This window comes from Eucalyptus grandis, chromosome 6 (assembly GCF_016545825.1).
Source record: "Eucalyptus grandis isolate ANBG69807.140 chromosome 6, ASM1654582v1, whole genome shotgun sequence".
In the NCBI taxonomy this organism is placed as follows: domain Eukaryota; kingdom Viridiplantae; phylum Streptophyta; class Magnoliopsida; order Myrtales; family Myrtaceae; genus Eucalyptus; species Eucalyptus grandis.
In genome coordinates, this window is record NC_052617.1 from 3,016,942 (window position 1) to 3,073,194 (window position 56,253).

General features: G+C 40.0%; 7 protein-coding genes across 9 annotated transcripts; 2 read left to right on the forward strand and 5 right to left on the reverse strand.

Moving 5' to 3' along the window:
• Positions 1-3,414: 3,414 nt before the first annotated feature.
• On the reverse strand, positions 3,415-8,612 carry LOC104447841 (cytochrome P450 81Q32). The gene is made up of 3 exons (XM_010061571.3): positions 7,915-8,612; positions 7,324-7,775; positions 3,415-4,234 (listed from the first exon to the last, which is right to left on the reverse strand). The coding sequence occupies exons 1-3, from the start codon at positions 8,516-8,518 to the stop codon at positions 3,578-3,580; spliced, it is 1,713 nt and encodes a 570-aa protein (XP_010059873.1). The 5' UTR covers positions 8,519-8,612; the 3' UTR covers positions 3,415-3,577.
• Positions 8,613-13,498: 4,886 nt separating this feature from the next.
• LOC104447842 (cytochrome P450 81Q32) lies at positions 13,499-17,459 on the reverse strand. The gene is made up of 3 exons (XM_010061573.3): positions 16,838-17,459; positions 16,216-16,682; positions 13,499-14,269 (listed from the first exon to the last, which is right to left on the reverse strand). Exons 1-3 carry the CDS (start codon positions 17,439-17,441, stop codon positions 13,634-13,636), a joined length of 1,707 nt encoding a protein of 568 aa, XP_010059875.2. The 5' UTR covers positions 17,442-17,459; the 3' UTR covers positions 13,499-13,633.
• A 5,622-nt stretch (positions 17,460-23,081) lies between these two features.
• LOC104447843 (cytochrome P450 81Q32) lies at positions 23,082-27,381 on the reverse strand. Its single transcript, XM_010061575.3, has 3 exons — positions 26,791-27,381; positions 26,170-26,636; positions 23,082-23,864 (listed from the first exon to the last, which is right to left on the reverse strand). Exons 1-3 carry the CDS (start codon positions 27,314-27,316, stop codon positions 23,229-23,231), a joined length of 1,629 nt encoding a protein of 542 aa, XP_010059877.3. The 5' UTR covers positions 27,317-27,381; the 3' UTR covers positions 23,082-23,228.
• A 3,773-nt stretch (positions 27,382-31,154) lies between these two features.
• Positions 31,155-33,938, reverse strand: LOC104447839 (putative cyclin-A3-1). Its single transcript, XM_010061570.3, has 8 exons — positions 33,364-33,938; positions 32,973-33,205; positions 32,778-32,853; positions 32,594-32,670; positions 32,466-32,499; positions 32,199-32,351; positions 31,968-32,102; positions 31,155-31,871 (listed from the first exon to the last, which is right to left on the reverse strand). The coding sequence occupies exons 1-8, from the start codon at positions 33,739-33,741 to the stop codon at positions 31,800-31,802; spliced, it is 1,158 nt and encodes a 385-aa protein (XP_010059872.1). The 5' UTR covers positions 33,742-33,938; the 3' UTR covers positions 31,155-31,799.
• A 6,165-nt stretch (positions 33,939-40,103) lies between these two features.
• Positions 40,104-42,561, reverse strand: LOC104451122 (agamous-like MADS-box protein AGL104). Its single transcript, XM_010065860.2, has 8 exons — positions 42,377-42,561; positions 42,186-42,239; positions 41,592-41,619; positions 41,419-41,480; positions 41,188-41,287; positions 41,054-41,092; positions 40,566-40,705; positions 40,104-40,308 (listed from the first exon to the last, which is right to left on the reverse strand). The coding sequence occupies exons 1-8, from the start codon at positions 42,559-42,561 to the stop codon at positions 40,104-40,106; spliced, it is 813 nt and encodes a 270-aa protein (XP_010064162.2).
• Positions 42,562-48,007: 5,446 nt separating this feature from the next.
• Positions 48,008-50,568, forward strand: LOC104447838 (E3 ubiquitin-protein ligase APD2). 3 transcript variants are annotated; one of them, XM_010061567.3, is made up of 8 exons: positions 48,008-48,235; positions 48,327-48,553; positions 48,653-48,773; positions 48,870-48,947; positions 49,360-49,580; positions 49,663-49,732; positions 49,823-50,135; positions 50,215-50,568. In XM_010061567.3, the coding sequence occupies exons 1-8, from the start codon at positions 48,124-48,126 to the stop codon at positions 50,291-50,293; spliced, it is 1,221 nt and encodes a 406-aa protein (XP_010059869.1). In that variant the 5' UTR covers positions 48,008-48,123; the 3' UTR covers positions 50,294-50,568. The 3 variants fall into 3 exon arrangements, with proteins under 3 accessions (XP_010059869.1, XP_010059870.1, XP_010059871.1); XM_010061568.3 differs by having other exon boundaries at positions 48,677-48,773; XM_010061569.3 differs by having other exon boundaries at positions 48,098-48,239.
• Positions 50,569-51,291: 723 nt separating this feature from the next.
• On the forward strand, positions 51,292-53,555 carry LOC104447837 (cytochrome P450 81Q32). Its single transcript, XM_010061566.3, has 2 exons — positions 51,292-52,441; positions 52,828-53,555. Exons 1-2 carry the CDS (start codon positions 51,539-51,541, stop codon positions 53,455-53,457), a joined length of 1,533 nt encoding a protein of 510 aa, XP_010059868.1. The 5' UTR covers positions 51,292-51,538; the 3' UTR covers positions 53,458-53,555.
• Positions 53,556-56,253: the final 2,698 nt, after the last annotated feature.

A 56,253-nucleotide genomic window follows, 5' to 3' on the forward strand; every position in this document is an offset into this window, starting at 1 on the left:
GGCGCTAGGTCTGAATTTTAATAGAGAAGTTAGGCTTTAAATGAGGAAAGTTAACAGAAATGTCAACTCATCGAATACTTGACCGTGGAGAAATGAGGTAACCCAAAAAAAAAAAAAAAATCCCTCTAAAACTTTAGAGAAATGATTACGTGACAATCTTTAATCTGCGAATAATAGATTATTTTGAATCATAAAAAATCAAATAACAAATAACTATAAATTATTGTTGAGTCTACTCATTCAAGAATTTATGAGTCACAATAAACTGTTTTTCTCATAATAGTCTAAAAACTATTTACCCAAAATTTTAATTCACCTAATAAAAAGTCTAATTTATTAAATATTGGACCGCCTCAATTTTAAAAATTTAAAATTTAATCATGTGATAACGAAATTCATAATAACATTACAACTCGATTAGAAGTTGCAAGAGTCCTACTGCATTTTGCTCAATCAAATGTAAACATATAAATGCTTTTGTTTTGCAAAAACTAAATGATTTGAAAAATATTTTCCATAAAAAATTAATCACTTGAATCACTTAAAAAAAATGAATAACGAAAAATATTTGCATTATTCACAAAAATATTTAGACATAAATTATTATTAATAACGAAAATATTTATTATTGATGAATTTATTTCAAGCAATTCAAATAATTATTTTCAAAAAATATTTTCCAAATTAAATATATCTCAAGAAAAACGAAATTGTATAATCAATCATATTTATGTTTGATCAAAAAAAAATTAATCATATTATGCTAGGAGTTTGTTGTATGTTATAAATTCTTAAAGTGACCCCATAAAAAATTTATAATTATCTATTATTTGTTTTTTTGTTATCTAGAATAGACTGTTATTCTTATATTAAATTATACACTATCATCTTATCGTTTCTCTCTATGTTTCAACCACTAGTTGCCCAAAGGATAAGTTCACACCTATGAATGGCAACGAACAGTTCCGTCCTTCGCACTCCTTTCGGAATGTGAAGATTGATGGACCGAACATTGGCAACTCATCATATGAAAAGCAAAACGACAAGGTCGAAGGCCATGGTTCTCTTCGCCCTGTGGCCCTTTTGATTGTGGAAGAAACCAAATGGAAATTGACATGGCTTATCCTTACAAGCGATCGGATACCAATTTCGGCGGTACTCCAGCCTGGAAGCACACTTCTTTATCACCTCTGGATTGTAATCCTATAATCACAAGATCGTGCGGTCGTAATTAAGCTCGAAAATATCGCAACGTGTAATGATATTGTTTTATGAAGTCACGACATGTTGCGGGTCCGAGTTCCATGTCGTAACCCGTCGTCAATGCTGAAGGTGTAAGACCGGGCACTCAAGCCCTGCTGTTCGGCATGAGGTGCCCCAAAATCCCACTAAACTCAATCCTGGTTCTATCTTAGGGCCCGACACCTAAATTCTGGCGAATTTCGATGGAAAACCCACCCATCCCCCGTCCCCTGACAATATTCTAGCAAAAATTTTCTAGCCTAAAGCAATGTGTCATCATGTGGAAATTAGGGCACCTTTGATTTAAAACACGTCTTTATGCCGTCGAAATAAAGATATGGACTTTTTTAAATAGTCTTGATGTTATCCAGCTACAAATAGATAATTCGATTCCATGTCCAAAAGGAAAAACCTTAATTAGACTAGACCCAACCCTATGTCACTTATCTGGGAGATTGTACAATGATTAAATCAAATAGACCCAACCCTATGTCATTTATCCTGGAGATTGTACAATGATTAAATCAAACTTGAGGCTGGAAAATTGATAATGGACCTAATTAGGAATCCAATGACCACTAGTAGAAAAAATTGTCAAAAAATTATAAATATATATTACACTTTGACGATTCAATCTTAAATCTTTCAATTATGTATATTGAGTTTTAAATATTTTCACATTTTACCAATTGAATTCATTTGACCAAATATTAACCGAAAATCACTAATCTAGACACAAGTAGTGCCACGAAGGACAATCGATACTAATGTGGACCATATTATTATTTTTATTTTTTTTTTTCTTTTTCTTTCTTTCTACTAACAAGGGTTGGTTGGCAACCCTTGGGGGAAAAAGGAAATTAAAGATAAGAAAAAGAAGAAATTTATATAATTAATTATAAACATTGTCCCCGTCAGCGTTGTCTTGCCACATAGGACCATATGCGTCAACATCAGAGATTTCCAACTAAAATTTGCTATATGGACTCAACACAAAATGCGAAAAAATTTAGGACTCAATTCATAAAATTAAAATGTTTTGAATTAAATTGGATAAAGTACACTAGGTTTAAGATTTTTTAGACTATTTCCACACTACTAGCAGGCCTAAGTAACAAAGGCCCAAAGAGGCCCTTTTGGGCGGGCTTTTGCAAAGCCAATTAGTTATTAAACTTTGCCCAATCCGGTTCGGCCCGATAATTTTGTACATAGATTTTTTGTCACAACGGGCCTAGGCAACAAAATATGCCTGATTCACAAGCTTTTTTGAGCTCATTGATGTCATCTAATTGAAAGACAAAATATTTTGTTAATTAATTAATTAACAAGTGCAACAAGTGCATTTGTTAACAAACTCATCAGAAAAATGATAAAAATTTAGGCAAAAAAGTTTAATCTTTCAAAACCGGCTATAAGAGAAAGTGGCTATGAAGCGATCACGTGCATCCTTTGAGACAATGTACACGCCCAAATAAGTCAACCCATAACAGTGATCTGGTCACTCATGTCATCTCAACAAATGTCCATTCATACATTCGCTTGCCACCTAATTCATCATTGTTACCACATGTCATTACACACCATGTCATCATATATGCCATGTCATACTTTCTATTCACATCCATTTTTCAAAACATACACCAAACACAATTATGCTGAGGCGCGACTTGATGTGAACCTTTCACTTGATAATATCACCAAAAATTATAATCGCATCTCATATTTTTAGAAAACTAGTTGATAAATGCATGTTGAAACTAGATTGAAATACATAGATTATGCAGGGATGTTAACCGTTCCCTACATGTATCACAGAATTTGGACATAGCATTCCCTAATTAAGTTATTGTTTGATTAGATTGATCGTTTATGAACATGGACCAACCAAAGCAAGTTAAGTAGAGAAAGAACTTCTTAAAGTTGAAAGTTGTGCAAGAACATTAACAATCATGCATTCACGTATTTTGAACACAGCCCCTAATGGCTGTCTCTAGTGAGTTTTTTCAGGTAAAAAAGTCTAACTTCATTAATTGAAAAACTTACCTTCCAAAAATACCAAAAGTCGAAAGCAAGTCCCAATTTGCTTCGGGCTTTCAGCGTTGTCAAGATTAATTTTTTTCCAAAGTGGTTTTCACAATAATTTACCAAATATCACAATTTTTATCGAATGGATTTTAGAGCTCAAAACTCCTTGGAAAGCTAAATCGAATGTAGTCTTTAACTTATTTTCATAGGGCTAGTGTAAAATAAAAACATCCAGAAAGATTACTCCACTTCATATTGTTCCATGTTGCTTCCTAACCTTACGCGTACTGTAGGTTTTTGGTGTCTCTAGCTAGCATTTCTTCATCGTTTCTTCACGAATGTGATCATCTCCACTGGCCAGGAAGGGCGTGATGATTTCACGCGGCTTGCACAAGGCCTGCAAAGGCTCCGCCGGCGGTGCAGTGAGGCCGTTGCCCTCCGTCATGTCGATCTCCTCCAAGCCAACTCTCCGCCACTCGAAGCACTGGAGCAATGCTCCTAACGCTAACCCCACCACTCTCCTCCCAAGAGCAGCCCCAGGACATGCTCGCCTTCCCGCACCGAAGGGAATCATTTTGAACCCTTCATTACTCTCTTGGCCGCCGTCAAATCTCTCCGGCATGAAACTCTCGGCATCCTTCCATAGCTTGGGGTCCCGGTGAAGGCTCCACGCGTTTACCAGCAGCATCGTACCTCGCGGAACGTGGAAGTTACCGATGGTGGTGTCTTCCGAGGATTCATGTGGTAGAAGAAGAGGAGCTGATGGATACAACCTCATCGTCTCGCTAACGACGTTCTGAAGATAGCTGAGATTAGCGAGGTCGGATTCTTCAAGGAGGCGGTCATGTCCAACTTTGGATTCTATTTCGTCGCAAGCCCTTCGCATTGCTTCGGAGTGGTTGAGGAGAAGTATCATTGCCCATTCTATCGCGGTGGCCGTGGTGTCGCCTCCACCAACCAGCATTGCCTGCACAATTCACAGGATTAATTTACCTAAAGTGGGTCTTCATGTTATAGCAAAAGAGAACTGCTAGCTTTACTAAAAATACTTTCATCTGATACACTGACAGCAAAATAAAATCATTAAATATTCAAATACTCTAATAAGTATACACTTTTCAGTTTTGGCAAATGTTTTAATTAAGAGTTTAGAGTCTTATCTATCTATATAAAAAAAATATTTCACATTGATAAGACGTTATATAGATTCATAACAAAACTAGTTTACTGATATTAGTTATTAAATATAATCCTTTTTTTAAGTGCTACTTAAATTTTAACACGTCATTTAGTAAACGAGCTCCTTATACTGGTATTAGTACATTTGGCATTGTGCACGACAAAATACATCGAACCAAATGTCATGCGCCACTCAACTTAAATTCCTATCTTGGACTTAAACCACACATTTGAATGGCTAGTTTTAGTTCTCTATCCTTGATAAGATAAGAATGTAAGGACTGCTGGTAGCCCTTTCTTCTCTTCTGAGGTTTGATATATGTTGGATGTTGGGTGCGTTTAGGAAGTCTTTTGGAGAAAGTTTTTAGGAAAATGCAAAGACCTTTGAGTTAAAGGTATCTTTCAAAATGCAAAGTGTGTTTAGTGAATTGTAGTTTGAAAGCCCATTTGAAGTACCTTTGAGCAAAATGGTGTTTGGGGGAATTATTTTTGCAAAGGGCTTTGGTGATAAAAAAAAATTATCAAAAGAAAAATTTAAAAAAAAAAATTGACCGGCAAGGCAGGGGGCCGCCAGCGGCCTCAGGCAGCCCGGAAACGACCGGTGAGGGCCGCCTAGGGTCAGGCGACCTCTGGCTAGGGTCGCCTGGGGTCGGGCAATCCCTGGTGGCCCTTCACAGAGGTCACCCAACCCATCTGGGTCGACCGGAGGTCGAGCGACCTCACGGCGACCAGCGCAACCTAGATCTAGGTCACCAGAGGTCACACAACCCAGATTTGGGTCACCGGAGGTCGCGCAACCTCGCGACGACCAGTGCAATCCAGATCTAGTCACCAGAGGTCGCGCGACCTCACGGCGACCAGATCTAGGTCGCGCCTGAGGTCGCACGACCTCGCCACAACCAGATCTAGTCGTCGGAGGTCGCGCAACCTCGAAGCAACCAGATCTAGATTGCGCCGATCGCCGCAAGGTCGCACGACCTCTAACGACCCAGATCTAGGTCACGCAACCTCCGGCGACCCAGAGAGCGTGACCTAGAGCTGGGTCACAACGATGCGACTCGCATGCGGTCGCCAAGACTCGCGAGCGGTCACCGCGACCTCGCTGACCTCTACCGTGACCTCACCGGCCTCTCGAGCTCATCTCTAATTAGCGGTGTGGCTGGAGAAGGAAGACGATGAATAGTACCTTGGGCATTCCGAGAATGTTGAAAACCCAAGGCAACCTAGAACCTAGCTTTGGGCTTTTAGCCTTGCAAATGCTAGCTTCCCCCATAAGCCCCTTCAAAAGTAGTTCCCAAACACCTCCATTTTGGCCCAAAGGCCTTTATAGGCCCCCAAAGCCCTTTCCAAAGCAGTTCCCAAATGCACCCGTTGACCCTCTTGACTATGTAGCACAAGTGTTTGCCCCAAACGATATTTTTTTTTCCGCTGGGCGACCAATTGATGGAGGTTGCCATCACATTCTTAGGTTCTGCTTTTTTCAACAAAAAACCTTTTCAAAAAAACATATTTCTAGATTTTTCAGAATGCATTACACAGAAATAAATTAATTAAGAAAAACATTTTTCATGAAGAGAAAAAGGTCTTTCAAAGTAAAAAAGTATATATATATATATATATATTTCCCTTTTTCAAATAAGAGAAAACATTTTCCTCACTCACTCTTTCTTATCTCACACTCTAGTAGCCCCCACTTCTTTATTTTTTATTTTTTATTTTTTATTTTTTTTTTTTTTTTATTTTTTATTTTTGCTTTTCTTCTTTCTTGGTCAATTGCTAGCTACCAGCAAAGAAGAATGAGGGGGAAAGAAAAAAATAAAAGAAAAAAAAAAAAGAAAAAGAAAAAGAAAAAGTAGAAAGAAAATAACAAGTTTAAAATTTTGATTTAAAAAAAATAAATAAGAAAATAAGAAAATAAAATTTTATTAAAATAAGTGCATAGACGAAAATCAACTTAAATTTTCCACAACAAATGGCATTAAACATTTTCTAATTCATTTTTAAGTTTTAGCCGCGCACTAAAAGATATTATCATTATTCTCAAAAAAAGACTTCGTGGAAAATATTTTCTAGGACGCCATATTTTTCGCGAGATGAGCGAAATCTTAAAGGATAAGTTACGTCACATAATCATCTTGCGTAGTCAAATAATTTCATGTGATTATAATAAGATTATGAGAAAAGACTATTTGATCAAACAATATCATCTTCATGATAGTGACTTTCACCAATATTTTTATATGCACCGTCGACGCATCAGTCCCTCCCACTTGCACCTTTTTTTTTTTTTTGGTAAAGGTAAGAATACTCCCACTTGCACCTTCACCTTTTCCTTGCGTGGAAAATATCGGCACTAGCTCCCGAAATTCAACCAAGGTGGGCGCTACGCGATCGGCTTTCTTACGTGATCATCTTGGTCTTGCCCCACAAAAAGATTCTTTAACTGGTAAAATTTGTCTCGGGTGAAAGCGTTAATCGATTAGTCATTTCGAAGGAACGGACGTGGAAATGCGAAGATTTTTTTATTTTATTCTGAAGTTGTCTTCTAGCAATCGACCATGGAAAAATTGCATTTCCATAGCCCGCCTCGCGACAGATTTGGACAAGCGAGGAAATGCGAAGTTACACGCCACTTAATCAGAATCGTATTTCAACGGGTAAAGATCATGTCATAGTTTCGAATAGCAATTAACGATTTAAAATTTTATAAACAGTTTAGTATATTAGATTGTAGGAGGACACGAGATTTTGAGTTTGAATATACACTTTTCGATAAAATCTAACAATTTAAATTTTTAAAAGGTTGGTAAAAAAGGTTGCGCCGTCCCTAACTTGCTGGTAAATCAAATATGGTAAATAGAGAGAAACGGGGCTCACCTGAACGAGGCTTTTGACTGTTGTATTGGTGTAGAATTCCGGATCCTGCTCTTGGACGTCCAACATCCGATCGATGAAGGTCGTCCTCGATGATCTCGTCCCCTGGACCCCTTTTGAGGACACTGACGCCGCCACCGACGGCTTGTTCCTTTTCCCGCTGTGCTCGTCGACCAGCTGCTGGAAAAACACGTCCGCCTTCCTCATCACGCTCTTCATCTTCTTCTTCACCCCGTGAAAATCCGCCCACCACAACGCTGGGATGAAATCCCCGATGTACCCAGCCCTTCCGAAAAGCTGCGAGAACTCTCTCATGATCTCCCTGAACTCCCTCCCTTCCTCCGACACCTGGTCCGTCCCGAAGTAGCTCTTTCCGGCGATCATACGCATCATCACATTCAGGGTAAGATCTGACAACCTCCACCGCATATCCACCTCCAGCCATTCCCTATCTTCTGCGGGGGTAAAAAACAGATATAACTTCTCCTCGTGAGTTGTATAGACACAATCAAACTGCAAGATAACTTGTGCCTTTTTTAGAGGTAGATTCTCCATATGCGGCCGCCAGGTAAATTATGTCTAGGCAATACTTACTCCGGTCTCCGAGACAGCAGTGATCTCGAAACAGTTGCCTCACCAGGGAAAGAGCCTCTTCCTGCCGGACAGCGGAGTAATCAGCAAGGGGCCTCGCGGAGAACATCTCCACAGCTGTGAAACGGCGGAGGTTGCGCCAGTAGTCACCGTAAGGGCTTGAGCCCATGGTGCTGTAGTCGTAGGCGAGGAGCTTGCCCGGCAGCAAGTGGGGCCGGTTGGCGAAGGTGACATCCTTCCCAGTGAAACACTCCTCGACGGCCAGCGGCGAGGAGACAACTACGGTTTTGCGCGAGCCAAACCTGAGGAAGAAGACTGGGCCGTGCTGGAGCGAGAGATCATGTAGGGTTCGGTGGAGGGGCTCCTTGACCAGGTGGAGGTGGCCGATGATAGGGAGGGAAGGAGGGCTCGGTGGCAGGCGGTGGTTGGGATTCGTGCTTTTGTGGAGGAAGAATCTGTAGAGGAGGAAGAGGAGGGAGAGAGAGATCAGTGCTAGGTTCAGCCATTGATGAGGAGCTTCTTCCTCCATTTTCTCAGTGGAAAAGTGTCGATTGAACTGTCTGTTGAGTTGAAGTTCTTGTATACTACTAGGCGACGAGGAACGCATCAATTTAAAACCATTTAAAGAATAAATTATAGTTAAGGAAAAGTGCGCGACTGATGAGGCAAGATGATATGAACATGAAGGAGGGTCGTTTATCTTCCGTGATTTGCGCGGAGGTGCATGCGTTGGTTTTCCTCAATTTTTTATGAACTGTCCACTATAGACGACAAGCATGGAGCTATGTATTAACCATAAAGATACACTTCCAGAAAGCTGATTTACTCGTACGCGATGGTGAACGGCGGGGGCAGATTCGTCGTGAGCTACTTCCTTACGGCGGAGCTGGAGAGGGTGCCGGAAGGGTGCATCGATCAATATGTGGAGATGCATGGAGTGCAAGATTGCTTTATTAGGGTTAGCAATTTTTGATAGGACGTGATAATACAACTCAAACACGACATGAAATTAGCGAAGTCAAATTAAACTAATCAAGTTCCAATCAATTTCATGACAACCTTCAAGACATGACATTAGTCATCGCATCTTGTTTGTGTCAAACCTATTAGACATGAAATTTAACCCATATGCCTGTTTTCTTTAATAAGTTAGTGTCAATAAAATCTATATGTGAACTTCATGTAGACATGTTTACTCAAAAGACTATCATGTCCAGGGTATTCAATAGTTAAATATTACGATAAGGATATTTCATTAACTATGTTCATTCTATAAAATTTAATAGCATGATAAAGAAATTCAAAATAACATTACGACTCGAATAGAAGTTGCAAGAGTTCAAATGCATTTTCTCAATTAGATGTAAACATATGGTGCATTTGTTTCGCAAATCTTGATTGATTTGAAAATTATTTTCCAAAAAAAAAAAATGATCACTTGAATCACTTACAAAAATGAATGACGAAAAATATTATCATCATTCGCAACATAAATTGTCATTGATAATGAAAACATTTATTATGGATGAATTTATTTCGAGCAATTCAAATAATCATTTTCAAAAAATATTTTTTAAATTATTTTTTTCTTGAGAAAAAAGGAACTGTACAATCAATCATATTTATGTTTGACAAAAAAAAATCAATCATATTATGTTTGGAGTTTGTTGTGAATCACAATTTTTAAAGAAGTGACCCATAAAAATTTATGGGAAAATTTCAAATAAGGACCCAAAGTGTCATCATTTTCTCAAAATAAGATCTGAAGTGAAGTTTGTCTCAAATAAGAACTCAAAGTGCCATCATTTTCTCAAAAGAGGACCTAAAGTGAAGTTTGTCTCAAAGAATGACCCAAAGTAGTCATTTAGTTTCAAAGAAGGATCTCACTCGTCAGCCGGTGAATAGATGCATTTCTAATGTATATTCTGGTGGCCTGATTTTGGTATTTTCATCTTCTTCTTTTTTCATTTTCGGTTGCCCTGTTCATCATCTTTTTCATAACCTATTCACTTTTTCTTGCCCAAATCAAGAACACTAGACTTGAGGAAAGGCCGGCGAGCGAGGGCTTGACGCCCATCGCTGACAACAAGCGAGGGCCATCGAGCCCTCGCTGGCCATGGGGGAGGGGGGTCATCCAAATCAAGGCCCTACAAGAAGGTCCTTGAGGGCAAAAGGGGTAGCTGAAGAAGTCGTCGAACTGGGAGCAATGGTGGGAGGAAGGGATAAAGAAAGCGATGCGGGCGTCCTAGTCGTAGTTCTAGCAGAAGACGAGGTTATCGGTGGAGCAGTAAACGAAGGTGGGGGAGGTCGCCCCTCACGGCCATCAGCGAGGTCGCCCCTTGCCGTCCTTGGGCGAGGGCTCGCCCACCTCACCGGCCACCGATAAGGGCCGGCGAGGGCCTGCAAGCCCTCGCCCACAACCAAGCAAGGGCTCAACAACCCTCGCCAGCCGTAGCCAAGGCCACCCTCCCCAAATCTGGCTAGGGTTGGCCTGCAAGCCCTCACCCACTGCCGGCGAGGGCTTAGTGGCCCTTGCCTACTGCCGGCGATGGGCGTCCAACCCTCGCCGGGCCCTCACCAACAGCCAATGCTCGCCATCCCTTCCTAAGTCTGATGTTCTTTAGAAAAAGACGAACATGAGACGAAGAAGATGATGAATAGTGCCACCATTGACCTATAATAATATAATAATAATAATAATAATAATAATAATAATAACAATAATAAAGAACAAGACAATCGAAAATTTAAAAAAAAAAAAATTGACAAAAATACCCCTAACCAAGCTAGGAATATGCATCGGAGATGTATCTATTCACCGGCCGGCAAATGAGATCCTTCTTTAAGACTAAATAATCACTTTGGGTTCTTATTTGAGGCATGCACTCCACCGCGCCCTTTTGATAAAATGAAGGCGACTTTGGCCCTTATTTGAGATAAATTTCACTTCAGTCCTCTTTTGAGAAAATGATAGCACTTTGGGTTCTTATTTGAAATTTTTCCAAAATTTATAGTTATCTACTATTTGATTTTTTATTATTTAAAACAGATTATTATTCTTATAATAAATTATAAACTATCATCTAATCGTTTTTCTTTATATTTCAACCATCAGTTGTCCAAAGGATGAGTTCACACTTATGAACGGACACGAACAGTTCCGTCCTTCGCACACCTTTCAAAACGTGAAGATTGATGGGCCGAACATTGGCAATTCATCATACAAGAAGGCAAAAACGACAAGGTCGAAGATCATGGTGCTCTTCACCTTGTGGCCTTTTTGATTGTGGAAGAAACCAAATGGAAATAGTCATTGCTTATCCTTCCCAGCATCGGATACCAATTTCAGAGGCACTCCAGCCTGGGAGTCTGCACACTTGTTTATCCAAGTCTCGTTTGTAACCGTACAATTACAGGAACGTGCGGTGGTAATTAAGCCCGAAAATATCACAGCATATAATGATATTGTTTTATGACGTCAGGACATGTTGTCGTGTTCGAGTTCGATGTCATAAACCACCGTCCGTGGGTTACGTGCTGAAGATGTAAGGCCGGGCACTCAAGCCCTGCTGTTCGGCATGAGATGGCCAAAAATCCCACTGGACACAATCCTGGTTCCATTTTGGGTCCCAACACCTAAATAATGGTGAATTTCGATGGAAAATCCCACCCAACCTCCCTCACCGGACAATATTCTAGCAAAATTGTCTAGCCTAAAGTAATGTGTCATCTTTTGGAAATTAGGGCACCTTTGATTTAAAACACGTTGTTATGTCGTTGAAATAAAAATAGACTTTTCTTAAATAATATTGATGTTATCCAGCTATAAATAGATAATTTGATTCTATGTCCAAAAGGAAAGCCTTAATTAGACTAGACCCAACCCTATGTTATTTATCCAGGAGATCGTACAATGATTAAATCAGATTTGAGGTTGGAAAATTGAGGATGGACTTGATTATGAGTCTAATGGCCACTGGTAGAAAGAATTGTCCAAAAAATCATGAATATATTGCAATTTGATCGATTCAGTTTTAGACCTTCCAATTGTGCCAATTGAATCATAACTATTTTCACGTTTTGTCAATTGAGTTCATCTTGTCAATTTTAATCAAAAATCACTAATGTAGACATGAGTAGTGCCGCAAAGGACAATCAACACTAATGTGGACCATATTTTTATTATTTCTTTCTTTGTCTTTCATTCTACCCGAGGGTTGGCCAATTGGGGGAAAAAAAGGAAATTGAATATAAGAAAAGCGAAACAATTTACAAAATAAATTATAACATTATCCCCCAATTGCCACATAAATTGTCAATGTCAAAAAATTCCAGTTAAAATTGGCCGGATTAACTCAACACAAAACGCAAAAATGTTTAGGACTTAATTTATGAAATTAAAATATCTAAAATTGAATTGGATAAAGTATAATAGGTTCGGATTTTTTGGACAATTTACACACCACCGGCATGCCTAAGTAACAAAGGCCCAAAGAGGCCCTTTTGGGAGGGCTTTTTCAAAGCCTATTAGTTATTAAACTTTGCCCAATCCGGTTTGGCCCAATTTTCTACATAGATTTTTTGTTACGGTGGGATTAGGAAACAAAATATGCTTAATTCACAAGCTCGTTTTGAACTTGCCCATTGATGTCGTCCAATTGAAAGACGAAATATTTTGTTATTTAATTAATTAACAAGCGCAACGGGTGCATTTTTTAACAAACTCATCAGAAACATCATAAAAATTTCGGCGAAAAAGTTTAATTTTTCAAAACCGGCTATAAGAGAGAGTTGCTATGAAGCAGTCACGTGCATCTTTTGAGACAATATACATGACCAAATAAGTCGACTCAAAATAGTGATCCGGTCACCCATGTCATCTCAACAAATATCCATTTATACATTCGCTTGCCACGTGATTCATCATTGTTGCCACAACATGTCTTTACACGCCACGTCATCATATGATGTGGGCATTATATGCCATGTCATACTTTTTACGCACATCCATTTTTCAAAACATACATGAAAAGCAATCATCCCAAGGCGCGACTTGATGTGAACCTTTCACTTGATTATGTCACCAAAAATTATAATTGCATCTCATATTTTTAGAAAAGTAGTTGACAAATGCATGTTGAAACTAAATTGAAATACATGATACCGAAAAGATTATGTAGGGTTGTTAACCGTTCCTAACATGCATAGCATTCCCCAATTAAGTTATTGTTTAATTAGATTGATCGCTCGTGAACATGGACCAACCAAAACAAGTCAAGTAGAGAAAAAACTTCTCAAAGTTGTGCAAGAATATTAGCAATCATGCATTCACGCACTTTTGAACACAGCCCCTAATGGCTGTCTCTAGTGAGTTTTTTCAGGGTAAAAAAATCTAACTTCATTAATTGAAAAACTTACCTTCCAAAAATACCGAAAGTCGAAAGCACGTCCCAATTTGCTTTGGGTTTTCAGCGTTGTCAAGGTTAATTTTTTTCCAACGTGATTTTCAAAATAATTTGCCAAATATCACAATTTTTATCGAATGGGTTTTGGAGCTCAAAACTCCTTGGAAAAGCTAAATCAAATGTAGTCTTAACTTATTTTTATAGGGCTAGTGTAAAATAAAAACATCCAGAAAGATTATTCCACTTCATATTGTTCCATGTTGCTTCCTAACCTTACGCGTACTGTGCGTCTCTAGCTAGCATTTCTTCATCGTTTCTTATTTAATGTGATCATCTCCACTGGCCAGGAAGGGCGTGATGATTTCACGCGGCTTGCACAAGGCCTGCAAAGGCTCCGCCGGCGGTGCAGTGAGGCCGTTGCCCTCCGTCATGTCGATCTCCTCCAAGCCGACTCTCCGCCACTCAAAGCACTGGAGCAATGCTCCTAACGCTAACCCCACCACTCTCTTCCCAAGAGCAGCCCCAGGACATACTCGCCTTCCCGCACCAAAAGGAATCATTTTGAACCCTTCATTACTCTCTTGGCCGCCGTCAAATCTATCCGGCATGAAACTCTCGGCATCCTTCCATAGCTTGGGGTCCCGGTGAAGGCTCCACGCGTTTACCAGCAGCATCGTACCTCGCGGAACGTGGAAGTTACCGATGGTGGTGTCTTCCGAGGATTCATGTGGTAGAAGAAGAGGAGCTGATGGATACAACCTCATCGTCTCGCTAACGACGTTCTGAAGATAGCTGAGATTAGCGAGGTCGGATTCTTCAAGGAGGCGGTCATGTCCAACTTTGGATTCTATTTCGTCGCAAGCCCTTCGCATTGCTTCGGAGTGGTTGAGGAGAAGTATCATTGCCCATTCTATCGTGGTGGCCGTGGTGTCGGCTCCACCAACCAGCATTGCCTGCACAATTCACAGGGCTAATTTACCTAAAGTGGGTCTTCATGTTATAGAAAAAGAACTGCTAGCTTTACTAAAAATACTTTCATCTGATACACTGACAGCAAAATAAAAATCATTAAATATTCAAATACTTTAATAAGTGCAAATGAACTCATTCAATTAAGAGTTTAGAGTCTTATTTATCTATATAAAAAAAAATTCACATTGATAATATGTTATATAAATTCATAACAAAACTAGTTTACTGAATAGTGTATCAGATTGATATTAGTTATTAAATATAATCCTTTTTTTAAGTTTTACTTAAAGTTTAACACATCATTTAGTAAACAAGCTCCTTATACCGGTATTAGTACATATGGCATTGTGCACGAGAAAATACATCTAACCAAATGTCATGCACCACTCAACTTAAATTCCTATCTTGGACTTAAGCCACACAGTTGAATGGCTAATTTTAGTTCTCTATCCTTGATAACATAAGAATGTAAGAACTGCTGGTAGCCCTTTCTTCTTTTCTGAGGTTTGATATATGTCGGATGTTGACCCTCTTGACTATATAGCACAAGTGTTTGACCCAAACGATATTTTCTTCCGCTGGGCGACCAGTTGATGGAGGCTGCCATTGCATTCTTAGGTTCTGCTCTTTTCAACAAAAAAACCCTTTCAGAAAAACATATTTCCAGATTTTTCAGCGTGCATTACACAGAAAATAAATTAATTAAGAAAAATATTTTTCATGAAGAGAAAAAGGTCTTTCAAAATAAAAATATATATATTTCCCTTTTTCAAATTAGAGAAAACATTTTCCTCACTCACTCTTTCTTATCCCAGACTCTAGTAGCCCCCACTTCTCTATTTTTTATATTTTTATTTTTTTAAATTTATTTTTTATTTTTTATTTTTATTTTTGCTTTTCTTCTTTCTTGGCCAATCGCTAGCTACCGGCAAAGAAGAATGAGGGGGAAGAAAAAATAAAATAAATAAAAAGAAAAAGTAGAAAGAAAATAAAAAGTTTAAAATTTTGATTTTAAAAAAAATAAGAAAATAAGAAAATAAAAATTTATTAAAATGAGTCCATAGACGAAAATCAACTTGAATTTTCCACACCGAAGGCATAAAATATTTTCCAATTCATTTTCGAGTTCCAACCACGCACTAAAAGATATTATCATTGTTCTCAAAAAATGACTTCGTGGAAAATATTTTTAGGAACATCATATTTTTCACGAGATGAACGAAATTTTAAAGGATAAGCTACGTCACATGATCATCTTGCTAGTCAAATAATTTCAATGATTATAATAAGATTGTGAGAAAATACTATATTTGATCAAACAATATCATCATCATGATAGTGACTTTTACCAATTTTTTTAATGCATCGTCGACGCATCAGTCCCTCCCACTTGCACCTTAACCTTTTCCTTGCGTGGAAAATATTGGCATTAGCTACCGAAATTCAACCAAGGTGGGCGCTAAGTGATCGGCTTTCTTACATGATCATCTTTTTCTTGCCCCAAAAAAATTCTTTAACTTATAAAATTTGTCTCAGGCGAAAGCGTTAATCGATTAGTCATTTAAAATGAACGAACGAGGAAATGCAAAGATTTTTTATTTTATTTTGAAGTTGTCTTCATCTAGTTTGGTAATGATCATGGAAAAATTGCATTTCCATGACCCGCCTCGCGACAGATTTGGACAGGTGAGGAAATGCGAAGTGACATGCCACTTAATCAAATAACAATTAATGATTTAAAATTTTATGAATAGTTTAGTATATTAGATTGTAGGAGGACACGAGATTCTGAGTTTGAAAATATACTTTCCGATAATAATAAAAAAATTCTAACAATTTAAATTTTTAAAAGGTTGGTAAAAAAGGTTGCTCCGTCCCTAACTTGCCGGTAAATTAAATATGGTAAATAGAGAGTGACGGTGCTCACCAGAACGAGGCTTTTGACTGTTGTATTGGTGTAGAATTCCGGATCCTGTTCTTGGACGTCCAACATCCGATCGATGAATGTCGTCCTCGATGGTCTCGTCCCGTCGACCCCTTTTGATGACACTGACGCGGCCGCCACCGCCGCCGCGGACGACCGCTTGTTCCTTTTCCCGCTTTGCTCGTCGACCAGCTGCTGGAAAAACACGTCCGCCTTCCTCATCACGCTCTTCATCTTCTTCTTCACCCCGTGAAAATCAGCCCACCCCAACGCTGGGATGAAATCCCCGATGTACCCAGCGTTTCCGAAAAGCTGCGAGAACTCTCTCATGATCTCCCTGAACTCCCTCCCTTCCTCCGACACCTGGTCCGTCCCGAAGTAGCTCTTTCCGGCGATCATACGCATCATCACATTCAGGGTAAGATCTAACAACCTCCACCGCATATCCACCTTCAGCCATTCCCTATCTTCTGCAGGAAGAAAAGAAAAAATAAACAGATATAACTTCTCTTCGTGAGGTGTATGGTAGACACAATCAAACTGCAAGATAACTTGTGCCTTTTTTGGATAGAGGTAGATTCTTCATATGCAGCCGCCAGGTAAATTGTGTCTAAGCAATACTTACTCCGGTCTCTGAGACAGCAGTGATCTCGAAACAGTTGCCTCACCAGGGAAAGAACCTCCTCCTGCCGGACAGCGGAGTAATCAGCGAGGGGCCTCGCGGAGAACATCTCCACAGCTGTGAAGCGGCGGATGTTGCGCCAGTAGTCACCGTAAGGCATTAGGCCCAAGACGCTGTAGTCGTAGCCGAGGAGCTTCCCCGATAGCAAGCGGGGCCGGTTGGCGAAGGTGACATCCTTCTCAGTAAAAAACTCCTCGACGGCCGGCAGCGAGGAGACGACTACGATTTTGCGCGAGCCGAACCTGAGGAAGAAGACTGGGCCGTGCTGGAGCGAGAGATCGTGCAGGGTTCGGTGGAGGGGCTCCTTGACCAGGTGGAGGTGGCCGATGATAGGGAGGGAAGGAGGGCTCGGTGGCAGGCGGTGGTTGGGATTCGTGCTTTTGTGGAGGAAGAATCTGTAGAGGAGGAAGAGGAGGGAGAGAGAGATCAGTGCTAGGTTCAGCCATTGATGAGGAGCTTCTTCCTCCATTTTCTCAGTGGAAAAGTGTCGATTGAACTGTTTGTTGAGTTGAAGTTCTTGTATACTACTAGGCGACGAGGAACGCATCAATTTAAAACCATTTAAAGAATAGATTATAGTTAAGGAAAAGTGCGCGACTGATGAGGCAAGATGATATGAACATGAAGGAGGGTCGTTTATCTTCCTTGATTTGCGCGGAGGTGCATGCGTTGGTTTTCCTCAATTTTTTATGAACTGTCCACTATAGACGACAAGCATGGAGCTATGTATTAACCATAAAGATATAATTCCAGAAAGCTGATTTACTCGTAGGCGATGGTGAACGGCGGGGGCAGATTCGTCGTGAGCTACTTCCTTACGACGGAGCTGGAGAGGGTGCCGGAAGGGTGCATCGATCAATATGTGGAGATGTATGGAGTGCAAGGTTGCTTTATTAGGGTTAGCAATTTCTGAATATGACATGATAATACAACTCAAACACGACATGAAATTAATGAAGTCAAATTAAACTAATCAAGTTCCAATCAATTTCATGTCAACCTTCAAGACATGACATTAGTCATCGCATCTTGTTTGTGTCAAACCCATTAGACATGAAATTTAACCCATATGCCTGTGTTCTTTCATAAGTTAGTGTCAATAAAATCTATATGTGATCTTCATGTAGACATGTTTAGTCAAAAGACTATCATGTCCAGGGTATTCAATAGTAAATTATTACGTTAAGGATATTCCATTAACTATGTTCATTCTATAAAATTTAATAGCATGATAAAGAAATTCATAATAACATTACAACTCGAATAGAAGTTGCAAGAGTTCTAATGCATTTTTCTCAATTATAGTTCTAATGCATTTTTCTCAATTAGATGTAAACATATGGTGCATTTGTTTCGCAAAACTTCAATGATTTGAAAATTATTTTCCAAAAAAAAAAAAAATTGATCACCTAAATCACTTACAAAAATGAATGATGAAAAATATTGTCATCATTCGCGACATAAATTGTCATTGATTATGAAAAACGTTTATTATTGACGAATTCATTTCAAGCAATTCAAATAATCATTTTCAAAAAAAAAATTAATTTTTTTTTTAGAAAAATGAACTATTTAATCAATCATATTATGTTTGAATTTTGTTGTGAATCAAAATTTTTAAAAAGTGACCCATAAAAATTTATAGTTATCTATTATTTGATTTTTTATTATTTAAAACATATTATTATTCTTAAAATAAATTATAAACTATCATCTAATCGTTTCTTTTTATATTTCAACCACCAATTGTCCAAAGGATGAGTTCACACTTATGAATAGACACGAACAGTTTCATCCTTTGCACACCTTTCAAAACGTGAAGATTTTTTTTTTTTTTTGAGCAATTTCAAAACGTGAAGATTGATGGGCCGAACATTGGCAATTCATCATACAAGAAGGCAAAAACGACAAGGTCGAAGATCATGGTGCTCTTCACCTTGTGGCCTTTTTGATTGTGGAAGAAACCAAATGGAAATAGTCATTCCTTATCCTTCCCAGCATCGGATACCAATTTCAGAGGCACTCCAGCCTGGGAGTCTGCACACTTCTTTATCCACGTCTCGTTTGTAACCGAATAATTACAGGAACGTGCGGTGGTAATTGAGCCCGAAAATATCGCAACATATAATGATATTGTTTTATGACGTCACGACATGTTGTCGTGTTCGAGTTCGATGTCGTAACCCGCCGTCCGTGGGTTACGTGGGGTGAGCGTGGTTGGTAGAACCGGGAACCGGAACCGAACAGAGGAGGTTCCGGTTCGGTTCCCGGTTCTAAGGGGACCGGTTCCGGTTCCCGGTTCTCTTTTTCCGGGAACCGGAACCTGAGGAACCGGAACCGGCAAAGTTACAAAATAAAAACCCTAATTCTTTCCGTGCGATTCCCCTTCCGTTCAACTTTCCCCCTTTTCCCTTTCTTTTTCCCTCTCTCTTTTCTCCACCTTTTCCTCCTCACGTCACTTCCTGCCCCCACTTTTTCTTTTCCTCTCTCTCTCTCTCTCTTCTCTTTCCCCCTCTCTCGGCCGAACCCCCACTCTTCTTCTTCTTCTTCTTCTTCTTCTTCCTTCCTCTCGCCGGTTGCTGCTTCACCCACCACCACACCGCCGCCCCACGCCCTACTCACCACCACCTCTTGGCCACCAAACCCCCACCACCCACTGCTTGTCCAACAAGCCGTCTCTCCGTTGAGTCCGACGAGCTGTATTGCCGTCCGCGCCACCGTGAGGCACCGCCGCCGTCCCCAAGCCACCATCACCACCTCTTGCTGCAGCTTGCTCGGCCGTCCGAGCCATCGTTGCTCCGAACCGTCACCACCTCCGCCCGAACTGAGCTCTTCCCCCCTTGGCCGTGGGTTGAGCCGCGGCTGCCGCCTTCTTCAGTGCGCCGTTCATGCCGCCGTTGGTGCCGTGAGTCTCGTGCCTTCGTCGCCGTCGCGCCACCGTCGCCGCGTGCTCGCCGTCGCCAGATCAAGAAGAAGCTGGTGAAGAAGAACCGGAACCGAACAGGCCCATCCCTCCCTGGATTCGCATGCGAACTGACAACACTTTCCTTCACATTTTGTCCAAAAAAAGCCGTCTTTTTATTTTATTTTATTTTTTTGTGGCCTAATTTTTGTCGCCGAAATCGTTCAGGTACAACGCGAAGCGTAGGCACTGGCGCCGCACCAAGCTAGGGTTCTGAGATGTTTTCATGGGAGGAGTTGCTTTTGCTTTGGGTTAGAGCTTTTTAGTTGTTGCGAAAGAGACCTTGATGCTTTTCTGATTATTGCTTTTAAGCGAATTGAAGACTTTTAAGGAAGCAAATCGCTGCTTAGATACAGTGCTGCTTTGTTACTCTCGAGCACAAGCATTTTTTATATCCGATGATCTGCGAATTGTGGTAGTTTCTGTTGCTTCATGTGGTTTTGATAGTATCAGAGATGGGATTTTAGTGAATTTTAATGTTGCTTCAACTTTATGTCTTGTTAAGCTTGTCGCTGTTACAACACATTGTGTTCAACGTTCAGTGCCTTTGATCGGTTCTGCTAATGATTGGCCTGATCTTCTTATTTAGATGAGACTTATAGGCTTGTGTTGGACCTGCTTTTCCTGTTCAGTGCTTGTTGAGGTCACGGTGGTGCTTGTTCTCATAGTGTGGTAGTGATTATTAGTGGTCGTCCTTCCAGACATTGGGGAGCTTTTAGTTGTGTCAATTCTGAGGAATTTCAACTTATGTGGTATTGGTTTGCTATCTGCAATGTCTAAATAAGAGTAACATCAGTTTATTGGGCATCTTCAATAGCTTCAAGTCGGTTTAGCATGTGAAGTGTGTTCTAGCATCAGGTTGCAGGATTCATGGCTATGTCGTTATTATTGCTGCATTATTTTCCATTTTTAATCTAAAAATGAAAAATAAAAAATAAAGAACCTGTGGAACCCTGTTGGGAACCTGGAACCGACCCCGGAACCTCGTGACGGTAGGTTCCAGTGTTCTTGTTCTAACGGTGAGTTCAGTGTTCCAAAAAATGAGGAACCCGACCGAGGTAGGTTCAGTGTTCCAAGCGGAACCCGTAAGGAACCGGAACCGCTCACCCCTAGTGCTGAAGGTGTAAGGCCGGGCACTCAAGCCCTGCCGTTCGGCATGAGATGGCCCAAAATCCGGACACAATCCTGGTTCCATTTTGGGTCCCAACACCTAAATAATGGTGAATTTCGATGAAAATCCCACCCAACCTCCCTCACCGGACAATATTCTAGCAAAATTGTCTAGCCTAAAGTAATGTGTCATCTTTTGGAAATTAGGCCACCTTTGATTTAAAACACGTTGTTATGTTGTTGAAATAAAAATAGACTTTTCTTAAATAATATTGATGTTATCCAGCTATAAATAGATAATTTGATTCTATGTCCAAAAGGAAAGCCTTAATTAGACTAGACCCAACCCTATGTTATTTATCTAGGAGATCGCACAATGATTAAATCAGATTTGAGGGTGAAAAATTGAGAATGGACTTGATTATGAGTTTAATGGCCACTGGTAGAAAGAATTGTTCAAAAAGTCATAAATATATTGCAATTTGATCGATTCAGTCTTAGACCTTTCAATTGTGTCAATTAAATCATAAACATTTTCATGTTTTGTCAATTGAATTCATCTGGCCAATTTTAATCAAAAATCACTAAGTAGGCATGGGTAGTGCCGCAAAGGGCAATCAACACTAATGTGGACCATATTTTTATTATTTCTTTCTTTCTTCTTTCTTTTTCTTTCTTTCTACCGACGAGGGTTGGCCAATTGGGGAAAAAAGGAAATTAAATATAAGAAAAAATAAACAATTTACAAAATAAATTATATACATTATCCACATTAGCGCTGCCCTTGCCACATAGGACCATTAGCGTCAATGTCAAAGATTTCCAGTTAAAATTGGCCAGATTAACTCAATACAAAATGCAAAAATGTTTAGGACTTAATTCGTAAAGTTAAAATATCTAAAATTGAATTGGGTAAAGTATAATAGGTTTAGGGTTTTTTTGGATAATTTACACACCACCAGGCATGCCTAAGTAACAAAGGCCCAAAGAGGCCCTTTTGGGAGGGCTTTTGCAAAGCCAATTAGTTATTAAACTTTGCCCAATCCGGTTTGGCCCAACAATTTTGTACATGGATTTTTTGTTACTGCCGGCCTAGGCAACAAAATATGCCTAATTCACAAGCTCGTTTTGAACTTGCCCATTGATGTCATCTAATTGAAAGATGAAATATTTTGTTATTTCATTAATTAACAAGCGCAACGGGTGCATTTTTTAACAAACTCATAGAAACATCATAAAAATTTTGGCGAAAAAGTTTAATTTTTCAAAACCGGCTATAAGAGAGAGTTGCTATGAAGCAGTCACGTGCATCTTTTGAGACAATAAACATGCCCAAAATAAGTCGACTCAAAATAGTGATCTGGTCGCCCATGTCATCTCAACAAATATCCATTCATACATTCGCTTGCCACATGATTCATCATTGTTACCACAACATGTCTTTACACGCCACGTCATCATATGATGTGGGCATTATATGCAATGTCATAGTTTTTACTCACATCCATTTTTCAAAACATACATGAAAAGCAATCATCCCAAGGCGCGACTTGATGTGAACCTTTCACTTGATTATGTCACCAAAAATTATAACTGCATCTCATATTTTTAGAAAAGTAGTTGACAAATGCATGTTGAAACTAAATTGAAATACATGGTACCAAAAAGATTATGCAGGGTTGTTAACCGTTCCTAACATGTATCATAGAATTTGGACATAGCATTCCCCAATTAAGTTATTGTTTGATTAGATTGATCGCTTGTGAACATGGACCGACCAAAACAAGTCAAGTAGAGAAAAAACTTCTCAAAGTTGTGCAAGAATATTAGCAATCATGCATTCTCGCACTTTGAACACAGCCCCTAATGGCTGTCTCTAGTGAATTTTTTCAGGGCAAAAAAGTCTAACTTCATTAATTGAAAAACTTACCTTCCAAAAATACCGAAAGTCAAAAGCAGGTCCCAATTTCTGGGATTTTCAATGTTGTCAAGGTTAATTTTTTCCAAAGTGGTTTTTTTTTTTTTTTTTTTTTTTTTTTTTTTTTCAAAATAATTTGCCAAATATCATAATTTTTATCGAATGGGTTTTAGAGCTCAAAAACTCCTTGGAAAAGCTAAATCGACTGTAGTCTGAAACTTATTTTGATAGGGCTGGTGTAAAATAAAAACATCCAGAAAGATTACTCCACTTCATATTGTTCCATGTTGCTTCCTAACCTTACGCGTAGTGTGCGTCTCTAGCTAGCATTTCGTCGTCGTTTCTTATTTAATGTGATCATCTCCACTGGCCAGGAAGGGCGTGATGATTTCACGTGGCTTGCACAAGGCCTGCAAAGGCTCCGCCGGTGGCGCAGTGAGGCCGTCGCCCTCCGTCGTGTCGATCTGCTCCAAGCCAACTCTCCGCCACTCGAAGCACTGGAGCAATGCTCCTAACGCTAACCCCATCACCCTCCTCCCAAGAGCAGCCCCAGGACATGCTCGCCTTCCCGCACCGAAAGGAATCATTTTGAACCCTTCATTACTCTCTTGGCCGCCGTCAAATCTCTCCGGCATGAAACTCTCGGCATCCTTCCATAGCTTGGGGTCCCGGTGAAGGCTCCACGCGTTTACCAGCAGCATCGTACCTCGCGGAACGCGGAAGTTCCCGATGGTGGTGTCTTCCGAGGATTCATGTGGTAGAAGAAGCGGAACTGATGGATACAACCTCATCGTCTCGCTAACGACGTTCTGAAGATAGCTGAGATTAGCGAGGTCGGATTCTTCAAGGAGGCGGTCATGTCCAACTTTGGATTCTATTTCGTCGCAAGCCCTTCGCATTGCTTCGGAGTGGTTGAGGAGAAGTATCATTGCCCATTCTATCGTGGTGGCCGTGGTGTCGGCTCCACCAACCAGCAATGCCTGCACAATTCACAGGACTAATCTACCTAAAGTGGGTCTTCATGTTATAGAAAAAGAGAACTGCTAGGTTTACTAAATATACTTTCATTTGATACACTGCCAGCGAAATAAAAATCATTAAATATTCAAATACTCTAATAAGTATACACTTTTCAATTTTGACAAATGAACTCGTTCAATTAACAGTTTAGAGTCTTATCTATCTATATAAAAAAATATTTCACATTGATAAGATGTCATATAAATTCATAACTAAACTAGTTTACTAAATAGTGTATCAAATTGATATTAGTTATTAAATATAATCCTTTTTTTTAAGTGCTACTTAAAGTTTAACACATCATTTAGTAAACGCTCCTTATACTGGTATTAGTACATTTGGCAATGTGCACAAGAAAATGCATCGAATCAAATGTCATGCGCCACTCAACTTAAATTCCTATCTTGGACTTAGGCCACACATTTGAATGGCTAGTTTTAGTTCTCTGTCCTTGATAAGATAAGAATGTAAGGACTGCTGGTAGCCCTTTCTTCTTTTCTGAGGTTTGATATATGTCGGATGTTGACCCTCTTGACTATGTAGCACAAGGGTTTGAAAGTATGTAGCACTAGTTATTAAATATGATCCTTTTTTTTTAAGTGCTACTTAAAGTTTAACACGTCATCTAGTAAACAAGCTCCTTATACTGGTATTAGTACATTTGGCAATGTGCACAAGAAAATGCATCGAACCAAATGTCATGCGCCACTCAACTTAAATTCCTATCTTGGACTTAGGCCACACATTTGAATGGCTAGTTTTAGTTCTCTGTCCTTGATAAGATAAGAATGTAAGGACTGCTGGTAGCCCTTTCTTCTTTTCTGAGGTTTGATATATGTCAAATGATGACCCTCTTGACTATGTAGCACAAGGGTTTGAAAGTATCTAAGGACCAAACGATATTTTTTTTCCGCTGGGCGGCCAGTTGAACTTGATGGAGGCTGCCATCGCAATCGTAGGTTCTGCTCTTTTCAACAAAAAACCCTTTTCAGAAAAACGTATTTCCAGATTTTTCAGCATGCTTTACATAGAAAATAAATTAATTAAGAAAATCATTTTTTATGAAGAGAAAAAAGTCTTTCAAAATAAATATATATTTCCCTTTTTCAAATAAGAGGAAATATTTTCCTCACTCACTCTTTCTTATCTCACACTCTAGTAACCCCAACTTCTTTATTTTTTTATTTTTTATTTTCTAAAACAAAATCTTTTTTTTTTTTTTTTTTTGCTTTTCTTCTTTCTTGGCCAATCGCTAGCTGCTGGCAAAGAAGAATGGGGGGAAAAAAAAAAAAAAAAGAAAAAGTAGAAAGAAAATAAAAAGTTAAAAATTTTTATTTTTTTAAATAATTAAGAAAATAAGAAAATAAAAATTTATTAAAATGAGTGCATAGACGAAAATCAACTTGAATTTTCCACACCAAACGACATAAAATATTTTCTAATTCATTTTTAAGTTTCAGCCACGCACTAAAAGATATTATCATTATTCTCGAAAAAGAACTTTGTGGAAAATATTTTCTAAGAACGTTATATTTTTTACGAAATGAACGAAATCTTAAAAGGATAAGCTACCTCACATAATCATCTTGGGTAGTCAAATAATTTCGTGTGATCATAATAAGATTGTGAGAAAAAGACTATATTTGATCAAACAGTATCATCATCATGATAGGGACTTTTACCAATATTTTTTATGCACCGTCGACGCATCAGTCCCTCCCACTTGCACCTTAACCTTTTCCTTGCGTGGAAAATATCGGCACTAGCTACCGAAATTCAACTAAGGTGGGCGCTACGTGATCGGCTTTCTTACGTGATCATCTTGATCTCGCCCCCCCAAAAAATTCTTTAACTTGTAAAATTTGTCTCGGGCGAAAGCGTTAAGTCGATTAGTCATTTCAAAGGAACGGAAGAGGAAATGCGAAGATTTTTTTATTTTATTCTGAAGTTGTCTTCATTTAGTTTGGCATGATCATGGAAAAATTGCATTTCCATAGCCCGCCTGGCGACAGATTTGGAGGCGAGGCGAGGAAATACGAAGTAACATGCCACTTAATCTGAATAACAATTAACGATTTAAAATTTTATGAACAGTTTAGTATATTAGATTGTAGGAGGACACGAGATTCTGAGTTTGAAAATATACTTTCCGATAATAAAAAAAATCTAACAATTTAAATTTTTAAAAGGTTGGTAAAAAAGGTTGCGCCGTCCCTAACTTGCCGGTAAATAAAAATATGGTAAATAGAGAGTGACGGTGCTCACCAGAACGACGCTTTTGACTGTTGTATTGGTGTAGAATTCCGGATCCTGTTCTTGGACGTCCAACATCCGATCGATGAATGTCGTCCTCGATGATCTCGTCCCGTCGACCCCTTTTGATGACACTGACGCGGCCGCCGCCGCCACCGCGGACGACGGCTTGTTCCTTTTCCCGCTTTGCTCGTCGACCAGCTGCTGTAAAAACACGTCCACCTTCCTCATCACGCTCTTCATCTTCTTCTTCACCCCGTGAAAATCAGCCCACCCCAACGCTGGGATGAAATCCCCCATGTACGCAGAGCTTCCGAAAAGCTGCGAGAACTCTCTCATGATCTCCTTGAACTCCCTCCCTTCCTCCGACACCTGGTCCGTCCCGAAGTAGCTCTTTCCGGCGATCATACGCATCATCACATTCAGGGTAAGATCTAACAACCTCCGCCGCATATCCACCTTCAGCCATTCCCTATCTTCTGCAGGAAGAAAAGAAAAATAAACAGATATAACTTCTCTTCGTGAGGTGTATGGTAGACACAATCAAACTGCAAGATAACTTGTGCCTTTTTTGGATAGAGGTAGATTCTTCATATGAGACCGCCAGGTAAATTGTGTCTAGGCAATACTTACTCCTGTCTCCGAGACAGCAGTGATCTCGAAACAGTTGCCTCACCAGGGAAAGAACCTCCTCCTGCCGGACAGCGGAGTAATCAGCAAGGGGCCTCGCGGAGAATATCTCCACAGCTGTGAAGCGGCGGAGGTTGCGCCAGTATTCACCGTAAGGGCTTAGGCCCAAGATGCCGTAGTCATAGCCGAGGAGCTTCCCCGATAGCAAGCGGGGCCGGTGGGCGAAGGCGACATCCTTCTCAGTAAAAAACTCCTCGACGGCCGGCAGCGAGGAGACGACTACGGTTTTGCGCGAGCCGAACCTGAGGAAGAAGACTGGGCCGTGCTGGAGCGAGAGATCGTGCAGGGTTCGGTGGAGGGGCTCCTTGACCAGGTGGAGGTGGCCGATGATAGGGAGGGACGGAGGGCTCGGTGGGAGGCGGTGGTTGGGATTCGTGCTTTTGTGGAGGAAGAATCTGTAGAGGAGGAAGAGGAGGGGGAGAGAGATCAGTGCTAGGTTCAGCCATTGTTGAGGAGCTTCTTCCTCCATTTTCACAGTGGAAAAGTGTCGATTGAACCGTGTGTTGAGTTGAAGTTCTTGTAGACTACTAAGCGACGAGGAACGCATCAATTTAAAACCATTTAAAGAATAAATTATAGTTAAGGAAAAGTGGGCGACTGATGGACTGATGGGCAGGATGATATGTGATGGGACAACAGTAACAATTCGAACAATATCAACTTAACGCAACGAAATAAAATAATCTCATCTCTTATGTAAATTTAATAGAAATCGATATAGTAAAGTAAAATAAATATCAAGCACACGAACATAATACGATTTTTTTATGTAGAAAACCTCCTCGATATGAGGAGATCAAAAATCACGGGACCGGAGTCCACCCAAAAATCTTCACTATCAACAAAATTTGGTGAACAATATTCTTCTCTAGCAAATACTAGAGGTACATAACAGCAAAGACCTCAATAACATAATTATTGGCAATACACATGAATTTCACAAGAGATCAAAATAAATCTGACCAAAAACGTAGGTTTTGATCAATTCATGAAAAACCTAATGTAGGGAGCTTCAAACAAAAATCAAACCGTTTAGATTCAATAAGATTGCGCCACGAACATGCTGACAAAATTTCAGCTCAATCGGACCATGAATCGACCTCCGATGCCAGCTTGATGTAAATCAGACTTTGCCTCAACCTCCAAATTTTCTATTTTCTTTTTTTCTCTTGTTTCTACGTTTTTTTGTTGCTACCACTTTTTTAAAAATAGTGAGAAACCATATTTCTCCACATGACTTATCATATGGACTTAAGTCATTTTTGAGTTTACAACTCATTGGGCTTCCTTCACATAGGACCTATTTCTCCATATGACTTACGTATGGACTTAAACCATTTTTGAGCTTGCAACTCATTAGGCTTCTTCCATATAGAAGTGAATCCAGCTAACAATATGAACATGAAGGTGAGTTTATCTACCTTGATTTGCGCGAAGGTGCATGCGTTGGTTTTCCTCAATTTTTTATGAACTGTCCACTATAGACAACAAGCACGGAGCTATGATAAATACAACCATAAAGATATACTTCCAGAAAGCTAATTTACTCGTACGCGATGGTGAACAGCGGGGGCAGGTTCGTCCTGAGCTACTTCCTTACGGCGGAGCTGGAGAGGGTGCCGGAGGGGTGCATCGATCAATATGTGGAGATGTATGGAGTGCAAGGTCGCTTTATTAGGGTTAGCAATTTTTGATACGACATGATAGTACAACTCGAACATGACATGAAATTCGTGAAGTCAAATTAAACTAATCATGTTCCAACCAATTACGCGTCAACCCTCATGACATGACATTAGTCATCACATCTTATTTGTGTCAAACCTGTTAGACATGAAATTTAACCCATATGCCTGTGTTCTTTAATAAGTTAGTGTCAATAAAATCCATGGGTGATCTTCATGTCAACATGTTTAGTCAAAAGACTATCATGTCCAGGGTATTCAATAGTAAAATATTACGTTAAGGATATTTCATTAACTATGTTCATTCTATTTAGTTTGACTTGTGTCAGGTTCATGTTCACATGTTAATGATTATCGGAACGAAACTTACAGTAAAATGAAAGGGGCAATACATACCCATGCCACATGCATCAAGTCGATGAACTCCCATATTTGACTTTCAAGAATTTGTTTTAGTTAATTTCCTTCAAATAGTCCCCAACTTGAAAAGGCCCAACCATTAAATGATTGCTTTTGGAGAGTAAAGAAAGGTCAAACTTCTCGTTGCTTTGAAGTTTGAATGACTGGACTGAAGGGCGCTAGTGTCATCTTTCACATGCATCATCATTCTCTTACATTTTCCCTTTGGTCACCTTTTCTTTCCCTCGTTGAATTTTCGGAAAGCCTTTACCTACCTCTAAGCTCAATCCTTATCTGTTGGTAAGCCAATGAATCTGCAAAAACCTATGTAATGTCGATATGATTCGAAATAGGAGGGAGAGTAGAGCAAACTGCGACGAATATAGACTATAAGCTCAAGCATTCTACAGTGTACCACTCTCTTGATGCAAAAGCAAACGAAATATTTACAAAGTTCACACGATACACCCTTTTCTCTTTGCCTTAAAAAAGCAAGCTGATACATGTAATAATAAGTATGGAAAGTTGCGCAAAACACAGACGACGAAGTCCCCCAAAAAGCGCCTGCCGCTATCGAGCAATCAAGGCTCGAGTCAACCTGAAACACTCCAAGCACAGCTGAAAGAAAGGAAGATGGCTCAGCGATTGTGGAGAGGGTCCGAAGCGTTGGGGACTCTCCTCTTGCTCGACAGCCACTTGTCAGGCGGCGAGTGCCCGAACCGCAGCCGTGGATGACGACCCTTGTGTTGTTTCTCCCATCTCTCTTTCGCTCCTGGTGACACCGTGCTCATGCCATTGGCGTTCACAGCCTCTTCCCTCCCGTCGCCCGACACCAGCAACGAAGAGAGAAGGAGCAAGATCAGAATTTTGTGCAAAACCTCCATCACCCAATGACCCGCTTTTCTTCCTCTTGCACGAGAAGGATAAAATACCAGACATAAAAAGGAGCAGCAAGAACGAAGAACGGGCTCTCTTTGCTTATGCGGATGATGGGTCCAGCTCATAACAGAGCATCACCCCCATCACAGAGCAGAGCAAAGCAGAGAGAGCAGAGAGAGAGAGCAGAGTAGAGAGCAGAGAAAGCTATATGGCTCTTTTTGTGTGGCAATGTGAAGCGAGAATTAGAAGGAAGAAGCAGGATAAAGCCGAAGCAGTGTCGCACAATGAGTATTTGCCCTGCAAACAAGGGACACGACCAACGAGGACTCGCTTTTTGTTTCTGCCTTTTATTTTATATTGATTCTTTACGCTTCACGAGACCTTTCCTTTCATGATTCTCACTTTCTTTCTTGGAAAACATGCTTTCTTGCATTCATCAGTCCCCTGAAATGAGGGTCACTCTCTGCCTCTTCCAAGCTTAAGTCCAAGTCATGAGCATTTTAGGATTGCATGTTTGGCTCCCGCGCGTTTTCCCTCCTTTGTTGGGTAGCGTTTGTCGGCCTTGGCAGGCGGTCAAATCTTTCCTCTGAAAAGGCCCTCTTTTTTTTTCTCAGGGTAAGGAAAATTCATCGGCCTGTGCCAGGAGCAAGATGGTGCAAAACCCTTTCAAGTACAATAATTCACCAGTTTTCAAATTTGGCTCTGTTTTGCTTTAAAGCGAAAACGAGACCGTTCGTCGGGTCAAATCTAGTATGTTGGAGGGAGAACAAAACTTCAGAGAATCTTTTCAGCATAAAATACGCGGATCGTTCTCCTTTTTGGTTGATGAACTTTTCAGCTTGTTATTTCGAGAAGGTTTTCTAGGGTGCACCCGAAATGTCCAGTGCTGCTTGTGGTTTCTAAATTCTGGCCTTTGCAAATCGATATTCATGGCTTTTTTCAATGGCTATTTTGGGAACTGAATCTTCATGTAACATTAGTGACATGAAATAAAGAGTACAGTCCACAATTATCGTCCACCTCTCCTCTCGATCCATGAAAACATCAAGTAAATCCTTCATGTATATACTCCTTCGTGGTCTTATGAAGTCAACTAGAAGAAACAATCAAATCTCTGTCAGGTCTTACGACTCATGATCTAGCCGGCAATGCCGCTTTTCACTCTTCTGCCCAAGGTGATGAATCCAGTATCGATTCATGAACCAGAAGAGTAATTCATATCCCCGAGACTAACCCTTGATGCCCACCAGAAATCATCAAACCTGCCCAAAAAGCTAATTACCAAGTACTCGCTTCCATGCACCATCTTCCTTGTGCCCTTTTGAGTCATCGGGGAGAAAAATCTGATTCTTAAGCTAGTTGCCATCAAGCCTTTTATCAGTGGACCAAGTTGCAGTCCTTAAGTAACTTTCTACAAGAGAAAATTAATTATAAAGAGAAAACGCCACTTTTCCCTCCTGCACTACACTCCTCTGTATTAGTAATGGCTATTTGACAGAGCAATGTTCTAGCCAATCGAGCTTTTGTCCTTAAAAAGTACATGAGAATTCACTATTTTCCTCATGGTACGGTGAAAAAAATAATTGAGCACGGATTACCAGATCAGAATCATTATAATGACAAAGCCAAAATTTGATCACTGTCAATCTATGTACAGTGGGAAGTCAATGTCTGGTAATCAGAAACAAAGATCAACTAGTCTCCAATGCTCATCTCAGTCGTAGAACCAATTTAAATTGCCCATGTTGGTATCCAGGATATCAACTTTGCCTTCGGATCGCAGCAACGCTGAACACAGTAACGAGCTCTTTTTCAGCATCACATGTTCTGCTTTATGTGCATTCTCCACCAAGCTAATCTGCCACTTTAGAGAGCCCAGTCAGCATTTGAAAGCTAATGGAAAATCCTCCAATCCTGAGAATCGTGCAACTCTCTATTCATTTGCTGAAAAATGTGATTTGATTTCATCACCAATGGCAATCCAACTCATCATTCTCCAATATCTTCAAAGTAAGTTGCGGGTATCTCCGGGGGAGAGGCCATGCTTGCGACGCATTTGAACTGCATTCCAGGTGGGAAAAAAGGAAGGTTCACTCCAAATCAGCACTCATTTCATCTCTAAGTCAGTGTTTATAAATCATTGGAAACTAGAATTACCTTATGTTGCCTGTATTTTTCTCTCACGGCAGGCAAAGATCCACCCCTTCTACTTAGATACAAGTCATGTAGGATTTGCACACAATCCTTCAAATCTTTGGGACAATACCCTGAGTATTGTTGCAGCGCTAAGCTCTGTAGGGCGAATGTAATCGTAAGTATATAATCTAAAGACATCACAACCAAGAAAAGCATATTAATGTCCCACTTGTATCAAGGTCAAATTCTTACCCAGGGATGGCTCTTTGGTCGGATCATAAATCTGGCAAGGAATATCACAGAAGCAGCTACCAGAGAAGGCAAGAACTTCACGCAACTATAGTCGAGCAAGCTCAGCTCGGCAAGGTAGTACCCTAGGAACTCTAGTTGCAGATGATTATTTGCCTGTAGATAGCAGCACAAGCAAGAAAGGACTAAAGTTAGACAACACAAGACAACAACACATATCAATGCATAAAGAGCTGGTCGCGTGAAAATGCAATAGCGGACTGTACTTACTTTAAGGCCCTCTTGAGCAATTCGATTGAACCTTCTGCATATCAATCATCAAAGGCAGGGTGACTATTAGCTATATGCATTGAAAAGAAAAAGTCCAAGCAAAGCAGTGAAATCCCAAGTATTCTCACCTCAAAAATGACTTAATCGTAGGATTGCCCATCTCAAACATCAGCGACTTGAGTATATCAGACTCCATCTTAACGACCTACATATTAATGAAGAGCTAGTCAGACACATTAGACACTTAGCCAGCTATGCAGATTCAGGAAAAGGGAAGATGGGGTAATTCAAATAACATGATAAGAACATTACCTCTTCCTTAGTGTAAGTGTTGTCGGTTATATAACAGAAGTCTTCCACATGAGGAGGGCTGATCTCTTCATACTTTCTACTTGCGACAAAAGGAGGAAAAACCCATTTAAGGAATAGTCAGCACCCGTTCACGCAACAAACGGGAAACTCCCAACAGACGTGAATCACCATAAAAAAGGAGTCGAGAATCCTTACGAGGCGATAAGCATTGCGGAAACGCCCAGCAACTGAAGCTTCTGCCGGTTGAGGATACTGAGGGACAGGAACCTGTCAATGTAGGAGATGGAGAGGTAGACCGTATCGGAGAGGAGCTTGTACTCTTCGGCGACCTCAATCAACCAATCGACCAGTATCCCTCTCATGTTCGCCGTCACGTCCTTCTGGACCTTCTCGAGGTAATCCGGCAGAGGCCTTCTGTGAGGCTCCATCTGGAAGACAAACGACATCATCCCATCGCTCGAATTAGCGCCCCCTCCAAATCGATCGATCGAGCATCCGCATTGATCTCAACGAACACTCCCGCATCGCCGCCGAAGGCGAACAAGCAAAACCCATCTGACAAAACGAAGCGAAAAAGACCACTGACCTCCATTTTGTGCAGGTACTCGTAGATGTCGGCCACGTAAGCCCGACACATCTGGGGATCGTCGGACGCGGGCTCGACGTCGATATTGGGATCCCCATCCTCGGGCTCCAACGAGGCCGCGCCCTCCGCCGCCGCCGCGGGCTTCTTGACCTTCCCTCGACCCGCCTTGGGCGGCTGCCTGGCGGTGGTCTTGAGCGGCTTCGCGTTCGGCTCGCCCCGCGCCTCGACGAGGACGTTCGAGAGGTTGGGGAGCTCCCCGAGGACGACGCGCTTCTTGGTGGCCGGGGCCTGGTCCCCGCCGCCGCCGCCCGCCGCCGACGACGCGGCCCTCTTCTTGGCCGCCCGGGTGATGCGCGAGCTCCGCCCCTGGTCCGCCATTATCAGCAGCGATGACCAATGCGCGCGCACTCCCCCGCCTCCTCACGAGTGCTCCGCCTTAGCGAATGGAGAGAGGGGAGGGAAGAGAGGAGAGGAGGGAGTGGCGGGGGGGGAATGAGGGAAGCGGGGGGAGTTTTGTAGAGAAGGGAAATTTTCAGGAGGAGCGCCATGTTTGAAAGCCATTTTCTTGGCGCTTCGCTGGTCTTTATTTTTTTGGCCCTTTTTGCGTGCGTGGGTTGGGGGTTTTCGAAACTGGAATCTGAAATCCTTCGGATTCGAGGTTTGGGTTTATTTTTGGGTGGGAAAGGGGGAGGGAGGGTGGTCTGGTGGGGGGTTTTCGAATTTTGAAACGTGTTTGGGGAATTCCGGATCTGGGCGCACGGGAGGGAGGGGGATTAAACCCGGAAATTCGAGTTTTCGGGTGAATTTGGGCGCGCGATGATTTCCCCGACCGGGGGGAGGGCGAGGTTCGTTCCTTTAACTTTAATATTTTAAAAAGATGGGAAGTTTAGATAACCGGGAGGCCAGCTGGCGATTTCAGAGGCGGGTCTGTAAATTGGGATTGGATCTGATAGGGAGGGTGAATTTCTTTTGGGATCGATTTTAGCGGTTTTTGGTCATGCCACGATTTGGCGAGTTAATCGCGGGCGGCGGAAAATTACGATCCTTAGACCCTTGTGTAAAGGACCATGACCTAGCCGTAAATTATTTCTTGGATTTGTATCATAAAAAACCTTAAATTATTTTTATGACTATTAAGAATTTTTAATTTATATACTTGTGATAAATTTACAACAAGATAATTTTTTAATCACTAAAAACCCTAAATCTGATAAATTTATAAGAAATTTACCATCTTTTAATTTTCATTAAATTTGCTTACTATCACAAAAAAAAAAAAATCATAAAAAACGAGTAGTAAAAATCTAATCTAATACGACCACAAATTATCATGTGTCATTCAATTAAGTAATTTGTCGGTAAAATGGAAACTAACGAGTGATAAATCCGTCATGTGTTAGTTTGAAATTTTTAGTAGTTAAAAATTAATTTATGATAAATTTATCTCAAATTTGAAAATTTTCATGATATACCCTTGTCTTTTTTCCGAAGAAGCGTGATTGAGCTTGATTATAGGCCGGAATTTCTTTGATTTATCTTGCGCAGATTCTCTAAAGTTGCCATGTGGGTAATCTCTCGATAGTTGCACGACCAACTTTCAAAGGGCTTGATTATACTTTCTTCTTATATAAAATAAAAAAAAATATATATATATATATAATTTAAGATGTAAAGACATTTAATGCACGGTTGGTTTGGTAGTGAGTTATTACTTTTCCATTTCAAAAATTTCAAAAAAAAAAAAAATGAATCTATGTTGATAAGAAAGGTAAGTACTATCCGATTCACGCATTTAATTTAGCCATAACAAAATGAATATCACATTTCTTCCATGATCTTATTATTTTTTATTTTTTAAAAATCCTTATCCTAAAAGTTGGAGATGATAACATTTAATCCTAATTTTTTGTCATGTCATATTCAATTATGTGTCTGAAATTTTTTCCATTCAATTTATTCATGAACTTGTAAAATCTTGCTAAATATGGTCCTTGTGTTATAAAAGTTAGCTTAAGCAAACAATTTTCGCCATTAAGTTATTGTTAATTAGACCCTGCTAACACCAAACGTGTTTGTTTAAGATGATGGGATGGATTAACAAATAGATGCCTTTTTATCTTGCATCCCTCTTTGAGACCCGATGTGGATCCCACCAAGAGATGTACTCTCATTTCCCTATACCACGCCCCAGTAACTTGGGGGAAGGCGTCGCGGGGATTAGAGCTGCTCGCCTGTATCCCTTAAAGAGGTTGTGGCTGGGATGGGCAATGGAGCCGATATCTTTTTTTAGGTTCGAATCCCCGCTTCTACCCAGACTTTCCTGGTGGTCATAGCCATTTAACGTCTTGCTAAGAACCTAATGTACTAGATGTTGCATCTAAATTCATCTCGGCAGATTTGACAAAAGAGTTACTGGGAAAATGGACCGAAAACTTTGTTCTCCTGTTCAAGCTCGACACAAAGCGATCAATTTCCAGCCCAACAAAATTTTTGCATATCGAATTCAGATTGAGTAAAAAGAAAGGTGTGCTAGCTCCTAAAAACAAAATGTGATTGAACATGAGTTATTTTTCGATCTAAACGACAAGGAAAATTAAAGTGCTTGGAACTACACAAAGAAGACTAGAAACTAATGGAAAATTAAAGAAATCATGATTGAAATAAAAAAGAACGAAAGAACAGCTCAACATTAAAGAAAATTAAAGGACAGGTAGATGAAGGAAAATTACCAATCCAAAATCAATTGCATTTTTTGTCAATTAAGTTATAAACATTTCAATTATGTCAATTTAGTCTTGAACATTTTGATAATTTTGTACTTCCTACCAATTTTGACTAGAAAATGCTAACTTTGCAGTTTAATTAGCACTAACCATCTTATGTGATCTATCGGGCATTAATGTGAAATATTTTTGAAACTTTTTCTAAATTTTTGCCTTTTTCTATTTTTTTCTTTCCTCTACGCCGATGGGCAACCACCAACGATGCTTGAAGAGGGCCAAGCAAGAGGGCCAACTTCGAGGACCATAACCATAGGCAAGGGTCGCTCACTTGTGAGGGAAGGCCTCACCTAAGTGAGGTGATCCTCGCCCTACCTAGGCGAGGTTGACCTCAACAACTACGAGCGAGGGTTGGCCTCACCTAGGTAGGCCAAGGTTGTCCCTAGTTAGATTGGGTGAGGGTCCTTGCCCAGCTCTCTTTGGGCAACATTGGTGACTGGTCATTTCCTAAGACCAGCCTCGGCAAAACGGAAATAATAAAATATAAAATGAAAAAAATAATAATTAGAAAATAAAATAAAATAATTGTCTACATTAGTGTTGATATGCCGCATAGGTTGGCTAGCATTAATTAGACCACCAAGTCAACAAATTTTGGTTAAAGTTGATTGGAAAAACTACATTGGCAAATTGTAAAAAGTCTTAAGATTGAATTGGTATAAGTGTAATAAATGTATATTATTTTGTAATTTTTCCAACAAATTGAAAAGAAATCGATACGCAAACACTTGAAGTAAATTTTTCATTGGAATTGAAATAACTTTAAAGTTACGGCGTTATGACTCTCAAATGGAACATTAAAACAAACGCAAAACTATTATTCCCATTGAACACGACGAACAAAAAAGTTAACCCTAAAACTAAATGAAAGACATTGCTTTGATAGTGAAAATACATTAAAAGAAAAGTTTGGCGGAGCTTTAGCGCAGCTTGAGTCTTAAACTTATTGTATAGCCAACAATTTAGTCTTAAACTTTTTTAATTTGATCAATATAGATCCAAATCTATTCGACATTTTTTTTTATATAGTTCATCCGAATAATTTTGATCGATCTTTTTTCCCTTGTCTTTCTTCTTTATCTGCTGCCCTCTCACTAGCCACAAGTGAGGGCACTGCAGCCCTCACCAAATTTGTGCAATGGCCACAATTTCCGGCATAAAATTTATGAAAAATTGCAAAAATTGTCAACTTCAACACTAACTGTGCCACATAAAAATGACCAGCATTAACTAGATTGTCAAGTTAATGATTTTTGGCCAAAATTCACTGAACAAACTACATTGGAAAATTTTCAAAATGTTTAAGATTATACTAGCAAAATTAGAAAATTTAGAATTGAATTGGGGATTGTATGAAACTTTTTGTACAATTCTTCCTACATTATAACCCTTCTTCTTGATAGGATAATTGTTCAAAAAGTCATAAACCTATTATACGGTGGCTTAATCAATCCTAAATTTTCAACTGTACCAATTTAGTCCCTAAATATTTTGAAAACTTGCTAATTCAATCATAAACCTTTTAATAATTTATCAATTTAGTTATTCCGGTTAATTTTACTTGAAAACAACTAATGTGGAGATTTTTTTAAAAATTTTTATCTTTCCTTTTCCTTTGAGTGGCCAAAGATGAGGGTTGGTGAGCGGGAATCTCACCCTCCCTATGTGAGCCTTGTCATCGTTGGGGGAGGCAGCCTCACCCAAAGCTGGCAAGGCCACTAGAGAGATTGACCTTGCTAGCTTGGTGAGGGTGAGCCTCGCCAAGCGACAATGAGGTCGAGCCTAGCTAGTGGCTAGTTGCTGACCATCGACCAAAGAAAGAAGAAAATGAAAAAAAGAAAACAAAGAAAAGAAAATATTCAGAAAAATATAAAAATATAAAAATTTCACATTAGCACTCGATGTGCCATGTAGGGTAGTTGGCATTGACTAGATTGCCACATTAGTGATTTCAAGCCAAAATTGCCAAAATGACTAAATTGGCAAATTGTCTACAAAAGTTTATGATTAAATTGACAAATCATCAAAAATTTTAAGACCATAGGACCGAATTAGAAGGTTGTCAAGAGTTTCAGGACTAAATTAGTACAATTGGAAGATTTAGAATTGTGGCCTTTGTAAATAGATTTAGGATTTTTTGGACAACTTTTCCACTTCTTGACCTAGGCCTTATCTAAAATTCAATCCTCCTACATTTGAGTAGTAAATTTACACTTCAAACACTCACGCATCCCGTAGTCTTCATATTGACATATGGGCTGCATTTGGTGGTCCTAAGTTGACTATTATCCTATCCGGTGTTTGGTGACGTTCTATAGACCGAATATATCAATAAAAAATGCTAGATAAGAAATTCACTGTTGAGAGTGGGATAAACACTGATTAATATATAATTTTAAAAATTAACTTAACAATTTCCACATATCAAGAAAATCCCACCTTAGGCCAAACTCACTGTGCTTTGCATTTCTAATCAGTAGCACCCCACCACCACTACGGCAGTTGTCCATTCTAATAGCCCCTTACTTTAGCATCCTTAGTATCGTCGCTAATGCCCTTGCTCATGGCTCGACTGGAAGGCTAGGGCTTACCACCTCATTCGTGGCTCCCTCTCTTTCTCAATCAATATTCCAGCTTTTCCTCCACCATCAAATCATCACTCAATTTCTCCCTCTACTTCACTTATGATTACTCTTTTTTGGCCTCCATAGTTCCCACTTTGAACTCGGCATTTATCAAGTACTTGATGAAACGCCAGAAATAGGTCCTCCTCACGTTTCAAAATTTTGCTTAATGGAAGATGTCATGTTTGTTGAAAGTCATTAAGCTCCCAAGGTCGATTTCCCAAAGACTGCTTGGTGACGACAATGGTCAAGAGGGTTTGAGTCCTCACATACACGATAAGCCCATTGAAGATGGGTTTTCAAAGAGTTTTAAAAAAAGGATTTAAAAATATTTTCAATCTTCTCTTAGGTTGTAGATTTTTAAAAATATCAAATCTTATCTTAGATTGCACTAAATATTTGATTGGATATTTCTATAATCTGAAGGATAATTAAAGGATTTCAAATCCCCCTTTAACCTATTTTATCCCAATTCAAATCTAGATGACCAAATGCAGGAGTAGTGTGTAAAAGCACACTCCTAGTTCTCTTATCAATGCTCTCAAGGTTTGTGGAATCTTTGTATCAACACATCCCGTATGAGAGTTCAACTAGCGTATAAAGGCATCATTTTGATATCTCTTACACGAAATTGATGACATCATCACGGGCCCAGGATATAGCATTGGTAAACTAATAAACTTTCAACACATCCGGGCCTTGGTGAGGGAATCTGCCCGATTTACATGAATTTCTGATCTCGTGCGACGACAGCCGGTGTTGATGACGTCAATTGATCAGACAAACAAGGCTCGATCTGAACTTGCTCATGGTTTTGGATGGCCGAACCAAGGTCCACTTCCTGAAGAATTGAAGTGTTGTTACATACTACCAACTTCAGCTTGTGCTCAAAAAGGATTATTGGGTTTTGTCCGTGATCAAAGAGCTTAAAGAGTTTAGTTGCAGTTTGCTTTAGCCCCAACACACAATTTAGCATAGAGTTATCCAACAACTTCACAATTTTTTGAGTTTGTAAATTGAATTATGGCAGAATATTCTCACAATGGTCGATTAAGGCAAGAGCCAATGACCCGAGGCCTTCTTTGGTTCATCATAAAGTTGATTACACAATATAAACGATAACCCTATTACACGGTATTCTCGCATTTGGATTAAACTTTATATGTGAAAACTGAAAACATGAAAGTCCTACTACTAAGATTTTCATTTCTCGATCGAGTATTCCAATCTAAGGTGAACCAACCTAGACTTTACTTTTATCTTAGCCGTCTTCTTCCTTAAAGAAGCTTTCTCTTAGGATAAAGTCAAAGTTGAAAGAACAATAATTCAAAGTAAGTCAATCTTTTGCGATACCTGTTGGACAAAATCCATCGGTCCAGGAAGAGTAAGCCGCATCTACAAGTTGTCCGAACTCAGCATGATCAGTGCTGCTGTGATGTTCTATGGCATTTGTGGGGCGAATATCATGATCAAGATTTTCAATTTGCTCATGAAGTGCTGCAACTGGTGGTAACACTCCCAATCCTGGTTCCCATTGATCTCTGTAGGTGAGAGTGAACTCAGAATCCGTTCCTTATGTAGCGATACGCATATAATGTGGTTTTATATAAAACATATCATCTGCATGTAAAGTTTTTCTTTCCCCCACAAGATGTTTCTGATCGTGACATATATCCCTTTTCCCATCGAATGACTACGTACGTGCATATGCATTTACATAGATCATTGCTTGTAGAAAGAGAATAATATAGTAATAACTCACTAACTGTTCAAAAACTAAGTTTTGGAGGCATCGTACCTCAAGGGAAGCAGTACATTTGAGCCCAAGGCATCCAGGACCTGCATCCGAGGGTCTTCTTGGAGAAGCATATCTGACATGATAAAATTTCTTGCAGCAAAACCATTTTCCACACCAGCTGCTAGACGTAAATGTACCTTCTAACATTAGCAAAAGAGAATGCCATCACTCCATGAAACATTCATTTTGGCAGCTTTCTAGACATTTTTCGATTTTCAAAAGTCGTGCCTAATGAGCTGAGATGTTGTCGTTTGAAATTCTTCTGAACATGATACGGGAAATAGTGACCATTTTAGTCTAGATGATAAAGTAAATATTTGTATAATCTGGTATCATATTAACGAAAGTGCTGGACACCTGTGATAGCGTACTAATAGTTGCGAACTGCAGGTTTAATTTCACAATTAAATCGTTACACACCTATTGAGTGGATTGGGATTTCTGGGAATAGTATACTGGCATGCATTACAGAATATATATACATATACCTGGGAACTTGTGGGATCGTATTTTTCCTCCAAAATTTGCTGTGGCATAAGAATATTGCATAGAGCATCAGGTGAACTCATACAAAAGTAGACTTGTGGTACGAAATCATTGTTAAAAGTACAAAACATTTTACCTTCCGAATCTGGACGTGTCGCAAGGCTTCCTCAAGGATCTGCTCCTGGTACTCGGCCTCCCTCGCAGTGGTGATTTCTGAAGGATTACCTTCATATATTCTACATGGGTAGTCATTAATCAAACCCAAGTTAACATTGCCAAAATATGGATTGTGACTAATTAATTCAATTGCCTTCTCAAGTCAACCGTTCAAATTGGATCAAGAAACTGGATCAATATTCGATCATGCCTGAGTTGTTTCTCCAGCTCCTCCAGCTGGTACATGCATTTCTGGAGCTCCTGTTGTACACCCTGCAACATTCACATGTACACGCCGAAGCTATTAGAAATGTAGAGAAGCTTTAGCTTAGAAGCTCTTCGTTCATTTTCTTAAAAGAGAATCTTGTTCTAGTCATGAAATACCTTGAGTTGAGAATCGCTACTCACAGGGCTGCTTCACAGGAAAGCAATCACAAGTCAGAACCACAATACCCTTAACAGTGATGAACTGTTTCTGAAGAAACATCACAGTCGGCATCAGAAGCAAGACATTCAATTTTTGGACCATGAGCCACTCGTACTGAAAAGTTCAATTGTCGAAATGGCAAATCAGAAAGATGAGCCGCACAACCCTTGTGGGCATTCTCGATATGCGATTTTGTCCCAGCAAGCTTTATAAGCAAAGAATAAGACGAAAATTCATATCAAACAACAGGATTTTACTGCACAATACCGGGAGTACCTGGCCACTTGATGGGTTGCCTTGGCTTCGTCCTTCAGTTTACAAATAATTCTTCGTAGAAACTGCAAAAGGAACTTCAAAATTAATCTTCAGCAACAAGACCAACTTCCTATATTTTTCCGTGACTACAATTTCTGGGGGAGAGCTTACCTCTTGATTACGAAGCCTTCTTCAGCGGCGGGAAGCAAATGCCGAACAAGACACTACGTGAGTGTCAACCTCTTCCGATGATTACTGACATAGGAATTACCAAAGGAAAAAAAAGATCTACTTACCTTCCTCGCTCATGATCAGGAAGTTCTACATACCGTTCCAAAACCTCTTCAATGCTTCATCGGGAGAAAAAGTACAACACCAATCAGTGGCTGGTTGTCGATAATTTTTCGCATATTAAACATTTCGAAAGAGAGAACTGTAATTAAGAAGATAAAGAGCGGCGTTGCTTAGTTGTCTTAATCAAGCAGACCTTTTGTCCCCAGAGAAGAAACTGAGTCTCCCTGAAGAAGAGAACATGACGAGGGCTACATCAACATCACAAAGAACAGACAGCTCGTAAGCTTTCTTGATCAGCCCGTTCCTTCTTTTCGAGAAGGTCACTTGTCTGTTTGTTGTGTTCTCTATTCTCTTGATCTGAAGCTTCACTCTCCCCATCACTCTCTCTCTCTCTCTCTCTCTCTCTCTCTCTCTCCCCCTCCCCCACCCCGATGATCGTGTTTTGTATTTTCTTTCATCAATTTAAAGAACATAGGATGGTTCAGTCATTTGCATGTATGAGACACCGCATATGTATTTCAGATCCTGAAATAAATTGCAACGGCTTTGAACGGAAGAAAGAAAGTCGAGAAGTTTAGGGCTGAGAGGAAAAAAGTGCAAGAACGGTGATGACCAGTATACGACGTGTACTGTCAGTATCAGGCTGCGTGCAGAACATGACGAAAGGGAAATAAAGAGAGAAAGAGAGAGAGCGGTGCTCGGTGGACTCGCGATCTTTAATAAAAGACCAAGGTAAATAATTCACGGAATTCTACTGTGGCAAATAATAATAACAATATACATCAGAGGATTCTACTGTTCCGTATCCGAAAGCCTACCAACACTTTTAAAAATACAACCTAATTCTAATAGGTTGCAAATTTACATCTTTATCCTACCGTACCAACTTCTATTTACATAATTCCGAATTTACTAAATCCCAAATGAAATCACCAACCTAGAGGATTCACCAACTTTTGCTATATTGAATTACTCAAGAGTTTTGGATTACGAATTTTAAATTAAGCTAATTACCAATTTTAATCATTATTTTTAATTAGCCAACTTTTCTACTGATCTACCAAAGTTTGTTTGCCTTACTTAGCAACCCTTTACAGGCACTAGCATTTTTAAGAGATAACCAACCTAAATTATTAGGGCAAGTACCATCAAAAACCCAAAATTATGCTCACCATGACTTGAATAGCCCCAACTTTTATTGTATTACTAAAAGCCTTAAACTTGGCCATTGTGACACAAATGCTTCTGAATTTCTTTTGTTGTCACGAAAAACCAAACTTATATGTATGTGACATATATACCCTTCATTACAATTTCATCAAGGATATATTTGTCACACTAGTAAAAATTTGGGATTTTTTATGATACAAAAATTTTTGGGATATTTGTGTCACAATAGATAAGTTTGGGATTTTTAATGACATAAAAAAGAAAGTACATGATATATGTGTAACTGTGGACATAGTTTGAGATTTTTGGTGGTATTAACCCAAAGTATTGAATAAGAATCGACAATCACTTTGATTAAAATTGATAGTTTTATAATATGGTTGGTAATGGTAGGTAAGCGTGGCGGATTAAAATTGATAAATAAATGTTAATAAGTACTCAGATGAGAATCAGTAAACCAAAACTAGCTAAAAACTTAATGGAGAAAAGTTTTGTCACATAAATAAAGGTAGGTGAATTCATATAAGAGTCGATAAATAAGCAATTTTGTGAGAGAGACAAATAAAATCTAAGAAAATATGAAAAAAAATTGATTTTAGAAAACAATCGTTATTAAATAACTATGTGTTATGCTCCCATAAGGTGAGCTAGGCCTGGATCCTCGACATCAAAAAAAAAAAAAAAACTCAATTGAAAGTTGGAATCCTTAGTTATTTTATTAAAAAAAGAAGTTGGTAAGTACTTAGATGAAGATTGATAAATCAGTATAGGAGTAGGTAAATTTAAGGCATTGGTAAAAAGGAAAAGTTAATAAGAGATAAGAAAATTGATAATTTGTAAACAATCAAAAAAGGAATTAAATTTTATATAAGTATTAATAAATTACCTAGAGGTTATCGGGAAATCATGCGGTCAGTAATATTTTTTACCAACAATTTAGACATTCATCAACTCTTTCCGATATCTATCAACATGGAATTATTCTTTTTTAGGAAATAATAGAAACGTCCCTCCTAACTTATCCCCTTAAATGATAGGCACATAAATATGTTAATTTCAAAATCTAGGATGCAATAGCCTTTTTTAATAGTTTCTGCTACCATATTGAATATGAAAGAACCTTCCCACACACCACGCAAATTGTTGCTACTAAACTCATGTCATACTTACACAAGATTGTTGAATCATTCACATATGCGCGTGCACGCGCAGACGCACATACACAAGTACACACATAGAAGAGTGGTATTGTTCCGTTGAATAAAGACAACCTAGCTCTCGTCGAGGCACATGACACTAACCTAGCAAAAGGCAAAGGCCTCGCGACCCTTACTGTGATGGCAACAAGGGTTTCATGACCGTCTAGGGGTTGCATGGGACAGCAATCGCACCCCTCTGTCTCCCTCCTACTTTCAAGTTGGAACTTCATTATCAGCTCCTCTTAATAACTCCTCAGCCGGTCAGATTGGCTTAGGGCCTACTCATCCTTACCACACATATCCTAAAGGGCGATTCTACTTTGATATCATTTATAACAAGTAGGTTTGGTCTGTCCGGCTTGAAACCTCCCAAAAGGAGTATCGAAAATGATAGCCATTTGGATGACATCCTAAATTTTCTTCGTTGACATCTTAGAACTTTCAGAAATACACGTTGCTTTGTACTTTCCTACCAGAAAGACTCTTTCTTTTACATCTTGGGTTGGGAGGTAGGAATAAATCGGTATCCAGGCTTGCTTGTAAGATTTTTCTTTTTTCAAGCAAAAAAGAAGAGTTTTTATGTAGCACATGCACGCACGGTATCAAAAGTTGATCATACAAGTTGATGTTTTTGATACATAGGTGTATTACCAATCAAACATGTTCACGGATAAGGAAAAGTGCATTGTAAGTCACAAATGATTGAATGCAATTAAATCCTAAAATTTTCAATCGGTTCAATTAAATCTTAAGATTTTCTCAAAAAGTACAATTAAGTCTTTTCAATGATAAGTGCCTAAAGTCACACACATGTCACTAAAAAAAAAAATGCTTAGGTCGCATTCTTAAACAACAATTTTCAATATAAGTTTTAGTATTTAATTGAATCAATTGAAATTTTAGGACTTAGATTATACTTTATAGAAAATAAGTCGGACTTGATCGAATAAATTTAAAGGTTCAGAATTGATTGCATTTCGTACATGAGGTTTGGAAGTTGGTGCAATTTTCAATTGTGTGCGTGTCAAGAGTATATCGATGGAGGCTACACGTGTACCTAATACAAATTGCGAGAAAAAGAAAATCCTCCTTTTTCTGAACTTAGCATTAATTAGTTTTGTGTGTTTTATTCATTTCCGAGGAAGATTTTCCTATGAAAACCCACTTTTTTCCCGGAAAAGAAACCTAGATCCAGTTTTTCCACGGAATGACATTGTTGGTCAGTCCACATGCGACAACAAATGATGTTTTTTGGGGAATCTCTTCCGGGACAAAAAGATTACCAAATTCAATGTGTTTGTCGAAAAGCGGCAGAGAAGAAGAAGAAGAAGACGTGATGATCATTTACGTATGCGGAATTTGAGGGGAGCGGGGTTGGACGCGAGCTCGACGAAGAAGATACCCTCTCCAGGCCTCCACTGGCCACCTCGTCAACGTGTCCACTCTTCCTCAGTTTCTACCGTCCACCACTCGTGTCGTGGGCATGTCGATCCCATCGATACGACAGCGATGGCAAAGGGACGTGGTTGGTCGAGCCAGAAATCATCAGTTCGTCTTAGCTGTGCTTGTCTCGGGCATCGGAGGAGGATTCTGTCCATGCCCCGAGCCCATCTGTAGTCGGGTAAAAGTTTTGTAAAAATATCGGGCCTCCATCGTCGGGATGTCGCCATTCTTTTAAGGGTTGATCTTGCTCGTCTTCATCGGTGCGAGGGGAAAATCTAAAGAGATGACAACATACATGTCATTGGAGTATTAGTAGGTCCGTGGCATAATCGCATGTGAAAATTCATATAATTGATCATGTGTGTAAATTCATATGATTAAGGTATTAATGATGTTGATGGGCTGAGATTCGTTTTCAATATCCTTTTACCTATTTGCTAGGCTACATACTTGGACGGTACCATGAGTTTGCTACACTTATGCTCGTGATGAAATCCCAGATTATTGAGTAGTTGGTGAATCTACCCTCTCGTTTTATATGCGATTGGTGGACCTCATCCATTTAAGTTATAAAAAATGACTAAAGTTGGAAAAATGTTGCACAAATTCCTGAGCACCCACGGAGCAAGCAGAGCTAATGAAACAAAATTATCGACCCCATATGCAAATTATTCTTCGAATATTCAGGACCCACATTCTGGGCTACCAGCCAATTCAAATAGGGTTTTTAACTGTTGTCTTCGTATCTTCCCCCTAACTAGAATTTGCGGTCCAGTCACGTATCAATTTGCTCGGCCCAAGACGATGGATGAAGATACCTAGGGCGCACGAGTTTGTCGAAGAAAGCTCAAAAGGCCTCGTCCTCTTTAAGAAAAAGTTGGGGTTAGCATCGCATGAAATTACTTTTCTTTGCTGCCCCAGACATCGTTGTCTTAATGACAAGTCAAGACCACGGACAGCAATGGCGAACGGAGACCCAAATACGAGGCGTATGTTGTCGAACGCGAAAGCTAGGAACTTCACCTTTGACGGGGATTCTCGATCGGCTTTGAAAAGGAGCTGGAAAAAGAAGACAAAAAGCTCCAGCACCTTTCCATCCACGCATGGATTTCGACTTGGATGACATAACCAAACTTTAATTAGACTTCGAATTAGCATAGGAGCCGGACATTGACATCCTTACACTATTATATTAAATAACCGTTCGGATCACACCTTATTCAATTTCGCTTATTTTGTGAAGTCTCATTTCCTTATGGTGCCTATGTGAAACTCGTTGCCAAAGAAGATTTCACGAACTAATGGATGCAAAATGAGCATTTTGCTATTGAAATCAGAGCTTTTTAACCCAATAGTCAATTATATCAAGCTATAGTAGTGACCACTAATATTATTGCTAGACAACCAAAAGTAATCGCACCGAGCACTTACCACATGGATAGCTGGCCAAGCCGTACAAGGTTTCCTTCGAAGTGGAATGGAAGTATCTTTATCTCAGACCTGCATCGTAGTGCATTTCGGTCCCGTAAAACGTTCGTTCATCTCTAACCTTGCGTGGATCCGCACCGTAATGGGATTGTGATGATGTTGCTCATCCTTGTCAGCAATAACTTTATCACAATCCGATATTTCATAGTAGATGTCGACACTCTTACGGTGATGTGAAAAAATTGCTGACACTACCGCTCTCGTTCTTTTACCGATAAAAAGAACCGCACGCCCCTTTAAGAAAGAAACCCTGAAAAACAGCTATCGACATCATGAAAGTAAATCATTCGTCGGTATGATTCCAACATGGGCATCCCAAGATTCGCAACTAGAACAATTCCCTCAGCTTGAAAAGGAAAATCGTGGGAGGTAGCTTATGAGTTAAGTAACTGGTACCTAACATTCAGAAAACTACCCATTTTAATGACCCGCCAAATACCAAGAACAACGGTTAGTTGAACTCGTAGACAAAAGGAACGCACCACAAAGATTCAGTGCCACCGTCAAATCTACTAGTCTTTGCTTCCTCTCGAACTGCCCTCATTCAGTAGACCAGTAGCTTTCCCTTCCCTTCTCCTCTTCCCTGCCTCTCTTCTTCCTCCCTCCCTCCCTCCCTCTGTTCTCAACCGGAGAACACGCCATGTACCGACCCGTCTCCCATCTTCCGGGCAACGCCCTCTATTCCTCGCCGGCGCAGCGGTGGCAGGAGGCCTGGGCTCGGTTGCTAGCTCCTTTGACTCTTTGGCTATGTGGCATGTAAATTTTAGATTTTTCCACGGCAATGCGAACCTCTCGGGCGAAGCCTTCGATTGAACCGGGATTCTCCTCCTTGTTTTTTTGCAGTTTCGGTGAGCCTGAGGTACGGGTACTATGGGGACTCTCGCATGGTGATCGGCCCGAGCTCGTCGCGGCTGATCACGGCGAGCTCATTGTTCGTGGACCGGGTCGAGGTGCGGGACGAAGCTAGGAAAGGGGTCAGCGTCTATGGCTTCTCCGAGAAGCCCCAGTTGAGCTACGAGACAAACTGGACGGCGTCGAATTATCTGATCGTGGGCTCTTACAATCGCAAGGTAAAATCGAGAATTCGTCAGATTCTGTTGTTGCAGCTTTATTTCCATGGTGATTACAGGTCGGAAACGATGGTGTTGACTTGAACCTGTGTGATTTAGATGGGTTCCTATGCTGCGGTGCAGGGATTCAACCTGTGGTTAAACAGAGGTTCGAAAATCCGAATGCGATGGGAAGCTCAGACGAGCCACTTAAATCAACTGCAAGTCGCTTTGATTAAAGGTAAGTCGTCACTTGCATTAGGAATGTAATAGGTAGGAGAAATAGCCCTGTAATCTGGGATTGTTTTCTCAGGCTAGTTAATCTCGATTCTTGCAGGGGAGCTTAAGTACGAAACGTTGCAGCCAAGTTTTTCGAGTTCCCCTGATGAGGCAGCGCTCAAAGAACCAATTAACTGTAAGACTTTATAGCAACAGTTTTCATGTTATGACACCAAGTTTTCTTTTTTTAATCCCAACAGAAGTACTAGGTCTTGCCCTGAACTCTTCTGTTCATCTTCAGAAGTAGGACTCTTTAGCCGTACAGAGAATAGTTTTACCAGGTTCTTCGTACCCATTAGCAGCAATATTGCATCATACCTTGTTATAGATCTAGGTTAACCTTGATCTGGATTCTGGACCAAAAGATCTTCCATACTGAAAGGATTTCAGGGAGGTCATGATGGAGCTGGTCAATGTAATACTAATTTTCTTGTGGCTTTCATGAGACATTGTCTGTGGAAGTCGATATTTGGCAGAGCAATTGCTTGAGTGATACGCAGTTTGAGATGTACGGTATTGTTGATTGGATCGAATTTTTTTCATTTCAGTTAAAGAAGCCGAGTACTATATTGAAGAAGATGACAAATACTATGTAAAAGTTGTAAACGCCAATTCTAGGAGCATCATCATGTCGATGAGCATGAACGTTTCATCAAAGATATATGACACAACAAAGGCAAAGATTATGTGCTCGACATTACAGGGGTCCTGTCAGCTGAAGCTCCTGTTCCCTAATACTCAGTACGTGGTGGTAACCACACCAAGCAATGTAATTTCTTACCCCCTAAGTTGCTTTGTGAACACGATGGAACCTCCGAAGTTTTAACTTCTGGTGGTCACAATAACTTCAGGGCGACCTCGGCGATTGGTACATCGAGCTCTCTTTCGTGGCTCGTGTCATAACTTACATTGCAATTCTAGGTAAGGAAATCGAGAAATCTCCCTTGAGAATATGCCTTTCTGTTCATAACTAGTGATTGAGATTCAGCCTAACAAGTTCTAGATCTGCAGGATTCATTGTGATTGTCATTTTTCTAATACTGAAGTACCTTGGAGTTTGTGATGGTGAGAATGAGGACCATGTAGACGACACCCCCACGTTTTCTGTTCAGGAAGTGACGGAGACTGCTCCTATGATGCCGGAGAAATCAAGTAGGCCCACGTATGGAACCAATGAGGAGGAGGATGATGATGGGGGATCATCTAGTAGCTCTTCAGAGGATTTATATGATGCGAAATTATGCGTGATCTGTTATGACGACCAAAGGAATTGCTTCTTCGTCCCTTGTGGACACCGTACTACTTGTTATGACTGTGCTCAAAGGTATTCATTCGATGATCATGTACTGTGTAATATGTGTGTTACGAGTATGAATCATTCACATAAGAACTTTCTTTTGCAGGATCATGGAGGGGGAGAGCAAAGTATGTCCAATTTGCCGGAGGCTTATCCGTAAAGTGAGGAGATTGTTTAGCCCATAAATAGAAATTTGACTGTGTACATCGCGTGCTCATCTATAAGAAGAAGAAATTTTACAGTCTGGTGAGAGAGAGGGTCATCTGTTTTTGTATCCTGAGTCCTCTGTCTGGCTTCTTAATTTTCTAATCCAACTCTTCATTGCCATTCGACTTGCTGGATCAAGTTGGCAGGAATTTTGTGAGGATTAAAACTGAACTGTTGTTACTAGGATGAATTGTGATTCGTTCAGAAATAGAATTCAATCGGGAAAGGATAGTCGCAATTGTATACTTGAAAAGTGTCTCATGTCATTCTGTATCTATTTGGGTCGGTGTGAAGTTCAGAATTTGTTTGGTGATGGCCGCAAGCATCCCGCCACACTCGTTAAATCCAGTTTGAAAATCTGAGTTTTCGAACTTGCTTTTGACAATTACTACACGTCCAAAGTGGCAGAAAGTTGATCTCCATGAAAGTTGTGCTAACTGTGGAAGAGTTTGTTGAAATGCGCGGGATTCTACATTATCCTACAATCGCCGTTTCACAGTAGAGGACTCATTCCATCAAGACAAATCCAATGTCTCGTAGATATAAAAGTACATGAGCAGGTCTCTCGCATCGAAAGATACACAAAAGGTCTAGCCACCATTTTGATTCGCAGTTTCGAGATTCCTGCATTACCAGCTTCCAACGCAACTGATGCGCTTAGGTTCAAATAGGAGAACTACCCAAGAAGCGAGGCATTTAAGGAACGAATTGTTTGAATTGTTAAAGCTATGATGTAGATATGCGTATACGTCAAAAAGCGAAATGACAAACAGGGCAGGCAAACAGAGTATCAAGAGAAAGCTACAAACTACAAGAATGGAATGGCGTAACACTAAATCTGCTGTTTCTGCTTCTTCATCAGAACAACTGGAAGAGGACATACAAACTAAGACACTTCAACCAGACCAAGCAGAATCTATTTCCAAAGCAAGGTTCTCTCTAAAATATTCTCGGATTATCCAAAACTTAAATAAGTATTCTGAAAATGACCTCGAACGAATCAAACTCTTTCAACTAGGTGTCTATATCTTGGGCTGCAATAAGCCAGACATCATCTTGCGTTTCATTGACTTTGTCCAATTTAGAGGGGAAAAAAGAAAAGAAAAAAGAATATGGATAGCTCCTTTGCTTTTCCCGATATGATCATAAGCACCATAAGGTTGTCAATGGTGATTATCAGGAAAGGCTAGATCCCAGATCTCTGAAAACAGCCAGGTCAAGCCATGGAAATAAGAGCTTTGTTCTTCTATTTTCTCATCTTCATCATCCCGTACTTCCTCACAAAGCAGCTCCTCCGACGATACAAAAATCTACCACCAAGCCCTTCCTATTGCCTCCCCGTCATAGGCCACCTACACCTCTTCAAGAAACCCATCCACCAGGCCTTCGCTGACCTTGCCGACCGCTACGGCCCGGTCTTGTTCATGCGATTCGGGTCCCGACCCGTCGTCCTCGTCTCCTCACCCTCGGATGCGGAAGAGTGCTTCACCAGGAATGACCTCGTCTTTGCCAACCGCCCCCGGCTACTGGCGGGGAAACACCTCGGCTACAACTACACCACCCTCATGTGGGCCTCCTATGGTGACCACTGGCGCAACCTGAGACGCATCGCTTCGGCGGAGTTATTGTCCTCCCATCGCCTGCACATGTTCTACAGCATCCGCGTCGAGGAGGTCAGATCATTGGTCGGTCGCCTTGTCCGAGCATCAGAGAGCAAAGAGTTTGGTACCGGGGATATGAAAATGATGTTCTTCGAGCTGACACTGAATGTCATGATGAGGATGATCACTGGGAAACGATACTATGGAGAGAAATCGGAGGAATTCGAGGAGGCCGTGAGGTTCAAGGAGATCATAAGAGAGACCTTCCAGCTAAGCGGGGCCACGGATATGGCCGATTTCGTGCCGGTTTTGAAGTGGCTCGGTGTGAGCCGGACTGAGAAGAAGCTGGTCATATTGCAGGAAAAGAGGGACAGATTCATGCAGAATCTGATTGAAGAACACAGGACAACGAGGAGGCTTTCGATGAGCGAAGCCACGAGCAAAACGATGATTGATGTTCTACTGTCGCGCCAAGAAGCAGAAACGGAGTACTACACTGACGGAGTAATCAGAGGAATGATTCAGGTAAGCCCGCCCTTCTGGTTCTCTCTTGTTTTACTTGTCATTACCTTTGATATCTTATGCCCTAGGGAAGCGTTAGATAGATTGCGACTCTTGTTTTGTATGCTCTGGCTTGATTGGCACCCATAAGCAACTTGAAGAACATCGACTGTGGTCATTCTGTCGAAGGTCTGTTGTAGGAATTGAAGGACCTTCTTCTTTGTACCTTAAGGCTCTTGCGAGGGTTCTCCCATCCGGTCGGCACGCCTGTTGTTGTCATTAAGTGCAAGCTTGAATCTCAATCTACTTTGCTCAACATGTCAGTTTTCCAGGCTTTGAATTTCAAGTAGTGTCAGAAATCTCGATACGACACTTCAACGAAGTGATGATGATCTGGGACGTAAATTCAGGTCATGCTAACAGCAGGGACCGATACCAGCGCCAGCACGATGGAATGGGCTCTGTCTCTTCTCTTGAACAATCCCGAGGCCTTGGCCAAAGCCCAAGCCGAGATTGACGCTCGCACGGGACAGAACAGGCTGATCGAGGAATCGGACCTCGCCGAGCTCCCTTATCTGCAAGCTGTCGTCACCGAGACGCTTAGAATGTACCCGCCCGCTCCACTGATTCCGCCCCACGAATCATCTGAAGAGTGCACGGTCGGCGGCTTCCGGGTCCCGCGCGGCACGATGCTGTTGGTCAACATATGGGCCTTCCAGAACGATCCGAAGCTATGGGCCGAGCCCAGGAAGTTCATGCCCGAGAGGTTCCAAGGCCTTGGAATGGAAGGTAATCTAGGGCTCGCGATGTCTCCATTCGGGGCGGGTAGGAGGGGATGTCCCGGCGAGGCGCTCGCGATGCGGATGGTGGGTTTGGCGCTCGGGACGTTAATTCAGTGCTTCGACTGGAAAAGGGTGGGAGAAGAAATGGTCGACATGAGCGGAGGGACAGGCCTCATCATGCCCAAAGCTCAACCGCTGATCGCGAAGTACCGACCACGTAAAACCATCTCACGCCTGATTTCTCAGTGTCGTGACTAGCGAATGTGGATTCTACTAAACGTTTGTTCATTGAAAATGTTGTTGCCTATGTTAAAAAATGTGCATTTCAAACTTAATTGGGTTAGTATGTGTTTTGCAGTACGAACACAATTGAATAAATGTATAATCTCAATAGGTTGATCCAAGTCTCTGAATTACTTGCCACCATTAATCGGCCATTCAAGCTGAAAATCCTCATACATACATACATACATACATACATACATACATACATACATACATACATACATATACAAATATATATGTGTGTGTGTGTATAGGCTTAATAAAGAGTCCAAGCACTTTTTATTTGACTTTAGAAATTGGTCGAGGAAAGAATGACATCATCGAAGTGAACTGTTAGCGGCAACACAAAACTTGTTTTATATTTGTCATTTCACTTTTTGATTTGAGCAGCGAAGTTTGCACCATAAAGCCAACAATTTCATTATTGTAAGTTTGACTCAGTTAGTGATAATTTCCATCGTCATCTATCTTAGTCTCACGAGAAGTTCAAGCCACTGTCCTCTGGTACATCTGGATATACAGAAATTTCGTTCATCTTTAAACGCCAAGCCCCATATCCGAGGAACCTAATAGAATAAGTCATTGCCATGCCCAGAAACTTAAGGAAATGGAGGTAAAAAACGATGAATTCAGACTGAGAGACCAGAAGCTGGATTCCGCAAAGCAATGAGCTTTGAGAATCATGCTTCTATCGCAACTCTTAGGGGGCGCTGTTGATGGTTTGGCACAATCTAATCCAGTTTCCTCCACCGCACAAGCAAAAGCTCTTGCTCTTGTTAAAACCCTAGGTTGCGTTTGGCAGTCTGGATAAATTATCCTATCTTACGCTTAGTGCATGCTTAAAACACGATAAAGTCGGATATAATGAGAATATACATAATAAAATTATCTTGAAGGATGTGGAATAAAGATAGATAAGATTTCTACATCCATAATAAGAAAGTTATTTTCTTCAAATGACAATATTCTTAAATAGACAAAATTAAAATTATATTTCAATATAAATAATATCCGAATTCTAATATAAGAAATTCACAATAACAACAAATAACAGTTTAGTTATTTTATTTTGTTTTAATTTTTATTTATATATTGAATTAAATTATATTTCATAAGATAAATTCATTATATAAATATAAATATATATTTTAGGTATTTTACTATTTTAGGTATCTTAGTATAGTTTACTATTTAATAAAATTTTATTAGAGAATGATGGAAAGGGAAGAAAGAAATAAAAAAGAAATTAATCTAAAAAGAGAGGAAAATAAAATAAAATAAGCAAATAAAAATAAAGTACGCAAGAGTGTCGCGGAAGATTTTTATCATTTTTGCTTATAATTTTTTTGTTCATTTGTATTAATATACCATTTATACTAAATAATATACATGATATGATGTGAATATATTCGACTTTATTATTGCAATCACTAAATAATTGATAGAATATAGCAAAATCTCTAGATTTCATATCCTATTCTATCCAGTCTTATTATGATCGGAAATTCGGACAACTAAACGTAGCCCATAAGTTCACTTTTGAAAAACATGAATGCTTAGTTCTTGAGTTAGATAGTTTAGTTTTGGTGAGTGCAGTCCACAGAACAAGCTTTGCAGGAAAAGCATGCGGTTATCACCATTGAATGTTGTGTTCAATTTTCAAATTTTAACCTAGTCCATTGCTGTGGAGAGGGCAATAGAGTTGCAAACTAAATAGCTAAGATCAAAAGAAATGCTCTTACCAAATTGGTTAGCCCATCCCCATTTCAGGTCTAGTCTCAATATGCTCCGAACTTTTTTTTTGTCAAAAAAAAAAATCCTCTAAAATTGAATCCCAAATCTACCCTGCTTTTTTTTTTTGTTAATCCACGTGACATCTTCATCTCACTCAATCAGCATTTTCTGTCAACATCTAGATGGAAATACAAAATTTTTCCTGAAATTGCAATATGAGATTAATCTAAAGACTAAGCACATATCACAATATAAAGGACCAAGAAACACTACGATATTATAGAGACCATTTTCGAAATTATTCCTTAAATATATAAGCATTCCCATTTCTTAGCTCATGATAGATAAGGGTAAAAGTACATTTTTGATCCTCGGATTTGCACATTTCCTTTGTCAATCAATCCCTTGAACTTTAATTTATCATCAACTCCACAAACCTACATAGATTCTAAGGAAAATTTCAAATAAGGGTTTGAAGTGGTTATAATTATTTCAAATAAGGGGCCAAGGGCATAACCTCACTAACGGCTAAACATTCAAAGCGATCAATGGCATTTTCGTCCAAAAACAATTTTAACCTAAATTTTAGTTAAATTAAATTAAAAATTTAAAAGATAGAAGTTTTTGGAAAAAAAGAAAGCAAAAATACAAGGAGGGCTCCGATAGAGTGGTGGCATTGGTTGAGGCAGGGGCAGGGCCCTTACCTCTAGCTGGGGAGGGTTGTCGGCCCTCGCCGAGACATCGGCCATCGTCACTACCCCATCGACAATGGGGCATCGACCACAGGTAAAGGGCCCATGCAATTCTTTATTTTATGACTTTATCCATTGTTATCTTTTGATCTTGTTTTTCTTATGGAAAGAAAAAAAGAAAAAGGAAAAAAAAAGGAAAAAATTTAAAATTAAAAGATGAAAATGCCCTTGATAGCTATTGAACTCAGTCCTGTGGCCACTTTAGACTATTAATTAACTCAAAATTTTATTTAAGAAAATGAAGGTATTTTGAGTCCTTATTTGATAATTTTCATAACTTTTA

Coding starts and splice junctions, on each gene's coding strand:
- LOC104447841 (XM_010061571.3), bottom strand. CDS start 8,518: ATGCGTTCCTCGTCGCCTAGTAGTATACAAGAACTTCAACTCAACAGA. Junction 7,776..7,914: donor CTGCTGTCTCGGAGACCGGA/GTAAGTATTGCC, acceptor TTACCCCCGCAG/AAGATAGGGAATGGCTGGAG. Junction 4,235..7,323: donor CAGTCAAAAGCCTCGTTCAG/GTGAGCCCCGTT, acceptor TGAATTGTGCAG/GCAATGCTGGTTGGTGGAGG.
- LOC104447842 (XM_010061573.3), bottom strand. CDS start 17,441: ATGCGTTCCTCGTCGCCTAGTAGTATACAAGAACTTCAACTCAACAAA. Junction 16,683..16,837: donor CTGCTGTCTCAGAGACCGGA/GTAAGTATTGCT, acceptor TTCTTCCTGCAG/AAGATAGGGAATGGCTGAAG. Junction 14,270..16,215: donor CAGTCAAAAGCCTCGTTCTG/GTGAGCACCGTC, acceptor TGAATTGTGCAG/GCAATGCTGGTTGGTGGAGC.
- LOC104447843 (XM_010061575.3), bottom strand. CDS start 27,316: ATGGAGGAAGAAGCTCCTCAACAATGGCTGAACCTAGCACTGATCTCT. Junction 26,637..26,790: donor CTGCTGTCTCGGAGACAGGA/GTAAGTATTGCC, acceptor TTCTTCCTGCAG/AAGATAGGGAATGGCTGAAG. Junction 23,865..26,169: donor CAGTCAAAAGCGTCGTTCTG/GTGAGCACCGTC, acceptor TGAATTGTGCAG/GCATTGCTGGTTGGTGGAGC.
- LOC104447839 (XM_010061570.3), bottom strand. CDS start 33,741: ATGGCGGACCAGGGGCGGAGCTCGCGCATCACCCGGGCGGCCAAGAAG. Junction 32,854..32,972: donor TCCGCAATGCTTATCGCCTC/GTAAGGATTCTC, acceptor TGTCGCAAGTAG/AAAGTATGAAGAGATCAGCC. Junction 32,500..32,593: donor ACGATTAAGTCATTTTTGAG/GTGAGAATACTT, acceptor ATTGATATGCAG/AAGGTTCAATCGAATTGCTC.
- LOC104451122 (XM_010065860.2), bottom strand. CDS start 42,561: ATGGGGAGAGTGAAGCTTCAGATCAAGAGAATAGAGAACACAACAAAC. Junction 42,240..42,376: donor TTCTTCTCTGGGGACAAAAG/GTCTGCTTGATT, acceptor CTCCCGATGAAG/CATTGAAGAGGTTTTGGAAC. Junction 40,706..41,053: donor ACGATCCCACAAGTTCCCAG/GTATATGTATAT, acceptor TGCTAATGTTAG/AAGGTACATTTACGTCTAGC.
- LOC104447838 (XM_010061567.3), top strand. CDS start 48,124: ATGTACCGACCCGTCTCCCATCTTCCGGGCAACGCCCTCTATTCCTCG. Junction 48,774..48,869: donor GCAAGTCGCTTTGATTAAAG/GTAAGTCGTCAC, acceptor CGATTCTTGCAG/GGGAGCTTAAGTACGAAACG. Junction 48,948..49,359: donor GCTCAAAGAACCAATTAACT/GTAAGACTTTAT, acceptor TTTTCATTTCAG/TTAAAGAAGCCGAGTACTAT.
- LOC104447837 (XM_010061566.3), top strand. CDS start 51,539: ATGGAAATAAGAGCTTTGTTCTTCTATTTTCTCATCTTCATCATCCCG. Junction 52,442..52,827: donor TAATCAGAGGAATGATTCAG/GTAAGCCCGCCC, acceptor ACGTAAATTCAG/GTCATGCTAACAGCAGGGAC.